Source organism: Apium graveolens, chromosome 11, assembly GCF_009905375.1.
Source record: "Apium graveolens cultivar Ventura chromosome 11, ASM990537v1, whole genome shotgun sequence".
Taxonomy (NCBI): Eukaryota; Viridiplantae; Streptophyta; class Magnoliopsida; order Apiales; family Apiaceae; genus Apium; species Apium graveolens.
In genome coordinates this window covers 48,828,782-48,900,870 of record NC_133657.1, presented here as the reverse complement: position 1 = coordinate 48,900,870, position 72,089 = coordinate 48,828,782, and the positions used below count along the sequence as shown (strand labels likewise).

General features: G+C 37.2%; 1 protein-coding gene across 3 annotated transcripts; it reads right to left on the bottom strand.

Annotated features, from left to right (window-relative positions):
* Positions 1-39,144: 39,144 nt before the first annotated feature.
* LOC141698227 (uncharacterized) lies at positions 39,145-41,308 on the bottom strand. 3 transcript variants are annotated; one of them, XM_074502889.1, is made up of 3 exons: positions 40,386-41,308; positions 39,924-40,306; positions 39,145-39,842 (listed from the first exon to the last, which is right to left on the bottom strand). In XM_074502889.1, exons 1-3 carry the CDS (start codon positions 41,194-41,196, stop codon positions 39,294-39,296), a joined length of 1,743 nt encoding a protein of 580 aa, XP_074358990.1. In that variant the 5' UTR covers positions 41,197-41,308; the 3' UTR covers positions 39,145-39,293. The 3 variants fall into 3 exon arrangements, with proteins under 3 accessions (XP_074358990.1, XP_074358991.1, XP_074358992.1); XM_074502890.1 differs by having other exon boundaries at positions 40,461-41,308; XM_074502891.1 differs by having other exon boundaries at positions 41,142-41,308.
* Positions 41,309-72,089: the final 30,781 nt, after the last annotated feature.

Here is a 72,089-nt window from a genome sequence, read left to right as displayed (position 1 = left end):
AAGAAAAAGAAAAAGAGAAAAACAAAACAAAACAAAATAAAAAAAGGGAAATAAACAAACGTGTACATGTACATGTTTGTTAAGTTTAATCTAAGTACATACTTGTACTTACAGTGTGTCGCCACAGAACCTTGCAGGTTGTTTTGGTTAAGTACAAGATGTACTAGTACCCCCTGTGGTCGCCACAGGGGAGTTAGAAAAATAATCAAAAGCTACTCCTCTCCTCCTATACATTCTTGTCGCCATAGAGCCTTTTTATTTGGTTTAGTGTAGTGTTGTTGTCGCCACACACTACTGTCGCCACGGAAGAATAAAGCTGTCGCCACAGAGCTCCTCAATCCTCAGCCACACAATTTTATTGTGTATAAAGTCTACACTTTACAGCAGAAAATATTCAGCCATTCATTCTGAATTATTTACTGTTCATCTTCTCTCCCAAAAAGAGAAGTGAAATGGCAACATTGATTTACAGAGAAGCTCAAGCTATTTGTTTATCCGTTTAACTTCTCACCGGAGTAACGTTATAATGCCCGATTTAACTCTTGTATATTCATAGGGGCATTATAATCGTTACCCGGTAATTAAATCCTAGTACAAACAAAAGCTAGATTACTGTATAGGATTTGATTTGTAAATCTTTGTAGTAGCTAGAAACTTTATTGTTCTTAGATTGTAGCCGGTTAATTTATTTACCAGAGTTTAGCAACACCCTCGAGAATTTATATACGAATATATATTTCCCCGAATATTTTGTGTTCCTCGTTTTTATCGTTCCAAACACTATTCCTCTCAAGAACACGAAACACTAACCGAGCACTAAATATTTTATCCGCTAAAGATTCGAAAGAATTTTTAATTTAGTGATTATCGTATTCAACCCCCCCTTCTACGATAATTCGGGACCTAACAATTGGTATCAGAGCTTACTGATTGATACACAAATCAGGATCCTTAAATAAATTTATTTTATTAATTTGAAATTATATTAATTTATTTTATAATTTTGATTTAGGAAATTTATTTTATAAATTTATTTTAAATGAGTTTATTATTTAAACTTGAATAAGTTTATGTCTTAAACTTAATTTAAATAAATTTATTTTTTAAATTTGATTTAAATTAATTTATAATTTAAATTATAGTAAATAAGAATTTTTAAATTTAAATTAATTTTATGGTACATTTCTTGTGTTTGTTGACTTCCAATTAGCGTACATTTTTTTTTTCAAGTTGTTGGTTATTAGTTACGGGAACAATAGCTGGTAATCATAACTTTGGTGGAAGAAAAAGAAACAGATGTTGCAATTTGCATACACAGGAGGTCACGCGACTGAGCTAAACGCGCGACAAGTTGACCTGGAGTTCACACGGGCACAAGTCACACGCGCGGATCTAGCTGGCAGCTCACACGCAAAAAGTTTATAAGTTTATAGTTCGTCTGTGTTTTCCACGCGCAGCAACAGGAGACGGTTTATATCTGTGTTGCGACAGAATTGCATCGCCACAGGCTCCTTAGACTGATTTACATGCACTGGGCTTCTACTGCGACCTGTTTAAGATTTTATCGCCACACGTACCTGACACGCTCACAAAGGAACAGAACGAGCCTCCTGTGCACTTGAGTCGCCACATGAGTTCACGAACAAGGAAGTCTGCTACGACGTCTCTGTTACGACCTGAGTTTGTCGCCACAGAAGATTTCCATCTGCCTCTTGTTTTACTTGATGTCACCACAGAGCACTTAACAATTTTCTTGTAACCCCATAATATTTTATTTCTGATTTATTTATTTTTCTGTAAAATTTAAATTTCTTAAAATTTAATTTTTTCTTAAATAATAATTTACATTTTATTTATTTTTAAGAAAATTTGAAATTCTTGAAAATTAGATTTTATGTAAATATTTATTTTTGATTAATTTATTTTCTAAGAAAATTGAATATAAATTTCTCTTAAATATTAAATTAAGGGTACTCAAGTATTGGTAGACTCAGGATTCCTCCGGGCTTTTTAAAGTGGATTTTAATCTTACGAAGAAAACGAAGACCATGTGCTATTCAGACGGGAATTATAGATAATGGTTTTCTTACTCCAATTGAATTGATTTCAAGACCTACAGATGAAAATTGTGGAACCTCCTCAAAGGCTTACTCCATAGGATACCACTGGGTTTTCAGACGCAGGGAATGAATGAAAATTTTTTACAGGTACAATTTTTCTCGGAGATTTTAAGACAACTCTAAGATTCCAGATTATACCGTCACACAGTGGTTTGTACCAGTGCTATATTTATCCGGGAATCAATGAGATCAAACAGGCAGGAATTGTGGAGGTTAGAGAGAATAGGAATTGTGGAGGTCAGAGAGAATAGCGGGGACAAACAAATATCTCAGTCACATACATTAAGGTTGGAACCTCAGGACAGAATGTAAGAGTTACTGATAGCTGAATCAGAGGAAGCTCAGGTAGAAGTCCTTGAGGGACTGGACGTCTGGGTAGTGTTTCACTTGTCAGGGAAGTTTGGTCGTATCAGAATCACAAGGAGTACATAAGCTATATCCAAGGATCAAGCCTATCTATTCAGAAGCAGAGACTCTTACAGATTCAGTTCAAGAGGTGGTTACAGACTGAGGTTGGGACATAAAAAAGATTTGATAGCTACAGGTTTGACAAGCAATATGTGTCAAGTAACTATCAGGGGTTTTGCTACAACAGAACAAGAAGCTTGACAAACAAGGATGAGTAGGGATTCAGTAGAAAAGTTGAGACAAAGGTGGAATGTTTACTTAGGGAAGCAGCCAGTCAAAACTTATAGTGCATGGGAAAGAGTTGGGAAGGATCAGATGACGAGAATCATGAATATCTTTCCTTCATAGCAATCTCTGAAGATGATCCAACTCACATATCTCAGGTTTCAATTTCTTGAACCACTGCAATATTTTGTTCTCAATATTCAATGCATGATAAGATCTTAGTGTTTAAATGTTTAACACTCGCACAAGAATGATAGCATCACACATAGATAATGCTGAACTAGTTCACTAGATTATTTTCTGGTAGCTAGGATTGATGTTTAACTTGTGGATGTTACTTTAGATGATCTTAAATAATTGTTTGAATATTTGTTGAACATGAATAATTGCTTTAGTGAGATATATGTTTTCTAACATATAAGACCTTTGTTTATGCTTATCTCTTACATCCTATTACATTGTGAATTATTCATTTGATCTGAATTGTTTATTAAGATGTATTAGTTATAATTGGATTGAGATAGCTAGATGAGATTCATCAACAGGTTTGGACTAGATAGAATTAGTGATTTACTTGTTAATTCTGTTTGCTCCATATCATGCCTGTCTTGCTTAATTCTTATGTGTAATATTTCTGAATGAATGCCATGTATTCTTAATACAATGCTTGCTTATCTTAATGCCATGAATGCATCTCTTAGTACTTGCATTAATTGTAGAAAAAGCATGTTTAGGATTACAATAGGGCAAAGACTGCTAGTCCTCCTTATATAAGGTTTGAACCATTTATCCCCTAGCCTAAGACAAATCTGTCAAGGGTATCAAAATGGAAAAAATGGTCAGTCAAAGATAAGAATTAGCATGATAAGGTTGCAGCTGTTGGTATCTATGTTTATAATAAAATCTCTAATCAATCTGGACTCAAACTGATAAGTTGGGTACCAAGAACTGTTAATCCATTTGTGAGTGCAGGACATAACAGTTCAATTGATTCATATATATTCTTCGTAATTCATACTCAATGCATATGATCAAAGAAAGAGCCTCACAATCAAATGTGATCAACAAAAGCTATTTTGTCAGTAATTTTTGGAGATGATAGCAAAGGTTTTCATTACGGGACAAGCTATTCAGAAAAAGGATGTCATCATGGATTCAACAATTGCTATCACTGATAACAACTAATAATTGGAGTCATTGATAACAATTAAAGCAACTTCTTACTGAAGTAAAGGCACAAATCCTTTTATTAGACAGTTCTGCATCAAAGGACAAAATGTCAATTCAATGAAGAATTAATGTCTCATCTGAAGTAGGAAGATTGAGAAGCTTGCTCTCTTAGAGTAAGGAAAGGAAATGCTCGTGGCTAGACTGGAAACTCTGAAAAGGTGAAGTCAATGGTTTCTACTGTAAAGCTTCATCTGACAAAAGTTTAGCTATGGTATTAGAAGCTCTCACCCTTGAACATCAACACAAGGAACTCTTTTGTAAAAAGGGTTTAGTGAGAGGACTGCCTCATCTAGAATTCAGAAGATGGTAAATGTGAGGCATGTCAGAAAGAGAAGTCAAAGACAACATCACATCAAGTAAAGATATACCTTAGTGATGGTGGTTGACTACTCTTATGATACAAAGTTATTATTTGTGCATTCTCAAGACAAGATATTACAGATGGTGATTGATCATATCAGGAGATCAAACTGGAAGCAACTGTAGAGACATATTTAGCACTAGGAGCTCCGTGTCAGAATGAAGTGGTACAAAGGAAGAACTAGAACTTTATTAAAGCTACTCATGGTGACCACAACTCAGAGGGAGCAGGAAGAGGATCTACAGTTCACACTCAATATCAAGCTGAACAAAGGGAAACATCAAGATCTTATCTGCCTCGTCAAAGAGTTTGGAACAGAGACCATCCCTTTGAGTTAATCATTGGTGATCCTGACACATGAGTGAGAACTAGAAATGCCACTCAGAATGAATGTCACTTTTTAGGGTTTCTTTCAGAAATGGAACCTAAGAAAGTGGATGAGGCACTTGTAGATCCAGATTGGGTTATTGCTATGCAAGAAGAACTCAATCAGTTTGAGAGGCAGAAGGTATGGAAGCTGGTACCCCGATCAAAGAACAAGTCAGTAATAAGAACTAAATGGGTATTCAGGAACAAGCTAGATGAGGACGGCATTGTAACGAGAAACAAAGCCAGACTGGTAGCTAAAGGTTACTCTCAAGAAGAGGGTATAGATTATGATGAAACCTATGCACCAGTGGCTAGAGTTGAGACAATCAGGATGTTTCTGGCATTCACAGCACATTCAAAATTCAAAGTTTATCAAATGGATGTAAAGAATGCATTCTTGAATGGAGAGGTAGAAGAAGAAGTGTATGTGGAACAACCTCCAGGTTTTGAAGATCCAAATCTGGCTGATTTTGTATACTTTCTATTCAAAGCTCTCTATGGTCTTAAGCAAGCTCCAAGGACATGGTATGACACTCTCTCTGAGTTTTTACTTAAAAATGGTTTTACTAGAGGTGTCATAGATAAAACTCTGTTTCATAAAATGCACAAATCAGATATGATATTAGTTCAGGTATATGTTGACGATATTATATTTGGTTCTACTAATGATGATCTTTGCAAGAGATTCTCAAAGCTAATGTAGAGTAAGTACGAGATGAGTATGATGGGATAGTTGAACTACTTTCTTGATCTACATGTGAGTCAAATGAATGATGGCAAAGACTCCCATGCCAACAGCCTCCAAGCTTGATCAAGACAAAACTGGTAAGAAAGTTGACATCACAAGCTACAGAGGTATGATAGGCTCATTACTTTATCTCATAGCAAGTTGACCAGATATTATGTTTGCAACATGCTTATGTGCTAGATTTTAAGCTGAACCAAAAGAATCTCATCTTATAGCTGTTAAAAGAATATTTAGGTACCTTAAGGGAACTCCAAATTATGGAATTTGGTACCCTAAAGGTACATGTTTTGACCTAGTTGGCTATACAGATTCAGATTTTGCAGGTTGTGAGATTGACCGTAAAAGTACATTAGGAAGCTGTCAGTTTCTTGGAAGAAGATTGGTATCCTGGCATAGCAAGAAGCAGCACTCAGTATCCACATCAACTACAGAAGCTGAATACATAGCTGCTCGAAGCTGTTGTGCTCAAATCTTGTGGATGAGGAACCAACTCCGGGATTATGGTCTGTTGGTATATAATATTCCAATATTATGTAACAATACAAATGCAATAGCAATCTCAAACAATCCAGTTAAACACTCAAGAACAAAGCACATTGATATCAGGTATCACTTTATCAGAGAGCATGACACAAATGGCACTATGGAAATATATTTTGTACCCACAGAGGATCAAATTGCAGACATATTCACTAAACCACTTGATGAAATTACTTTCTCTAAGTTGGTTAGTGAACTTGGGATGTTAAATCTTTCTAATTAACTGATTGGAAATCAATAACCGCAATTTGTCTCAAATAGATCCACTTGTTATTTAACGTCAATATTCTACAGACATGTGGATTTATGTGTCATTATTTACTTCTCGTGTTTCAAATACTTATGTGATTATATCTAATTGATAAATATTTAAACACACCTGTATTGATAAATGGAAGCATAATTTTGGTTTAACTATTTGAGAATTTATCAATTCAATGATACAAGATTCAATAGTAATAAATCAAAATTGTGATTTAATGAAGCATAATTTAACTCATGAAAATACAGTTTTATCAATTAAATGATAATAATTGTAGAATTATGAATAAAATTATGGATATTCAACAAAATGAATTTTAGATAATTTAATATTTAAAGGATTCATTTTATTGATATTTAAAAGAAGCACTTTATTTGTTTTAATTTTATTAAACATTTTTCTGAAAAGAAGAATTTTTAATAAAATCTAAAAATAACTAATTGTGGAACCTGAACTTAATCTAACTGCCAACCTGCGATGTGCATTTTGTTAGTCGCAGGCTGTGAGTCATATTATGTTGAGGCTCTGTTAGGAATATATGTATTAGTTTGATGATAAGTTAAAAAAACACTTAAGTAGAAATCTAGTGTTTGTAGCCTCAACGGATAAGACCACTTTGGCTATCCGTTGATGGAGTAGCTTTACTTAGAAATAAGTTTAGTATTGTAGCACATTTCAGTCTCTGTATTTACGTTATAATTCTTAGAAGTTGTGGGAAATTATAAGTCATGTTGACTACTAGTGGATATGCAAATAGGAGGGCTAATTGTAAATATTTCATGTCTTGTAATTTTGTATAAATGAAGTAGTATCAACTGATAGATTAAAGGCCTTCAACGGATGAGAAACAAAGCTTCAACGGATGTCTCTAAAGCATCAACGGATAACATCCATCAACGGATGAGTGCATCAACGGATAAAGCTTCAACTATTAAAGCATCAACGGATGTCACTAAAGCATCAACAGATGAAAGCTTCAACGGATGCTCAGTTCCATAGCAGTTGATAGTGACAATTCATAAGCTGACAGAGGCACATGGGTTGACAGAGGCAATTGGAATGTGGTAGCCTCTTGGAGGAATCAAGAAAAAGCAGCATTTCCATTCTGGTACAAACAAGGAAGTATTCAAAGATTCACATATTATCTTAGATTGCATTGGATAGAGAAATGAAGAAGAAACATGTGAAGAACTATTTTATGATTGTATTTTATCTTTGTCTTCACTTGTAAACTTGGTGATATATAAACCAAGTTGCATCTAGTAATTAGGTGTGAATTTTCCAGAGCTGTTTAGAAAAACATAGAGAGAAAATCATCTAGTTTGTACTAGGAAGCAGTTGTGAACAATTCTTTGTATCACAGATTTTCTGAAATACACATCTCTGGTGGAACAAAAAATCGACAAGAAAAGTTTTTAAAGCCTTTGTGTTCTTTACATTTGTGTCTTGAATATACATCTGTACGCACCTGCTCAAAGCAATTCACACACATCTGTTCATCATACACTTAGCTTTTGAAACTGCTCAAAACTTGAAAATGTTTTGAGATTTACATTCAAACCCCTTCTGTAAATCTCATTATTAGTTCCTTGGGAATAACAGTTGGTATCAGAGCAAGCTCTTGACATACAAAGAGTTTAAAGATCTATTCTACTAACATCATGAGTAAGAAGGATATTGGAGTGAAGATTCCAATCCTGGAAAGAGATAATTATCATCACTGGAAAGTGAAGATGCATCTACATATTTTCTCTCAAGATGAAAGCTACATAAACTGCATTGAGAATGGTCCTCACATCCCTCACAAAGTGGCCACAGCTGCCACTGCCATAGTTGCTGTTGTGCAGTCTATTCCCAAGCCAAAAGCAGAATGGACTGATGAAGATATTGAAGAGGTTCACAAGGACAAGAAGGCCATGAACATTCTGTTTAATGGCCTTGACAAAGTTATGTTTGATAATGTCATTAACAGCCAAACTGCTAAGGAAATTTGGGATACTGTACAACTTATCTGTGAAGGTACTGAACAAGTTAGAGAAAACAAAATGCAGCTTCTCATTCAACAATATGAATATTTTCATTCTGAAGAAGGAGAATCATTGAATGATACCTTCAATAGATTTCAGAAACTGTTGAATGGATTGAAGCTGTATGGCAGAGTGTACCAAGTCAAGGATTCCAACTTAAAATTTCTGAGGTCTCTACCAAAGGAATGGAAGCCTATGACTGTTTCACTAAGGAATTCTCAAGATTATAAGGACTTCACACTTGAAAGATTATATGGAATTTTGAAGACCTATGAACTTGAGATTGAGCAAGATGAGCTGTTGGAGAAGGGAAAGAGAAAAGGTGGATCAGTTGCACTTGTAGCTAAAAATGAGAGAACTGAAGCCAGGAATGAAGAAAAGACAATGCCAAGTCTCAAAATTGGTACAAGCAAATCAGAATTAAGCAAGGGAAAGGAGCAAGCAGCCGAGGTTGAAGACAATTCCAGTCAAGATGACTCTGATGATGTTGATGAACATCTGGCTTTTCTGTCCAGAAGGTTTGCAAAGATGAAATTCAAGAAAAACACTAGAGCCACTAAGCCAAACAAGAACATGGTGGACAAGTCAAAGTTCAAGTGTTATAACTGTGGCACAAGTGGACACTTTGCAAGTGAGTGCAGAAAGCCAACTTCTGAAAAGAAGAAATTTGAGCAAGTGGATTACAAAAAGAAATATTTTGAATTGCTCAAACAAAAGGAAAGGGCTTTTCTGACTTAGGAAAATGACTGGGCAGCTGATGGAGCCAATGATGGCTAATTCTGATGAAAATGTCAAATTAGCCCTGATGGCTAATTCTGATGAAAATGAAACTAGTTCATCAAGCAACCAGGTAATCACTACTGACCTCTCTCAGCTTTCTAAAAATGAATGCAATGAAGTTATAAATGATATGTCCAATGAATTATATCATTTACGTGTTTCCCTTAAATCACTGGCTAAAGAGAATATGAGAATTAAAGAGAATAATCTGTTTTTAAGTGATAGGAATGATGTGTTAGAGGGTAAGGTAATTGAGCTTGAAAAGATTAAAATTAAATGCTTATCTGTTGAGAGTGAACTAGAAGAGTCTATTAAGAAAGAAGAAATTCTTTCTAAATAACTAGAACGTGAGCAAGAGGTAATCAAGGCCTGGAAAACATCTAGGGATGTTAGTGTTCAAATTATCAAGGTTCAAGGAATTGAATCACTCTGTGAGAATGCCTGGAAGAAAAACAAAAAGGAAATGGAACTAGTTGATGGACTGTCAACGGATGTGGAATCAACGGATGATGAGAGTCATCCGTTGAAGAAAGAAAAGGAGCATCCGTTGAAGGCTTATCAATTGAAATAGGCAAATGATTCTAAAAGGGATAATTTGAAAAATCTCAGTAAGAAGTTTGGTTCAACTTCCAAGAACTTTGTCAAAGAAGAAGCTAGCACATCCAAAGATGCCAGTAAGGTGAATATAGGACACATGACTTTAGATCAGTTAAAAAATAGGCTTAAGTTGGTTGAGGATAAAAAGGAAACTAAAAGAAAATCTAATAGAAATGGGAAGGTAGGGATTAACAAATACAACAACTACACACCTGATAAGTATGCTCCTAGAAAAAGTTGTGTGCATTGTAGTAGTGTTAATCATCTATCTGCTAACTGCAAATCTGTTAAGAATGCTCCCATGCCTTTAACTCCTTCCATGCCTAACATGTCTATGTCATCACTGCATGTTATGCCTGTTATGTCTCAACAGAATCCACATGCACATTTTGCAAATATGCCATATGTTAATAATCCTTATTTTGCTGTATTTAGTATGCCTCAAATGCCATACACCATGCCTATATGGAATAATATGTTTGCACAATCTATGCCTTATCAAATTCAACCAAATGTGCTACATGATTCTGTGACTAACCCTACACTTCAACCAACTACATCTGAGACCAAGGTTGACTCAAAGTTACCTAAGTCAAAAGGTGCAGGAAGTGTGAAGTCTAGGAAAAAGACTAACAAGGCTGGACCCAAGGAAACTTGGGTACCAAAATCAACTTGATTTGATTTTGTTGTGTGTAGGGAAAAAGAAGGAATCTATGGTACTTGGACAGTGGTTGTTCAATGCACATGACAGGAGATTTCACCCTGTTCACAGAGTTCAAGGAGAGAGCTGGCCCTAGCATAACCTTTGGAGATGACAGCAAAGGGTTCATTATGGGATATGGCTTGATTTCAAAGGAAAATGTCATCATTGATGAAGTTGCATTAGTTGATGGTCTCAAACACAAACTATTGAGCATCAGTAACTATGTGACAGAGGGAATACTGTTTCCTTCAATTCTGAAGCCTGTGTTGTTACCAGTAAGAAGGACAACAAAGTGGTTCTAACTGGAGTTAGAAAAGGGAATGTGTACTTGGCTGACTTCAACTCTACAGATGCAGAATCAATCACTTATCTTTTCAGCAAAGCAAGTCAAGATGAAAGTTGGCTATGGCACAAGAAGCTGTCCCATTTGAATTTCAAGACAATGAATGATCTAGTCAAAAAGGACTTAGTTAGAGGAATGCCTCTAGTGGAATTCTCAAGGGATGGACTGTGTGATGCTTATCAAAAAGGAAAGCAAAAGAAAGCATCATTCTGTAAGAAGCTTGAATCAACAATTGATGAACCCTATACATGGATCTTTTTGGACTAGTCAATGTATTGTCAATTTCAAGGAAAAGATATTGCCTAGTTATTGTAGATGATTTCTCAAAGTTTTCATGGACCTATTTTCTTGGATCAAAAGATGAAGCTAGTGAAATCATTATCAATCATATCAAGCAAGTCAACAACCATCCAGATTTCAAAGTAAGGAATATCAGGAGTGACAATGGAACTGAGTTCAGGAATTCTACCATGAGGTTGTTCTGTGAAGAAAATGGGATCATGCATGAGTTCTCAGCTCCAAGGACTCCACAACAAAATGGTGTGGTGGAAAGGAAGAACATATCACTAATTGAAGCTGCAAGAATAATGTTTGAAGAGTCAAAACTCCCAACATATTTTTGGGCTGAGGTTGTTAACTGTGCATGTTACACTCAGAATATTTCTCTAATTAATCAGGCAAAAGGCATAACTCCCTATCAATTGTTCAAGAGAAGAAAACCAACCTTAAACTTCCTTCATGTCTTTGGCCGTAAATGCTACATTCTGAGGAACCAACCTGATCACAAAGGCAAGTTTGATACAAAGGCTGATGAATGGATATTTGTTGGTTATTCTGCTGAACAATCATATAGAGTCTACAATCTAAGAACCAACATTGTTATGGAATCTGTGCATATTGTGTTTGATGATAAAAAGATTGATAGACTAACAGATGAGGGACATCATGAAGGACTCAAATTTGACAACATTAAGATATATTGTGATGATAGTGAAGATGAGAATGATGGAGAAGACACTTCAAAAAGGATTCAAAATTTGCCTTTGGATAATACACAAAATGCTGCATCAGTTGAAAGTCATAACTCAGCATCCGTTAAAAGACAAAGTGCATCATCCGTTGAAGTACATAATGAAGCATCCGTTGATCATAGTTCATCAACGGATAATCAAATTACATCATCAGTTGATAGAACTCCCAGTTCCTTGTAAAGGACCAACAACTCAGGGGGAGTTTCAACTAATCAACACTCTATCTCACATCACGACAACACTGAGGCCACCTCATCTAGAGCTAATCTACCACCTCAAAGGAAATGGACCAAGAATCACCCCTTTGAACTGATTATTGGTGATGCAACATCTAAAGTGCAAACTAGAAGGGCTACTCAAGATGAATGTCTATACAGTAGTTTTCTATCACAGGAGGAACCTAAGAGAGTGGACGAAGCTCTATTGGATCCAGATTGGATTTTAGCAATGCAAGAGGAGCTAAACCAATTTGAGAGGAACAAAGTATGGAAGATGGTATCCAAGCCAAAGAACAAGAGTTCTATTGATACAAAATGGGTATTCAGAAACAAGATGGATGAAAATGGCATTGTCATAAGGAATAAAGCTAGATTGGTTGCCAAGGGCTACTCTCAATAAGAGGGAATAGATTTTGATGAGACATTTGCTCCTGTTGCAAGACTTGAAGCCATCCGAATTTTTCTAGCCTATGCAGCCCATGCCAATTTCAAAGTCTATCAAATGGATGTCAAGAGTGCATTTCTGAATGGAGAATTGGAGGAAGAAGTCTATGTGAGTCGACCTCCAGGGTTTGAAGATCCAAATTTTCCAGACCATGTGTATTATCTGTTGAAAGCACTCTATGGACTAAAGCAAGCACCTAGAGCCTGATATGAGACTTTGTCAAAATTTCTCCTAGATAATTACTTCACAAGAGGTACTGTTGACAAAACTCTTTTCTTTAGAAATGTTAATGGCTCTACAATACTTGTTCAAATTTATGTAGATGATATTATATTTGGTTCTACAGATGATAAAATTTGTAAAAAGTTTGCTAAGTTAATGCAAAGTAAATATGAAATGAGCATAATGGGAGAGCTAACTTATTTTCTTGGTTTACAAGTTAAACAAGTTAGTGGTGGAATTTTCATTAGTCAAACTAAATATATTTATGATCTTTTAAAGAAGTTTGACTTAATGGAATGTTCATTTGCAAAAACTCCCATGACCATTGCCACTAAGCTTGAATTAAACAAGGCTGAAAAGTCTGTGGACATTACAAGCTATAGAGGCATGGTTGATTCACTTCTATATTTAACTGCTAGTAGACCTGATATAATGTTTGCTATATGTCTTTGTGCTAGATTTCAAGCTGATCCTAGAGAATCTCACTTAGTTGCTATTAAAAGAATTTTCAGATATCTCAAAGGACTCCAAATCTAGGAATTTGGTACCCTAGAGAGTCTGGTTTTGATCTAATTGGCTACTCAGATGCAGATTATGCAGGTTGCAAGATAGACAGGAAAAGTGCAACTGACACCTGTCAATTTCTAGGGAATAAGCTTGTTTCATGGTTCAGCAAGAAGCAAAATTTTGTTTCTACATCAACAACTGAGGCTGAGTACATTGCTGCTGGTAGTTGCTGTGCACAGATATTATGGATGAGAAATCAACTATTTGATTATGAGCTGAATGTTGACAAAATTCCAATATTCTGTGACAACACAAGTGCCATTGCCATTACTGAAAATCCAGTGCAGTATTCAAGAACCAAGCACATTGACATCAAGTACTACTTCATAAGGGAACATGTGATGAATGGTATAGTGGAACTTCATTTTGTTCCAAGTGAAAAACAAATTGCAGACATATTTACCAAGCCACTTGATGAATCAACATTCACAAGATTGGTAAGTGAGCTAGGTATGCTTAATTATTCCTAAATTCATGTCCTTATTGTAATTTATTTTATAGCCTGAAATGAATTTGTTGCAAGAACAAACTTGGCTTTAAGTAAAGCTCATTCTATCAATGGATATTCCCTATCCGTTGAAAGTCAAAGTTGTTCTATCAACGGATGTCCATTATCCGTTGAAAGACAAATACATTTCTGGTAATTTTATCCTTCAAAGAATAAAACTGTGTTAGTCTTCAACGGGTGACCGTTTACCTCATCCGTTGAACTGTCACATCAGTCGTTTTGAGTGAGTCACAGCCGTTGATTCTATTTTCTTAACCGTTGATACATATATATATATACAGTTGTATGTATTTGTATTAAAGGCAGTTTCTAGAATACATACAGTTTTTTTTTATTCTCAAACGGCTGTAATTTACGTAAAAATATTGTTTAATCATTCTTTTTATGTTTTAATTTGAGAAAGTATAAAAGCCCCTCTGAATTCTTATTTTCACTTTACGCTTTCTTGCAATTTTCAAAAGCTTTTACTCTCTTTCTCTCCCAAAACTCTCAACTTTTCTCTGCAACTTCTACCCACAATAATGGCACCAGTAGTAAAGATAATGTCCCAATCTGGGTTTGTCTATGAGAAAAACAATTTCGTAGCTTTGGTGGAAAAGAATGAAGCCCACTCAGATTATCAAAGATGATGAATTTCATCAAAAAACTGCAAACTGAGCTATGCAATGCTGGAAGCCCCAATGATTTACTGTGAGGTAGTTGAGGAGATTTGGACAACTGCTGAGTTCAACCCCACTAATATGACCATCTCCTTCTCTCTCAAAGGTAAGGATTACTGTATTAACTGTGATGATATACAGTCATGTTTTAAATTACCTGAAAACAAAGCCATGACACCACACACTGATAATGATGTATCTAGCATGTTAGATTCCATAGGCTATTCCCTTGATTCTACTAGTTTAGGCAGTATTAAGAGAAAAGGCCTTAGGAACGAATGGAGTTTTCTCAGTGATGCCTTTATCAAGGTTTTCTCTGGGAAAATTAGTAATTTTGATGCAATAACTTCAGCTATTGTTAATATGCTCTATATGCTGGTTTCTGATAGGTACTATAATTTTAGTAATTATGTTATGCTAGAATTAGGTACTAGGTTAGGTAACAAGGCTAATAGACCTCATAACATCTACTATGCTAGATTATTTATGTTATTGGCTAACCATGTTGCTGAAGGTTTGGTCATAAATAATGAGAGTAATAAACTCAAATGCTGGGCACAAGAGAAAAAGGGTCCTTGCAGACCTTTTAAGGATTAACCTCAACAGTCAGGTGTCATTGGTATACTTACCAATCATGGATGCACCTCAGGTAAGTGAGGTAAATACTTCTTCAACTCCTACTACTTCCAACCCCATCATTTCTTTGCCTTCAAGTGTGGCCATGTGATCTGTGTCAATGCCCCAACAGATTCTTACCAAGGCCACCAAACGTAAAATTTCAAAATCCAAGTCAAAGAAAACCACCTCTGTTGTCTCTCAAAAGACAACAGTTGTAACAACTACCATAAACTCTGAGGGGAGTGAACAGGGTGTTAGTGGTGAGGGGAGGGGTGAACATAAAGAAAACCCCTAGAATAAGGTAGGAGAGGTGAGTGGTACCCAAGCTAGCCAAGCCACAGTTTCTCAAAAGACTGTGGTGATTGAAAAGGATTCAAACTCATCCCTAGTTGCATCCTCCCAAAAAGGTGCAGCTATTAAAAATAGTCCCCAACCAGGGACACAGAACAAAAAAGGGAGGGACACTGAAGCCACACACTCACCTTAAAAGCCTTCACAAGAAGAAAGAAGGTCAAAACCCTAGTTTCCACACTAGGTGCACACACTGCACCGATACAATCACCTGTATCTATGCCTTCACAAATTCAGCTTGATGTGACTCCAACAAATGTGGAGTCACAGCCCCATTCTCTCAAAATTGACACACACCAACCACAAAATTCTCCATCACCATCTCTGGATGTGGACATGATTTTCACATCAATTCTTGATTCTCCCTCTTTACAACTCAGGGAGGAGCCCCACTCAAGTACTGATGATCATCATCTTTTAGATGATTTGTTGGATCATCAGCCAATTCTTTCAGACTTAGTTAAAGAATCTGTGCCACTTAAATTAAAATCAATCCACACAGATTCAACAATTATATCACTTTCAATTTCTACTTCTTTTCCTTCTTCAACGGATATCCCTCATTCGTTGATAAGTGGTTGTTCTTCAATGGATAAGCTTAACAACAATTATCCGTTGATACCATCAATTTTAACTTCAACGGATATTCCCTATCCATTGATGGTCTCTACACAAACAACTGAATTAACTCCAAGTGTAGAAGACATGGTTACTGTACAATCACTTCTAGGGTTAAGGGAAGGGAGTGAAAACTTGAGTGAGAGGCTGGGTTGCTCCCAGGCAAAAGGAGAGCTTGAGAGTCTAAATATGTATGCTATTTCTTCCAGCATGGCAAAAGAAAATGAGAGGAGTACTACCTTAGTAGGTGAAGGTGAGGGTGTGAGGAGTGTGAGCCAAGGGGAGCCCCTGATGCAAGAAAAGAGAGAAATTGAGAGAAAAGCAGGTACAGGAGGTATAAGGGTGGATCCAGCCATTGCTAGTGAGTCAATGATTGTGGATGATGCTGACAAGGAAAGACAATTTCAGCAACATTACAGAGCTGAAATTAATAACATTTCCTTGAATGCTGACACTTTTACTCATCCTGTGTCAGCCTATCAACTGTTGGCTACTCAGGGCAATGAGGAGGCAGAAAAGACTTTAAACCTAGTATATACTTCAGAATCTCTACAAAGGGATAAAGCTGTTATCAATATGATGCCTTCTACAGCTGGAGAGCCATCTGAAGAATTTGGAGTAAATTCTAATGATGATGACTCTGATTCTTTTGATGGAAGCATGCACTTAGGGGGAGATGAAGGCCCAAGTTTTATTCCAGAGTTACCTGAATGGGCATTGACAAAGGAGTCTACACCAGGGCATTTCAATGTATCCTTAGTCAAACAAGTTATGGCCATCCAAAAGTCAATTCAGGAAACTTCCAATGCTGGTACCAAGGCCATTCTCCAAGCCCACTTAGATTCTCTACATCTCATGAAGCTACAACAATTAAGACAGAATCTAAGTGTGGATGAACTCAAGAAGGATATAGCTGACTTGAAGTCCTACAATACTGAGAAGCTGGATTCAATCATGCCCTTTGGTACCATGCAGGAACTGTTACTGAGACTGAGAAGAGAATCAGATGCTGAAAAGAAGATGGCCAAATTGGAGGAAAGAGTTCAAGTTATTGAAAACTCTATGGTCACCATTCTTCACAATCAACAGTCTCAAACTAGTCTTCTAGTGCAACTGCTAAAGCACAGGGCTTGACCCCTCTCCTTGATGATAACAAAAATGGGGAGAATAAAGGGGAAAGGGAAGGGGAGCCATCTACACACATTCAAATATCCAAAGTGCTAGTTCCTTCAATCACTACTTCTCCAATACTTCAAATCAAAGGAAAGCTTGATGGAATCGATCTAATCCAGCTAGCAGTAGCTGAGATGAAGGTGAAAGAGTAGAGGCGAAGAATTGATAAAAAGATGCAACAAGTGTTTGGCTCTACAACTACAAAATCCATATCTGTGAAACATAGCACAGAAGTTGAGCCAATCATTATGGAGAACAAGCCAGTAAGGAGGAATAAGGTTGAAGAAACTTCTTTAAGGAACCTGAAGCCCATGGTACTCAAGCCAACCACTATATTCAACAAGGACTCTACAAAGAACCCTCTAATATTTGCTCAACTAAAAGAAGTGGATTTTCCTCTTCCAAAGCCTGATGAAGACAAAGTTTTGGGTGGTAACATCATAAAGCACAAAGAGACCAAGAATGTGGAAAGAATAAATATGGCTATCATCTATAGAGAGGGAAAGAGAATCTGTGTGATGCAAGGACATCCAAAATTCTCAATAGCCAAGAGGGAAGAGACCATGAGGCTAAAGGAAGAAGCTAAAAAGCTGAAGGCTGACAAAAGAGCAGAAGCGAAGCTTGAAAAACAACTAAAGTCAAGTCAAATTGAAGAAAAGAAGAAGATTGAAGACAAGAGTGAAAAAGACAAGACCGAAAGCATAAATGTGGATATGGGGAATATGGTTGGTGAGAGTGTGGAGGAAAGAAGTGAGGAAAGAAAGGAATGGCAGAAAGGGAACAGAAAGAAGGCCAAGGCAAAAAGGAAGAGTGGAGATGACACTGAGGAAACCCAATCAAAATGTAAACCACTACATCCTATTCCTGAACCTTTTGTTATTGATCCAAGTATAAATGTCCATGGTGAACCAATCATCCCTAAAGAGGAACCTATTGATTGGGACACCATAAAATTGCCTACCTTCTTAACTACTTCTCCACCACCAAAGAAAATGAAAAGAAAATCCAAATCAACACCTCCCCTAACCTCAAGGAAATTCACTCAGAAACATAAACCTAAGCCTAAGCCACAAGCCTCAAAGGATGATTATGTTCATATTTGTGACATAAAAGAATATACAGATATTGAACTCTTCCTGGATGAGCTGGAGGAAGTAAGGGGAATAAATGCCTATAAACAGCTACCAGAAAGGCTAGTGTTCAAGAATAAAGGAAGTGTGGAAAGGACTTGGCCTCTTCAAAGAATTTTAAGTGAGGGCTATTCTACCTTGATTAGAGTCTACTCTGCTATCAAAAGGGATACTGGCTTTACCAGGACTGCCAAAACTGAGATTCTCAACAAGATTGCCAACATAAGGAAGAATTGGTGGGAGTCAAATTCCTTGCCTAGAACATTACTCATCCCTGAGCATGGAATTACAATTCATAAATCACCTCATTGGTTGATGGAGTTCAGAGACAATAAAGGAGTCAGAAGATTTTTTAGACTTGAAGACCAGCTTAAAATTGCCAGTAATGAAACTCTCAAGGACATGTAATCTAAGTTGGATATCAGTGAAGAAGATGGAGCGGAATTCTACAGACAACTCCAACTCCAAGTAGAGGAAAATGACAGGAGGCTAGGGAAGAAAATAAGGGAACAAAGGAAAAGAAAATGATTTGCTCAGACTAAAGGAGCACCCTTGGAAACACTGCAAATCTTCAATTCTATCTCAGTACATACACTTTTGCAGCACTTTTAAATTTCTACTTGGTTTCAACTCATATATTTGTTAAGTGTTTTGTTATTATCAAGTTAACCCTGAATTTATGCCTACAATTCTAGTAGACATAAATAGGGGGAGATTGTTAGGAATATATGTATTAGTTTGATGATAAGTTAAACAAAACACTTAAGTAGATATCTAGTGTTTGTAGCCTCAACGGATAAGACCACTTTGGCTATCCGTTGATGGAGTAGCTTTACTTAGAAATAAGTTTAGTATCGTAGCACATTTCAGTCTCTGTATTTAATTTTTAATTCTTAGAATTTGTGGGAAATTATAAGTCATGTTGATTACTAGTGGATATGCAAATATGAAGGCTAATTGTAAATATTTCATGCCTTGTAATTTTGTATAAATGAAGTAGTATTAACTGATAGATTAAAGGCCTTCAACGGATGAGAAACAAAGCTTCAACGGATGTCTCTAAAGCATCAACGGATAACATCCATCAACTGATGAGTGCATCAACAGATAAAGCTTCAACTGTTAAAGCATCAACGGATGTCACTAAAGCATCAACGGATGAAAGCTTCAATGGATGCTTAGTTCCATAGCAGTTGATAGTGACAATTCATAAGCTGACAGAGGCACATGGGTTGACAAAGACAATTGGAATGTGGTAGCCTCTTGGAGGAATCAAGAAAAAGCAGCATTTCCATTCTGGTGCAAACAAGGAAGTATTCAAAGATTCATAGATTATCTTAGATTGCATTGGATAAAGAAATGAAGAAGAAACATGTGAAGAACTATTTTATGATTGTATTTTATCTTTGTCTTCACTTGTAAACTTGGTGATATATAAACCAAGTTACAGCTAGTAATTAGGTGTGAATTTTCCAGAGCTGTTTAGAAAAAAATAGAGAGAAAATCATCTAGTTTGTACTAGGAAGCAGCTGTGAACAATTCTTTGTATCACAAATTTTCTAAAATACACATCTCTGGTGGAACAACAAATCCACCAGAAAAGTTATTAAAGCCTTTGTGTTCTTTACATTTGTGTCTTGAATATACATCTGTCGGCACCTGCTCAAAGCAATTCACACACATCTGTTCATCATACACTTAGCTTTTGAAACTGCTCAAAACTTGAAAAAGTTTTGAGATTTACATTCAACCCCCTTCTATAAATCTCATTGTTAGTTCCTTGGGAATAACAGGCTCAAACTGCGACATATAATATGCTTGTCGCAGGTTATCAGCTGGGAGTTCATATATACTCAACCTGCGATGTTCACATTACATAGTCGCAGGTTGTAGTCTGTGTTCATCTCCAAGTAGCAACCTGCGACATATAAGTTTTTAGTCGCAGGTTGGGGTAATTCAAAATGTCAGGTGTTCAACCTGCGACATGTAATATGCTTGTCGTAGGTTAATACTTGATGGTTATTTTTTTTTTGATTTGCAAATCTGTGTGTATATTATATCTTTTGAAGTCGCAACTTGTATATCAGTCTATATACACACACTTCAGGCGATTTGAAAGAGAAGACAAGACAACTATTTTAATTGATTTAAAAACATAACAAACCTCTGCCAAATTTTTGTTTGATTTCAGATTACTGTTACCCATTCTTAGATCTTTCCATTGACTGTATAATCAAGCTTTTTTATCGGTTAAAAAGAGAGTTCTAAGTTCTTGGTAATCTAAGCTTAAGGGGTTGTTTGGTTGTGTGGTCAATTTCTCTTAATTTAGTCTTTTGGCTAATTAGGGTTTCTTAATAATTGATTGTCTTAATTTTTTTATGTGCTTAATATTAATTAGTTGCATTAATTTTAGTGCACAATTAATTTGTCTTTGAAATCAATATTTTACTCTCAATTTTTTTTAACAAAATTATAGGGATAATATTCAGATTTTAAAAACAAATTTTGTCTCGATTATAAAACGATATCCAACTCAGATAGGTGATTTTGAAAAATGGATCCGTTTTCTAAACGATCATTCGATTGTGCATTATGCCTTGATTACTAATGTCCCACTGAATGTTGAGTTACTCAGGCATATTCACAGTACAACTCAAGATATCTCAGATGATAACAGGATAGGATTCTCATTTCTTATAGGTGATGAAACCATACAAATCACAGAGGATGATCTTAATGAACATTTGCAGTTTCCTCAGGATGATTTTAAACAAACACCATGTAAAGAGGAACAAATTACATTCTTCACAGATATCCACAGCAACATGCCAAACAACAAATTTCCCAGACATTTCAACAAGAGCCACCTAACAAAACCTTGGAACTTATTCTTCAATATTCTATCCTTCTGCATATCTCCCAAGACTGGTGGATTTCATGGAATTACTCAATTCATGAAGGTTATTTGTGTACCTATTGCTAGTAATCTGCGGATCAACTTTAGGAGGATGATTATGTGAGAAATACTAGAGAATCAGGCTCAATATCAATCTCACATTCTCTATGTCAGATTTCTCCAAATTGTTCTCAATGGCAAGTTGAAAGATGCTCAGAAAGAAGCAGTTCACAGTGAGGAAATGGAACCTCCAAACTAGTGACCACCTTGATAAGACAAAGGAATTATCCTAACAACAACGACATATACGCAACGGATTTCATGGAAACATTCTTTGACTCCATTGCTGAAGCATCTGAATCTGAGTCAGAGAAAGCTCAAGTACCTGAAGATCAAGCTACCACTTCTGTGATTAAGGATGTTGAAGGAGCAGAATCTGAACAAGAAGCAAATCCTCAGACGACTCCTGATCCTCAACCAATGGACATTGAGCAAGAGCCTGTAGCTACTGAACAGCCAGAAGTGGTTCTCCAATCTGAAGCTGCTACACAGCAAGGAGAAGCTGAGTCACATCAATCAGAGGCTAATGTTTACAGACCAGACTTCACAGGTATGAATGAATCTTCAATGAGCACTACTTTTGATGATTTAGTAGATATAGATTCACTCAATCTTGCTGACTTTTGCACACAAATTGCACAAGACCAATTACAAGCAGGAGGGAGTGAATTTGTTATCCCGTAAATTCATAACCACCCTCTAGGGCCATTACCTACTTCTCAATCTCTTTTAGCCCAAACCCTGGAGTATAAGGATCCGATGAATATAGAGGGAGAAATTGCACACGATGCATCAAATACGGAAGGTAATGTGAGTGAACCCACAGCTCTGTCTCCAATAAAGCAAAGCAATATTCCTACTGAGATAACTATAACCTCCTAAGTATCTTCCCAAAAGGATACATTGGCTGAAAAGGCAACAAAACAGTTACTAGATTCATCTTATAAAAAAGATGGGTCTATTGAAATTCGCCCGTCGGCCACGACATCCTCACTGAGTCAGACACCCTCTCAAATATTCAAGCTCTTGGAGCATTAAATGAGTCAATCAGAAGAGCTCTTGTTAGGGAGGATATATTGACGGAAACAGGGCATTCAACCATTTTACGTTTAGAATACCCTGCTCAAAGTCCTTCAATGGATCAATTACCTTCATCGGTGTTAGGAGAGAGTGCTGTAATCGCTACCACATCTAGCACAACACTTACCTCCCCAAGATTAATAAACCTGGATACATCTGCAGATAGGGGATCCCACATAGGTGCGGATCGACAACCCATTGGTCATGAACCAGATTCAACTGGTGAGCCTAAGGGGAAAGTGTCTTCACCGACACTAGAGGAAACTGAGGAACAAATGCCAAGTATGAAGGCCTCAGTGATCCTCCCAGAGATTCCAACTCTGGAACAGTTATCAAGTGATGACATGCAACTCGTCTTTCACAAGGATCGGGACTCGCGAATTCCCATTGCACCACTGCTGACCTCCTCAAGGATGGTTCCAGTGTTTTCTGCAGGTACATCTCAATCTCGGAGCTTTGAGCGGAGTGTATCCGTGAGGGTGAGTGACACACCAATCCCTAAACTGAGTGACAGAGTGTTGGGTGATACACTGCGAGAAACCCGTGAGACACCTACCTCCCAAACTGCACCTATAGATCTGTCACAGTATGTTACCAAGTCCTACCTTCAAGAGCAGTTAGCATTCAAAGATGGTTATCTCAAACAACAACTTGCTCTCAAGGATCAACAGATGCAACATGAACTGACTATCATAGATCAACAAATTGCACGACTTTCTGAACAACTTGAACTACAACAAGCATCATTTGCTAGTTTACGGGATTTCGTAGAGCAAACTCTCACATCCTCTAGGAAAGGAAAGGCAATTGCCAATACTGAGCCAAATATCTCCGTTAGAAAGCAAGCACTAATATCTGTCCCCACTAAAATAACTCTTGCAAGTACTGGGCCAAAGACCTCAGTCAGTAAGCAACTGTCTGTTTCAGGATCTCCTGCCAAAGAAACCCCTATCTTGATCTTGCATCCTCAATCAACCCCAACTCTGAAGGATAACACAACTGAGGGGGAGAAAAGGGTGGAGCAAGAAAAAGTAGTTGCAACTGTGGACTTAATTCAGGATGATTTTCAAATAGCTGACTATGGTTTTGATGCAACTCAGGAAGAAGAGGAGGAGAGGATTGATGAAAGAGTGTTGTTGAAAGCTAGGAATGCTGCTGAGAAAAGTTCTTTAATTCAGGGGGAGCAATCATCGTCAAAGAAAGATCTCCTAAGCAAGGTCATCTCAAGTCAAAAGGATCTTTTGTCAGAATTATATGCTCCAAAGCTCCTGTTCTCAGAGTATGAGTTGAAGGAAGGAGAAATAGATGAAAGCGATGTTCCCGAGGGCTTTGAACCCAGAGTTGAAGCTATAATTACTGAAGAGAGAAATGTCATATCTGAGGATGAAGAATTTGAAGATGAAGATGCCTTCTCAAATGATTTCTTGTACTATGGATTATCTGAAAAGCTCAGTCAATCTTATCAAGAAATTCAAGAAGACATTGAGAGATCAAGAGCCAGAGTACAGAGAGCAAAACAAAGAAGGGAAAAGATAAAGGCAAGGGAATCTTATCTTCGAGTCAACAGGAAAGGAGAAAGTTGGTTTGAAATCAAGAGGAAAATAGACAAACCAGAAAGCTACCCTAAAATAGACCCTGGAAACAGGAATCTTCTGAACACTGTAGAGAAGTACAGAAAGGACTATCCAAATATTCATGAGTTCTACTGTCAATTTGATAAGGTAATCACTGGCACCACTGTGAATATTCTGGTGAATGGATGGAAGATTACTGTCAATCACAAAGATGGACTTCAAATGAAGATCTCTACCAGTGTGCTGAAAAAGCTGAATATAGTGGAACTGTTTGTCTTAGCTTCAAAAATCCCTTGGTTAAGATCGAATGAGAATGAATACTTCAGAGACAAACTTTGGAAAATGATGATGGATTTATCTTCTCAAGCATTTCTTAATCCTTTTGTGATCAAGGTAGTTGCTGATGGGAGACTACAAAACATATCCATGTCTGATCAACAGTTAAGATCCATTTGATATCTACAACTCTCTTTCTTGGAAAGCCAACTCAGAAGCAAAAGAGCAAAACTGGAAGTACCAGGAGTTAAAAGATCAGAAGCAGACTTTAAGGCTGCTGAAGTTCTATATGCTTATAGACTAAATGACAAGATGATCAGGGATACAGAAAAGGACATGAATGAAGTTGAAAGATTATATCATGAGATGGTGTTCATCAATGGAGAACCAGAAGTTAATCTAATAAAGGATAGTGAACCTATCATCAGCACTGACAGTGAGGGTGAACTAGTCTTAGGATTAACAAAGCACTGATTAGGATCAAGGATTTCAGAACAAGCAATTCAGATTCAATACATCAAGCCTTAATGGACGTCAAGAACTCTACATGCAAGAAGGACAAGATTGCCTTGATTCCAATCTTAAAGATACTTGATGAAGTGATGGAAGAAGAATCAATCAACAATACCAAGAGAGTATGAGGAAATCCTAAAATAATAACAGTCTTTGTAATGTCAAAGAGATCCACAATGTTGTTTGATCTTGTTCACAAGTGCTCTAAAGTCAGATATCTTCAAATGATGCTCAATGAACTGAATAATCCTACTCCAATCAATGCACTGGAAATAGAAGCTCGTGACTTGGTTCAAGCCAGACTAGATGTCCTTCGGAATAAAAGCACATGATCACCTCTCCCAGAATCTGCTAAGTCAACTGGTCCTAAAAAGAAAGCTCCCAAGTGAAAGTCTGTTGAGACTAAATCTACTCAAGAAGGAGAAGGCAGTCAAGGCAAGAAGCTCAAGAAGACAAAGATAAAGAAGACATAGATAATCTGTTCAGGCTAGAGGAACACTTCTTTGTAATTTATAAGTTAAGAAATCTGGAAATGAATATGTAATCCAGAATGTATTTAATATCTTTATCTATTTAGAGGTTGTACTTTTTCTTATTATCAGTTGAGTTATACTTAGGGATTTGCTTGTCGAACTCTAACAACCAAATAGGAGGAGATTGTAAAGCATAATGTAATGTAACATGTAATCTAGGAATTATAACTCAACATAAAAATTGAAATAGATAAACAATATTAAATTATGAAGCACAGGAACCCTAGAGATGAAGACATGATACCTACAAAAAATCAGAAGATGCAAATGATCCTCTAAGTCCACACTCAGTTTATGGAAAGAAGTTCATTTACATGATCAAGCCTCCATAAAGAATATGACATCGAAGGACTTTCAGTATCAGTTACATGGTTTGATTTGAAGTATTGAAGATAAGGGGTTCAGTGTCTGAAGCTAGAAATAACTTTCAAAGATGTATCAGCTCTACAGCTCAAAAAGAATTGAATTATATCAACTCATGTTAGTTGTTTGTGAACCAGACTAGTGCACCAAACATCAACAGTATAGAAAAGACTTAATTCAGAAATACAGAGAAAATTAGAGTTGATACAACTAATGGAGACAAGGAAAATATTCTAAGGCAAATGTATGTCGCAGGTTACTCTAAGTCGCAGGTTACTCTAAGTCACAGGTTGACATAATGTCGCAGGTTGTGACTCAGTCGCAGGTTGAGATGATGTCGCAGGTTGGAACATAGTCGCATGTTGGGACATAGTCACAGGTTGGGACATAGTAATAGGTTGGGACTGTCGCAGGTTGAGAGAATATCGCAGCTTAGAGATACTAGTCGCAGGTTACATGTTCTTTGTCGCCAGTTAGCAGTTGGTTATTTTTCAGAATTAAATGCAGCAAATTTAATGAAATGTGTGGACAAAAATATGCCACCTGTCCATTGAATTTGAAAGACTACAAGAAGCAAATTGAATGTATTCATTCAGTTAGTTATCTTCTTTAGCAAACATAGAAAGTTTACGAGAGCTCCATTAAAGCTTCACATTTATTATCTTTGTAAGCATACTGTTATGCTGCTGAATTTATTGTAGCTAATCAATACATTGATTAGATTGTAGCAACCTCAAGGTTTATATTAATAAAATAACATATTCCTTGAATTGTTTCGTGTTGTTTTTAAATCCGTACTTTTAACGAAGAACTTGAAACGAATCGAAAAGATTGTAGGTATTGTATTCAACACCCCCCTTCTACGATACTTTGGGACTAACAAATTTACTATTAGAAATGGTCTAAACATGTCTCTGAACAAGGATGAAAGTATCAAAATCCCCATTCTGAAGAAGGCTGAATATCCTACTTGGATAATGAAGATGCTAATGCACTTGGAATCTACAGATCCAGACTACCTCGATATAATCAATGATGGACCTTACAAGCTAACAAAATTGGTACCTGTAACTCCTACTGTTGATGAACATCTACAGCTGAAGGAGAAGAGTGAATGGACACCAGAAGAGAAAGTCGTTGTGCTGAAAGATGCAAAGCTAAGAAATATTTTGCATAACAGTTATAGCCTACAAGACTGCCAAAGAGATATGGGATGCTCTTGAGACTCAATGCCAAGGAACCACAAATATCAAGAAGAACATAAGGGCTATTTTAGTTCAAGAATATGAACATTTCGAGGCAAAGACTAATGAGAGTCCCACAGACATCTATGATAGGTTTCTCACTCTGCTCAATGACCTATCTTTGGTGGAAAAGGTGTATGATCTTGAAGATTCAAACACCAAGGTTCCTGAGAGCTTTGAATGAGGAATGGGAGACACGGACCTCAATCATACGACACCAGTATGATTTGGAAAAAGTCACTCTGGATGAAATATATGGCATGCTGAAGACTCATGACTTGGAGTTTCAGCAAAGTAAATAGAGGAAAAGCAACAAGGCAAAATCAGTTGCCTTAAAAGTGAATGATAAAGCTTCAAAAGACAAGACAATGGAAGCTATACGGAAAAAGAACTATTGTAACACCCCCAAATCTGGGGTCGGGGATCCGGGTTGTCACGGGTTCCATTTCCCTTAATAACACCCAATCTTAATAAATAATCAACTACTCTGTACTGTGACCCCACAATAAACACACAAACCATACGTTATAGTCTCAGAGATGAACACTCAAAAATAACACAAGTCCTTATATTCCACAATTATAAACCGTTACACCTTAAAAAGGTTCTGAATAAATTTACATATTCCTTGCCATTATTACAATTCATATTATACATAAGTCTGGTTCATCAATAGTTGAAAACCTAGCCTATTGGTAGCTCCTACCTCAGCTACGGCGGCATCAACGCTTTCAGAAGACTGCATAACGTTTTCTAACCGCTTGCGAATCGGGAGCTTGGTCCTGTTCATCTTTTCTATCTGTTGTTGTGTGATGAAAGAAGAAAGCAAGGGTGAGCAGCAAGCCCACCAAAATAATACGTATAATGATTAACAATATATGAGCCTTCTCATAGTACTCATGAAAGTCTTGGTCAAAAGAAATGAACCAAGTTTGATATCTTAATGCTATGAAGTAGCAAAATATTCAGTATATATACATATATACTTTTCAAAATCTTGGAAGTCCTCTTCCATGCATAATATACACAGAGTTCCAGTTTATAACTGTATAAAAATATCGTTGCAAGGTGATCTCATTTATCTACCCTTGTCTCAACGTTTTTCTGAAAATCTTTGATATGCATAAGATAATCATTAACTAGATATAAGTTGAAAATATGAAGTTACAAGATGCCCCAATATACTTATATCTTTTCCAATTATTACTTGAACTACCACCGTTCAAGTTATAATCAGTTCAAAAGTTCATCAGATAGATGAGACTACAAGACAAAATTTGAATAGATTCAATCTTTGAATATCATTATAAATAATGAAGTTACGAGATACTTCATTAAATCCCGATATATATATACACCTATATATATACATTTCATACACTCCTTGAAAACCTCTGTTATGAAAATTATAAACAGAGTTACAATATCCAATAAATTTGGAAAGGAGAAAACCTTGGCATAAACCTGATATCTTGCTGATCAGGCAAAGATAACAATAAGTAACCTTTTCTACTAGTAGATGGACAAATTCCCCACTGGTCATCACCCTGGCCGTAATAGGACCTTATGCTGGACTGCCACTCAGCCACTTACGCATTTGATGGACTCCCACTGAGCCACTTACACTTTCATGGACGCCCACTGAGCCCATGTTGCTTATGCCGACTCAAATAGATGAACTTACTTCCCGAACGATGGACAAGTAATCAAGATGTTTTCTCAAAACAGCAACCTCGTTGCGAATGTAAAATACACCACTGAGCCGGATCTCTCAAGTTTTGAACGAGTATTTAAATCCCCTTTAAAAGGAAGATCTTAAATATAAAAATGAGTTTTGGGATCCGCTCTAACTTTTAAAAATCATTTTGAAGACTCGAAAACACTTTAAAGAGTGTTTGGAGTAATGCTGATTTAATGAAATAAATCAGTCCCAATATATTAGAAAATATCTGAATATTATTATTTAAATAATATTCCCATAAAGAATAATCTTTATAAAAATAATTGAAGTAGAAGTTTTAAAACTTATACTTGAAATGAGTATTAAATAAACAAAGATATACTTATACGAAAGTACTATCTTTATTTGAATAATCAAAGATAAGTTTGATTATCAACACCTTATTCTTTAATAAAATAAAGAATATATCTCAGCAAATAATCGGAGTCATAGATCGTCAAATGAATATTCAAATAATATTCATTAAATAATATAAACTGAGTCATAAACCCTCGAATGAATATTCAAATAATATTCAATAAATAATATAAAGGAGTCATAAGCACTCGAATGAATATTCAAATAATATTCAAATAATAAAATAAAAGGAGTCATAAGTCCTCGAATGAATATTCAAAATAATATTCATTTAATAAAATAAAGAAGTCATAAGCCCTCGAATGAATATTCAAAATAATATTCATTTAATAAAATAAAAAAGTCATAAGCCCTCGAATGAATATTCGTAATAATATTCATTAAATAAAATAAAGGAGTCATAAGCCCTCGAATGAATATTCGTAATAATATTCATTAAATAAAATAAAGGAGTCATAAGCCCTCGAATGAATATTCGTAATAATATTCATTAAATAAAATAAAGTTATCGAATAACCCTTAATCGATTAATAGTTTTAAAAACTATATCAATATACATATATATATAAATATATATTATACTCGGGAGTCTTGCCTCCCGGTTTTAGAAAAAGTTCACATTTTGATCCCCTATACTAAGGGTATACGCAAATACCGCTTATCTCTAGCATAGGTATTATGCAACGAATAAGCATTTGAACCAACAAATATATAAATCAAGAATACGAAACAGGCATGCATATATACCATATCACATGCTACAATATATCACAAGAATTTGCTAATAACAAATATGCATTTATCACAAGATCATGCATATACACATATACATCACAACAACAGTATAACGGGTAGAAAACTTGCCTGAGCGACTGGGGGTGATAAAAGGCTCGGAACGAGTCTGGTAACCTATAAACAACAAGTAAGTTGGAATTAAACCAAAGTCACTTGTAAATCTATACTCTAACTACCTTAGACTCTAACGCTCGCTTTACGCTTACTGATTCTCTTAAGTCACTCGAGTACCCTCGGCTCCACCATTTTTTATAATTTAACCATTACAAGTTTTAAGGCGATTCCTTCGCGAGTGTCTTACCAACTGCCTAACACTCTTAACATAATTGTTTCATACACTAATTAACCCTTTTTGGTCTTTAACCTATGTTTCAAAGTAAGGTGAGGGGAAAAGTTTCGTTCGCGAAATGCCGTTACTTAAAACGGTTGTTTCTCCTATACCGTATATCGGAATCAAACGAACTACATATCAAAACGAAGCTCGTAACATGAACTATCTAAACATGGCAATGGTCATAATCTAGCAGGGAGTTCTCGGGTCCAAATGTTATGAACAAAAGCAGTCTAAAGTAAATCGAACATTACGACGGCTATGTTTACGCGATTACCAATATTTAAACTACTCCAATTAACCACCAACCAACTCATAACCATCAATACAACAAAACTTCACCTAGACCATACCACATCATTCCATAATCTCCAAGGTTTTCAACTCAAACAACCACAATCAAGACCTATGAACTATAATCAAGCTTCAATTACCAAAACACTTCCAAATCAAACCAAACTACTAATAATCACAATCCATGCTTCTCATTTCACAAAACCAACCATTAAACTTACTAACAAATAAAGTAAAGGCTAGGGTTTGAAGTTTATACCTTCCTTGGGAGGTGTTAAGTTGCTAGGAAGCCTTAGGGAGCCTCCTACAAGCTTGATCTTTCGAAAGAAATCAAGAACACAAAGTTAGGCTTTGAAGTTTCTAAAAGTCCGATTTAAAGAACTGTAAAAATGAGAGTCTTACCATGATTATTTGGACGAGACTTGTGAACAAGAGTTGTAGGCCATCTCAATACCTTTCCAACGAGCTATAGAACACAATATTTGAGTGAGAAATGAAGGAGATACAACAGTTTTAGTGTGCTGGTTCTGTTTTGGCCGAGAGCAATGGAAATGGGGGAGGAAATGCTTTTGCTTTCTTGTGTTGGTGGAATAATGTGGTGGATAATGATGGGTTGTCTTGATATTTTTCTAGGTTAATAATAAACAAAGGAGTTAGTGGAAGATGATCTCACCATTTGCCATGTGTTGGTGATTTGTGGTGAGATGAGATCATCCCTAGTTAACTATATAATTAACTAGCCATTCCTTCCTAACTATCACTTGGTTTCTTGTTTGATCAACCATCCACTTGCCTTGCCACTTGCAAAGGTATTTACAAGAGTCGTTATTCATTACTTTGTCCGGTTATCACTCAATCTCGTTGATCGTTTGGTTAAATACCTTAATGGTTTTATTGATAAAATCTTCTTGGTATTTTTAATACCTAAATTAATTCTCATTTATAATCCTTGAATTTAAAATCCTTCATCTTAATATTAATTCCTTAAATCCCTTAATGTCTGGTGGAAATCTCGGGGAAAAATAAAAGTGCTCGTTTTCAAAATCCGACAGCTTTTACATACACTTATTTTCTTTATGGAATACTAATACGATCTTAGAATTTCCATAACAGTACTCCTATATATCGTGGTCTGATAATTTTTCTTAATCAGCATTGTCAGCAAAAGTTACTATTCATCCGGGTTTTAAAAATCTCCAAAAATTGGGGTTATTACAGTCTCCCCTCCTTAAAAGGATTCCGTCCCGGAATCAGATAGAAAACAGTTGGGGATGCTTTTCTAGCATTGTGCCTTCTAACTCTCTAGTCAATTCTTTCCACATTATGGTTCTACCACCAAACTCTGACTAGTTTGATAACTCTTCTCCTAAGCACTTGTCCCTTTTCGATCTATAACCCTTCCTGGTTGCTCCATATAGGTTACATCTGGTTGCATGTCTATGCGCTCATATGCCCCTATTTATCTGGCATCCGAATTACATTTTCTTAACATTGATACGTGGAACACGTTATGAACTTGCTACATATTCGGGGGTAGGGCTAGCTCATATGCTATCTTCCCAATATGTCTTAATATATCCAAGGGTCTAACAATTCGTGGACTTAGCTTCCCTTTCTTTCCGAACCTCATCCTTCCTTTCCAAGGGAATACCTATAACAACACTAGGTCCCCCACTTCCTATTCCTTGTCCTTTCGTGTCAAATCAACATACTTCGTGTTCCCATCTTGGGCTACTACCAGCCGTCCTCTGATTAAAATCTATTATATCCTTGATCCTTTGGACTACTGCGGGTCCGAGCATCTTGCGCTCTACAACTTCATCCTAACATAAGGGAGATCGACATTGTCTTCCCTCAAGGATCTCATAAGGTGATATCTCAATACTGACATATGATCTATTATCGTAAGAAAACTCAATCCGTGTTAAGTGATCATTCCAAATTCTTTCAAGTCTATTGCACAGACTCTCATTATAGCTTTTAACATTAGAGCTTTTACTTCTCAATACCCATTCTTTTCCAGTTCGTAATCGCTACTACCTTCCGTTCCTAATATTATACTGGTTATACTTTTGCTCGTTAGCGTTCTATAACCTTTTAATAACCATGCCAACCTTAGTATCATGAATGTGTTTCCATTCCGAATACTATCACAACTTTATTACTCCTTTTTCAACTGTTTCTATTTTCGAAAGCTTAATCCTTCATATAGAAGTAAAAGAATTTATTGAGAGATCACTATGATCATGAACACTTGTTATATCGCATAGTTAGTACAGAAGGTGGCCAGCCTTTAGTACTTGACAAGCAATTAAACAATAGATGGTATCCTACTAGGCTTCTATCACACAGATAGATAGTCATTCAGCAATACCTCCCTGATAGGGATAAATAAGTCCTGATTTTATAATTAATGGGCTGCTAGGCCCAATAATAATAAGATGTATAATATTCAGACCAGAAAGGTTAAGTCTGACGGACCAGATTAGGCCTGGTGGAATAAAAGAGGCCCAAAAAGCCCTGATTATTAATTAATTTCGTAATTAATTAATAAGGGAGAAATCAGATGTTGAAAAGAGTCCCGATGAGGATATAAATCCTTAGAGATTAGCCTCAAGGGGACCTGAAAGGATAAGGAATCAACTTCCTACTTCCTAGGACTCCTAAGTCTATCCTAATTCAGAGGCTTATCCACCAAGCCTCCTATACCAAGTCCAATTCAAGGACTCCCGCATCTATATAAGGGGCCTCACCCCACAAATTAGAACTACGTTTTTTGACTTGATCCTTGGCAATCAGCAAGGTACGTAGGCATCTTGTTAAGGCAGATTGAGTCACGAAACACAAGAGCAGTCAAATCGAGCCTCGAAGCTCACGTTCCTTAGTATTAAATACAGCAATTATATATAGTAGTTTTAATCCATAACATTTGGCGCCGTCTGTGGGAAATTACGCAACAACAACCATGGCGAGAACACGGAGAACAACCAGCACTCTGGAGGAGGGAACACCATCAGGGACAACCCAGGTGATTTCATCAACCGTGGAGGTTCCTCCCCATTCAACTTATGCATCTACTCAGGGGGAAGCCCAGACAGGGGCAACTCATCCTCAGCCACAAGGGACAACTCCCCCGACTGTTCAAGGTACGAATCCTCAAGTTCAACAAATACATATACCTGTGAATTCTCGACCCGTCGGGTATGAATACTCAACTATTGTTACTACTAACCCCCCTTATGGGATGCCCCTTCACCCTGAGGTTGGAGGAAGTGGATATGCTGGGCGAAGCGAAGCACGAGGGCGGTCGCCCCCCTATATACGAGGTTTGGATCCTATCCCTGAGGATCGGGAATTTTCTGGTCCATACACTGAGAGAGACTCCGAATCTTCGGATGATGAAGTGGCCCCAAGAAGGAGGCGTCCTGGAAAAGAGCCAATGGCCGATGGAAGGCAACGCCCCCAAAGCACCCCAGGGGCGAATCCCCAAGAAGTGCAGGAAAAGATCAGGGCTCATGAGGCTGAAATCCAAAGGCTGAGGCGTGATTTGGAGGCTTACCAAGCCACCAGACCCCACATACCTCCTAGGGGGAGAAATCCTCCTCCTATCATAGACCTGGATGGTCCGGTAAGAAGAAGGGCTGCTGTCCCAAGAACTGATCCAAGCAATCTCCTTCCCCTTGGGGATCCTGATGATCCAACTCCACCCTTCACAGAAGAGATAATGAATGCCCATATCTCAAGAAAATTTAAGATGCCCACTATCAAAGCCTATGATGGCACGGGAGACCCCGCTAATCATGTTAGGACATTCTCTAATGCACTGCTGCTGCAACCCGTGAATGATGCTATAAAGTGTCGGGCCTTCCCTCAAACCCTGTCGGGTATGGCTCAAAGATGGTACAGTCGCCTGCCCCCAAACTCTATTGGATCGTTCAGAGAATTAAGTCAGGCTTTTATTAAGCAATTCATCAGTGGAAGAGTCCATGAGAAAAGTTCAGCATCTCTTATGAGTCTTGTGCAGGGAGCTAAAGAATCCTTAAGAGATTACCTAAATCGTTTTACAAAGGAGGCTTTAAAAGTCCCAGACCTTGATGATAAGGTAGCCATGATAGCGCTGCAACAAGGAACTAGGGATGAGTTTTTCAAGATGTCTTTGGCCAAACGACCCCCTGAGAGCATGTTGCAGCTCCAAGAGAGGGCAGGGAAGTATATCAAGGTTGAAGAGAGTATGAGGAAGACCGTAGTAAGTAATGAGCCCACTGGAGGCAAGAAACGAAAAACTGATTTGGAGTACATCGCTAAGGATAAGTATCCTAGAACTGAACAAAACCCTGATTCAACCCCCAAGAAGGGAGGACCTGGGCAAAAGTTCACTGAATACGCTAAGCTGAATGCCCCCAGAAGTCAGATTTTGATGGAGATTGAGAAAGACAGAGATATTCGCTGGCCTAAGCCCTTGAAGGCTGATCCCGCCAAGCTAGATAAGGGCAAGTATTGCAGGTTTCACAAAGATGTTGGTCATGACACCGATGAGTGTAGGCAGTTGAAAGATGAAATTGAGTTTTTGATTCGAAAAGGAAGGCTGAACAAGTATACTGGAGATGGAGGAGACAGAAACAATAATGGAAGGAAGAACTTTGAAGATCGTAGGAGGGACCAAGATGATCAGGGGCGGAATCCCCAACCTAGAGGACCAGTTATAAACACCATTTATGGAGGGCCGAGACCTCGAGGGCCTGTGATAAACACGATCTTTGGAGGTCCAACTGCTGCTGGATTGTCCAAAAATTCCAGAAAGGCATATACTAGAGAGGTTATGCATATTGTTGGAGAAGCCCCGAAGAGGGCCAGGACAGAAGTAACATTGGCTTTTGATGATTCCGACCTAGAGGGTGTGAAGTTTCCCCATGACGACCCGCTGGTCATAACGCCGATAATAGGAAATAGCCCGGTTAAGAGGGTCCTTGTGGATAATGGTGCTTCTGTGGATATCTTGCTCCACGACACCTTTCTAAGGATGGGGTATAACGACTCCCAGTTGACACCAACCGACATGCCGATATATGGATTTGCTGGAGTAGAATGTCCTGTGGAAGGGATAATTAAATTACCAACCACCATAGGTACGGAGCCAAGGCAAGCAACGCAGATGCTGGATTTTGTGGTGGTAAAGGCTAGTTCAACTTATAATGCTATCATGGGGAGAACAGGGATACATGCCTTCAAGGCAGTCCCCTCTTCCTACCATTCAGTCATGAAGTTTCCCACCCGAAACGGGATTGGAGAAGAGAGGGGAGATCAAAAAATGGCTAGAAGCTGTTATGTGGCCTCTTTGAGGGCAGATGGAGTCGGGGGGCAGGTTCTTCCTATTGAAGATATGGATGTTCGAGAAAATGATGAGAATAGAGGAAGGCCAGCAGAAGAATTGGATTCGGTTCCTTTAGATCCCAAGAATCCTGAGAGGATGACTTTCATTGGAGCTACATTAGAGGAGCCCCTTAGAGGGAAGTTAGTGAAATTTTTGCAAGAAAATAGTGATGTGTTTGCATGGTCAGCAGCTGATATGCCAGGCATAGACCCGGGGTTAATTACCCACAAGTTAAACGTGGATCCAAGCCGGAAGACAGTAAAACAAAAGAAAAGAAATTTTGCCCCGGAAAGACAAGAGGCTATAAAGCAGGAAGTGGAAAAGCTCTTAGAGGCTGGTTTCATTGAGGAGATTCAATTTCCGGAGTGGTTAGCAAACCCTGTAATGGTGAAGAAGGCTAATGGAAAGTGGAGGATGTGTATAGACTTCACCGATCTGAATGATGCATGTCCCAAAGATTATTTTCCGCTGCCTAGAATTGATACTTTGATTGATGCCACCGCTGGACATGAGATGTTGAGTTTCATGGATGGATTTAGCGGATACAACCAGATCAAAATGCATAAGGATGACATTCCAAAGGTATCATTTATCACTGACTTTGGTGTTTATTGTTATCTTGTTATGGCGTTTGGTCTCAAGAATGCAGGAGCCACCTATCAAAGGTTGGTGAATAAAATTTTTAAAGATCTTATTGGGAAGACTATGGAAGTCTATGTTGATGACATGCTAGTCAAGAGTCTAGTAAAGACTGATCATATAACCCATTTGAGGGAAGCTTTTGAGGTCCTGAGGTACCACAAGATGATGTTGAATCCCACGAAGTGTGCTTTCGGAGTAGGATCTGGAAAATTCTTGGGATTGATGGTCTCAAAGAGGGGAATTGAGGCTAACCCCGATAAAATAAAGGCAATCCTGGACATGGAACCCCCAAAAACTGTCAAGGATGTTCAGAAACTCACAGGAAGGGTTGCTGCGCTAGGGCGATTCATCTCCAAGTCAGGAGACAAGTGCTTGTCATTCTTCAAGTCATTAAAGAACATTAAAGACTTTGTATGGAGTGAGGAAAATCAGAAGGCATTTGAAGAGTTAAAGAAGTATATGGGCCAGGCCCCGTTGTTGGCCAAGCCAGTTCTGGGTGAAGTTTTATTCTTGTACTTGGCTGTTTCAGAAAGCGCCTTGAGCGCGGTGTTGGTTAAGGAGGAACTGAAAGTCCAGAAACCCGTATACTATGTCAGCAAAATTTTGCGTGGTGCTGAGTTGAATTATTCAGCCATTGAGAAATTTGCTTTAGCCTTGGTGATGGCTTCAAGAAAGCTGCGTCCTTATTTTCAAGCTCACCAAATTGAAGTGCTAACAAATCAGCCACTGAGAAATATCATTCACAGTCCCAAGGCAAGTGGGAGACTAATTAAGTGGGCAATAGAGTTGGGAGAGTTCGATCTCAAGTATAAGCCACGTATAGCCATAAAAGCCCAGGCACTAGCTGACTTCGTGGTGGAATGTACCATACCCAACCAAGAAGTCGGGGGGCAGGAAGATACCACACCTCAAGACAAGGGAGTCGACAATGGGGACAAGGAGAAAGAATATTGGGTTCTCTATTTTGATGGAGCATCAAAAACAAATTCCAGTGGAGCAGGGTTGGTTTTGCAAAGCCCTGATGGATTCTTAATTGAGTATGCCATGAAGCTAGACTTCCCAACCACAAACAATGAGGCAGAGTATGAAGCCCTGATAGCAGGCCTTGGTCTAGCTGGGACACTTAGAGTCAAAAACTTAAAGGTCCGTGGAGACTCAAAGCTGATCATATCCCAAGTAAAGGGAGAATTTGAGGCAAGGGATGATACAATGGCTAAATATGTCCGCCTAGTAAGGGCTGTGATGACCCAATTTAATGAATGTCATGTTGAGCACATTCCAAGGGAAGAAAATGTTAAGGCAGACGCGCTATCAAAGTTTGCTTCATCTGAGATAGAAGAAAGTTCAGGGAGTGTATACTTTCGTGTTTTAAAGACGCGAAGCATAGATGTTAAGCTTGTGGCTCCCATAGGCCTGGGGACGTCATGGATCGATCCCATTAAGGCTCACATTCAAACCGGATGGTTGCCAAGCGATGCAACTGAAGCACGAAAGTTAACTGTTCGAGCACTAAGGTACTCCTTGATAGATGGGATTCTGTATAAGAGATCTTTCGTGGTTCCTTACTTGAGGTGTCTCAGGCCGGATGAGGCACGCTTGGCTCTTGAGGAAGTGCATGAAGGCATTTGTGGGCAACACTTGGGGGGCAGGGCCTTGGCTCATAAGATAACTCGTTTAGGCTTCTATTGGCCAGAAATGATGGCTGATGCCAAAGAATATGTAAAGAAGTGTGATCGTTGTCAGAAGCATGCACCAGTCGCCAGACAACCCCCCGAGATGCTGACCTCTATCAACTCACCTATTCCCTTTGCTATGTGGGGGATGGATATTCTAGGGCCTTTTCCTATGGCCACAGCACAAAGGAAGTTTCTGATTGTAGCCATTGATTATTTCACCAAGTGGATCGAAGCCAAACCTTTGGCCAAAATCACAACTAAGCAGGTTGCACAATTCCTGTGGGAAAACATCATGTGCCGATATGGAATTCCCCGTATCCTCGTCACTGACAATGGAACGCAATTCAACAATGAGGAATTCAAGAAGTATTGTGAAGAAAATGAAATTGAGTTACGATTCACCTCTGTGGCTCACCCGCAAGCCAATGGGCAAGCGGAAGTAGCAAATCGGATAATCCTGGATGGACTAAAGAAGAGGATCGAAAAGTCGAGAAATAATTGGGTAGATGAGATACTTCCCATATTATGGGCTTATAGGACTACCTGTAGAGTCACGACAGATGCAACTCCTTTCATGTTGGCATATGGGGCGGAAGCAGTAGTTCCCGTGGAGATATCACATTCTTCTCCAAGGATTCAGGCTTTTGATGAAAAAGAAAATGAGGAAGGGCAGAAGTTAGCCCTGGATTTAATCGATGAAGTACGAGATAAAGCACACGCAAAGATAGTAGAATATCAGAAAAAGGCTTCATTCTACTACAACCTAAGGGTTAAAGAGAGGTTTTTCAAACAAGGTGACCTAGTCTTGAGAAAAATAGAGGCTTCTGGTGTCGGACAGAAAGGAAAGCTTGCCCCAAATTGGGAAGGGCCGTATAGAGTCAAGAGCGTTCAGGGTAGAGGAACCTACAAGCTGGAGACTATGGATGGTTTTGAAGTCCCGAGAACCTGGCACGCACAAAACCTGAAGGTTTACTACGTGTAAGATGGTCGAAGTACGATTCTCACTCGTCAGGATGGCGAGTAGGTTGAAAAGCACCTTGAAGCTTTGCTTGCTTAGGATTTATATGTTTTAGTTTTATTACGAAATTTATTAAGACTTGTGTAAGGGACGAATCCCAGACAATTTTATGAAATTCATAAGTTCTTCAAAGTATGATTGTGGCCTAACAAATAAAAATCAAATGCATGGATGCAAAGCATAAAAGGTGATAAATGAGATAGATCTGATAGATGTTACAAAAGTTTGATAAATAAAGTCTCGAAAATAAAAAAGCCACGCAGGGCTGAAAAAGCTCTAAGGAGCTGAGGTGCCCTCGGCGTCCATATCATCGTCTTCTCCGCTCTCGCTAGATGTCTCCGTTGTCTCGGAGGAGGAAGAGCTGTCATCCTCAGCAGGTCTGGAAAAAGACTCGGGAGGAGGAAGAAGTGGATCCTGAGGAACATGATCCGAGACAACTACTCGGGTACGAAACCTCTGTAGCAAAGCCTCATCGTCAGGGCAGATGTAGTCCGCCGGGTTAATATCAGGACAAGCCTCGTTCACGGTCCCAAGGGCCGTGTCCCAACCAGTCCTAAAAAACTCGGGAAAGACTGAATCATCCCTAATCCTCATGGATTGGGCAAACTCCTCCGAGTCCAGATAATTGTCTATAGCTTTATCCTTCTCCGCCCGAAGTACCACCAGCTCGGCGTTAGACTCTCCGAGTTCTTCCTCCTTGCGCTTGAGCTTCTTCTCCAGGGTAGCATACTTCTTCTGCTGCCTCCTGAGGGCATTATCGGCCTTATCAGAAGCCCGCTTCCATGATTCGGCTTGCCTCACAGCGCCTTGAAAGTAGGCGTTAGACTGAAACAAAACAATTAACAAAGTATAAGGCAAGAAAGTGCTACAAGAACGAGAAATAAGTTTAAAAAAGAGAAGGCATACCGAAGCCAGAGATTGGGCTCCCATGAGCTTAATCCTCTCAAGGTCAGGGGTGGCCACCACATCAGTAAAGTCCTTTGGGGTCACGCTATGGTAGGACCAATCCCAAGCATGCTTCGTGGAACCAACCACGGTATCCCCTCGGCGGAATCCCCAGAGAGGCTGAAAGGCGCCTGTAGCAGCAGCAGCAGGGGCAGCAGCAGTGATAGGAGCATTATGGCCCTCAGCTCCTTCAGTTGAAGCCTCCCCCATAGGCTCCTTGTGCTTTCTCAAGAAGATAGGCTCTGTCGCCTTTCCCCGGGTGTCTAGGCCTGCGAGCCGAGCTTTCTTCATCCTAGCTGTCTCCTCAACCAAAGGAACGTTGTCCTCGTTAATCTCCTTAGCAGCTGAAACAAAACAAAGGACAAAATAAGTGAAGTTAATAACGCATGAAATGAAGTAAAATTGAGAAGGGAAGAAAAATACCCTGTTGAGAAACAGAGGATAGTCCCACATGAATTAGGGAAAACTCCTCTAAGAGAGTCCAGCTGGTGGTCGTACCATCATCCTGAGTAAGGCCATTATAAATAATAGTTTCTTCAGGAGTTAAGTGAATGGATTTGAGGCTACCATCACTGACCTTCCCAAAGGAAGATCGAAAGAGCGTGCCCCAGTCGCCATTCTCCCAACGTAACCCAACGAAACTATTCCTCCAATTTGGATTATTATCAGGAATAGAGGCGCTATTAAAGATATGTTTGCTTTTGGGCCTTTGTTTGACATAAACCCAGCCACAAATATTAGAAGAACTATTGTAACATTGGAAGACTTTCCTAAAAACGGCTACCGAAAGAGGAAAGCCCTCCCTAAGACAACAAACCATAAAACATAGAATATTCCTCCAGGCGTTTGGAGGAAGCTGACACGGGTTGATTTGTAAGTCAGCCAAAAGATGAGGGATAAAAGGATGGAAAGGGAACCTAAGCCCAGCGTTAAGGGCGTCGGTGTAGATGAAAAGAGTATCGGGCCTCCAGTGGCAAGTACGGTCACCACCAGAGACTGGAACTAGTCTAAAGGGGGGAGGGACGTTATAACGAGCATTTAGTTTATTGAAATCTATGTTATGCCAAGTATTACAGTGATTAAAAGAGTCGAGATGTGCAGTGGAGGGATATTCATCCCCCCTAGTATTAATCATATCAATTAAAGACATATATGAAGAGCGGATCTCGATATCCTTACCTCGTTTTGAAGCCGAGGCAATTTTGGCCGCCCTCTCAGAATTCTTGTCAGCCATTAGAAAGATTAGAAAGCTAGAAAAAGCCTGAAGGAGAGGTTGGAAAACTAAAGGAGGGATTTGAGAAAGGAAAGGCTAGAAAGTTGGAGGAGGGATGAGGAGAAGTTGTAAAATGAAATGAGAGGTGAAATGAGAGGTGTGAAGAAATAAAACTCTCACCCCACCTTTATATAGCCAAGGAAGAAGGAAAATGGGCCTTAAAAAAGCCCATTTGGGCCCAAAACTTAGAAGGTTCTGGAATAATCCAGGAAGTTCTAGCAAAAATCAGAGGAAAATTAAAGTTTTTGAAGAATCTGGAAGAATCCAGAAAAACCCTAGAAGGATTTGGAATTTGGGCTTAGAAAATGAAAGCCCATCTCAGAAAAGGGCCTAATTTTAGAAAAATCAAGCCATGTTGAGGCCCAAATGATGTTTAAGAAAAAAGAGTGGGAAGGGAGCCCAGTTAAAGCAATGGGCCAATTGCAAAAAACTAGTTGGACCAAGGAAAATGGGCCAAGGTTTTTTCTATTGTAGCCCAGGAAAAAGGGTAGGCCAAATTAGAGAATAGGCCCAGTTAAAATGAGCCCAAGTCTTAGCCCAGAATTGAGAATCCAAGGATATACAAAAAATATATATGTATTCTTGAACCTTTCGAAGAGAAAACACAGAAAAATCCTGGTCAAAATGTTCCTGCTCGAAAATCCTTCGACCAGGGCTTAGAAGGAAGGTTAATTCGGTCAGAAAGTAAGAATCTTGACCGAAAGGGAAGAAATCCTATTCGAAAAAAAAAAAAAAAAATTTTTACTGGTTCGACCAGAATATTTCCTGACACTGTCGACCAGGAATCAAGGTAAAATCCTGGTCGAATAGTACCTGCCCGAAATAGCTTCGACCAAGGCAAGAGATGGTGGTTAATTCGGTCAAAAAATGGGGATCTTGACCGAAAATCTTAACCGAAAATTCCTGGTCGAAAAATCCTATTCGAAATAAAAAAAAAAAAAAAAATATATATATAGGAAAAAATCCTGGCCGAAATTCGACCAGGAATCTTGCTCGAACCCAACCTGCTCGAAATTCAATCGACCAAGGCATACTGAAGGTTAATTCGACCAGGATCCTGGTCGAATGGATTCCTGGTCGAAAATTGTATTAAAAAAAAAAAAAAAAAAAAAAAAAAAAGGGAGAGAAAAAAAAAAAAGAAGAAAAAATCCTGGAAAATTAAGGAAATCCCTTAAATAATTTCTGAAAAATGGTAATATTTTCAGAAAATTAAGGAAAAATCCAGAAAATTAAGGAAATTCCTTAAATAATTTCTGAAAAATGGTAATATTTTCAGAAAATTAAGGAAAAATCCAGAAAATTAAGGATAAATCCCAGAAATTAGGGAAAAATCCAGAAATTAAGGAAATTCCTTAAATAATTTCTGAAAAATGGTAATATTTTCAGAAAATTAAGGAAAAATCCAGAAAATTAAGGATAAATCCCAGAAATTAAAGGAAAAATCCGGAAATTAAGGATAAATCCCAGAAATTAAGGGAAAAATCCAGAAAATTAGGGAAAATCCCAGAAAATTAGGGAAAAATTCCTGGAAATTAAGATAATTTCTGAATAAAAGGAAGATTCGTTGTAAATGTGTAGGTCGCTCCACACTTTACGCAAAAACGAAACCCTGTAAGGGAACGAATAGATTTAACTTCTGCGAAACCTAATCAATGTTTCCCAAAAGTTGGGGGGCAAATGATAGGGATAAATAAGTCCTGATTTTATAATTAATGGGCTGCTAGGCCCAATAATAATAAGATGTATAATATTCAGACCAGAAAGGTTAAGTCTGACGGACCAGATTAGGCCTGGTGGAATAAAAGAGGCCCAAAAAGCCCTGATTATTAATTAATTTCGTAATTAATTAATAAGGGAGAAATCAGATGTTGAAAAGAGTCCCGATGAGGATATAAATCCTTAGAGATTAGCCTCAAGGGGACCTGAAAGGATAAGGAATCAACTTCCTACTTCCTAGGACTCCTAAGTCTATCCTAATTCAGAGGCTTATCCACCAAGCCTCCTATACCAAGTCCAATTCAAGGACTCCCGCATCTATATAAGGGGCCTCACCCCACAAATTAGAACTACGTTTTTTGACTTGATCCTTGGCAATCAGCAAGGTACGTAGGCATCTTGTTAAGGCAGATTGAGTCACGAAACACAAGAGCAGTCAAATCGAGCCTCGAAGCTCACGTTCCTTAGTATTAAATACAGCAATTATATATAGTAGTTTTTATCCATAACACTCCCCTTTCTGGAAGGGTTGTTCTTCTCAGCTTACATGAAATGAAAAGAAGAGAAAAGAACGAATTGAAGAGAATTGTATATATGAAAAAATATACTGCCACAAAATATCTGGCTTGGAACCTACCTCTGAACTATAGAGGTTTGTCATAGGAGAACAAAACATATATGTATTTATATCAACATCAAGTATTATAGCATCGCATTTCACATGCCTAAATATTTTCGCCATTCCGTCCATCATTCTATGGACCCATGCTCTTCCTCGAGCTTATACACAATCACCTTTGAAACTCCCTCGATATCGAAAATCGAATCTGGGATCTCATTCTAGACATCATCGTTACTAGAATTCTATGCTTGCACCGCAACCTTCCTCATATAGTAATACGACTCTCTTTTCATAAGAAGGAATAAATATTCAATAGGTAGATACTCTACTTAATTAGTCTATCAATGATAACTTATACATTACCATGACCCGATTAGTGGTACTCAATCTCAACATCCATTTCAATACAACTCTCATGGTTGTAATCAGCTCATTACTCGCAGAATCATTGCTGCATTACTATGGTCCACCACTGACCTACTGTCGTCATTCACTTTCCATGAAATCTTAATATCTAACCATACGGAGTCCATACATGTCGTATCAAATCCTTCTAAGGAGGTAACATAATCACCATTCATGATTCATGAAGAACACTCCTTATCCTGCCATACATACATGACATGAAGCAGATAAAATTGCAGAAGAGTTTCAATCAAAGCAACGATAGCAGGTTAATACAATTCTTAATCATATGCCTTCGATAGAAGACTTAACTCAAAGGTTCGTCTAGTCCTTTTTGAAATATTATCCTGGATTATTCTCAAGATAGTACCTTCTGAGATAGATAGCCCGCTCATGGCGATTACACGAATTAAACCTTTACCAACTACTATTACGGTTGGGTATTGCACAGTCATCAAAAGGAATGTCAATCTTCCAAACCATAATACAACCTGCATAGCTTTAACCATCATCACTGTATTCCTTTGGCACAAGCGCCTATAATTATCCTCTTACCTTTAAAGTGTCGGCCACCTCTTTGGCCTTTCCTGATAGTAAAATTTCCTTACAGTCAATGTCATTTTAACCACCTCCAAATAAATTTTCTACCTTATTTCAATCACAGCTTATGTGAAGATGTTTTCCTTAAAATCTGATGAGTAAAAAAAAATATTACCATTTTTCCATAAGTTATTGCCTCAGTCTTTAGAGGTTAATCACTGTCACGACTGACTCTCAATCATAATTAGAACATCTTTTTATCTTAAGTCCTAATTGCCCTGAACAACTTCGACCATTACTAGTTCGATCCATACCTTCTCGTGGTTTAACACGTGCCCCACTTGGCATCATTATAATTACGTCATATTTCCTTTATCAACATTTCTATTTTTGAGAATTTTGAATATTACCTTTCTCCTTGTAAAACCTCTAAGGTTATCCTTGAATCGTTCCTCCTGTATTCCCTAGATACAGGGCATATCAAGATACCATTTATTAATACCGGAATCATTGTCTATATACTTCTGAAAAATTTCTCCACTGATTCTTAAAGGTTGTTATTACCTTAATCCTTTCCAATTCATACTGTCAAAACTCACTATCCCTATTAAGGGTGAAATTCCAACCTTTATGCATTCCCCGAGGATTCATTTTAAGTTACCGATGTTCTATCCTTAATTCCACCTTTAAAAGGTACATGCATCCTTACATGGATAAATCAAGTCATATATCCCTGATAAGGGTATCTTATTCAATCATTCCCACCTCGATAGTATATGCCTAATTTCACAATAACATCTGTATTCAAAATGAGGTCAATCAATATGGCCTCCAAAAGATAAGAACGGTTATTCGCTTTTCTTGCCTGATTCAGTAATGATAACAGGGATGTTCTAGAAGATGTTTGTCGTGTTCAACGTGAACCTTTTAGTTCTAACTACTCATTTACCTCTTTTATTTATCTCAACAGTCATCTCAATGTTGGGATATCTTTCATACCTGGCGTCTCCCTTTCTGGGTATCATGCCCCCGGTCTTACACTTCACATTTTTGAAGGTCACTTCCTTCATCCAATTTTCCTAATTTCTTACTTTCTTGTCTCCTCAGTCCATCCGTGTTTCCTTATTAATCAATCGATTTATCTCAAATTTTCATCGAATACTGTCAACTTCAAGGGAATTAACTTTACATATCGCTTACGCCTTCAAACCTTGAATTTATCTCATGATCAGTCACCATCGCGCTGATGATGACACACTTCTCTATATTTATTGCAAGGGTTTCTTAGGGTTTCCCATACCTAACTCCCTTATCACTTCTCAACTCTATTTCCTTTATATCCCTTTATACTCCTTCCCTTTTCAGTCTTTTATTTTCGTTTCCATTACAACCATTACATGAACCAACACAACATAAGCATTGATTTCAAACATCCCGTCATTCTGGATTCGTGTCCTCAGAACGAATCTTGACAACTTTTACAACTTAGATTCATAATTCATCATACTCGTCCGCTTTTGTTCTGGCTCTAAAGCTTTTACACTACCTCCATAACCTTGGGAAGTACTTTCCCGAAAACAATTGTCTGAACTTTAATCAGTTTATTATAACCTCCGGCTCCGTGCCTTTCTTGGCCTTTCACCAATGGATGGCCTCTCTCTTATGGGGGTAAGTGACAAAAACAGTCTTTTGTGCTTCGTCAATCATTTAGAATCTCAAATAATTCCTATATTTCCTTTAGCCAGGCTCTTGCCTCGACTGGGTCAAACTGTTCCTTGGAACTCTGAGAGCTTAGCGACTTAAAGGTCATGAAAGGATTTCCTACCGCATTGTTTCCTTAAGGTGGTAGTTGGGAATAAAAGTATAAGTTCTGTTTAGACAGGTCCATGAATTTCCATATAGGAGTACCGTCTCGGGTCTCCTTATCTTGCTCGACTTCTATTTTCTCAGTATGAAATGTTTCATCCTTCTCCCATACTTGGGGTTATCTTATACGTTAAAATCCTCATTTTCCACTTCATTATGTTATGGGTTCCTTCTATCTTGATGGCGTCCTCCCTGACTATCACATTCAGGGTTTGCCCTAAATCTTATTCCTTGAACTATGACTTTCATCTAGGATCTCATCTTTAAGCTCTTAAACATTTGGAACCCAAATTCTATAGGAATACCTCATTATTCCCTTATCATCTTTCTCGGTATTAATCTCATATCTATTTGTTGGCTCTCTGCCTTCATTCATCACTTTTTCTGGCACAATATGTTCTTTTCCAATAATTCGGTCTGTCTTGCAATCTCAAACAGCTTTTCGGTACCGGCTCCGGTTACCTTCACTTCTATTTCCATTTTCTCAAAATCTCTTATAAACTCTCTCAAAGACATTATCATCTTGAGTCTCTCCTTTTTACTAAGGGCATCGGCCACCACATTGGCTTTCCCCGAATGATAAAGAATCTCATAATCGTAATCCTTGATTATCTCTAACCACCTCATTTGGCGCATGTTGAGCTCTTTCTGCGTGAAAATGCACTAGAGCACTTATGGCTTGTGTAAATCTCGTACTTCTCTCCATACAAGTAGTGCCTCCAATATTTAGGGCAAAACTATTGCCACGAGCCCAAGCTCATGGGTGGGGATATCGAATTTTATATTCCCTTAATTGTCTTGATGCGTACGCGATTACCTTGTTGTGCTGTATAAGAAGCACCCTAATTCCTTATGCGAAGCGTCACTACACATCACAAAATCTCCTTTTCCATCCGGCAACGCCATCATAGGGGTCGTCACCAATCTTTGCTTCAGTTCTTGAAAGTTGTTCTCGTATTTCTCTGTCCATTCAAACTTCTCAGTCTTATGAGTAAGCCGCGTTAAAGGGGGCTACTATCTTTACAAACTTGAACGAACCTCCGATAGTGACCGACCAATTCTACCTCTGGTAGTCGACCTAATGATGGTCATCAATTCATCAGTGGTCTTTTATTCATTCTTGTCAGGATCCTCCATGGGATCGTCCTCAACAACTATCCCTTCTAGGACAACATCCTCAACATGAACATCATCCGATCCCGCGTTAGGACGCTCTATCGGATCCATAATCTGATCTCCAATAAGAAATACAACATCATCGCGTTGTTGCTCCTCAACCTCAGGGTTCGGAGTCCCGCTACCATATACGATAATGAACTACGCTTCTATCACGATATTTATAAGGGTTCCCATAAGGGTTTTAACTGTCAGTACTATGTTAGGTAGCCCGACTAGGAACTTGGCAAGAGTTCTTATTATCTTAGTGAACTTATTATCTTAACGTCACATCATCTCTGAGGTTTATAATGCTTAGCTCTGATACCACTTCTGTAACACCCCCAAATCCGGGGTCGGGGATCCGGGTTGTCACGAGTTCCATTTCCCTTAATAACACCCAATCTTAAAAAATAATCAACTACTCTGTACTGTGACCCCACAATAAATACACATACCACACGTTATAGTCTCAGAGATGAACACTCAAAAATAACACAAGTCCTTATATTCCACAATTATAAACCGTTACACCTTAAAAAGGTTTTGAATAAATTTACATATTCCTTGCCATTATTACAATTCATATTATACATAAGTCTGGTTCATCAATAGTTGAAAACCTAGCCTATTGGTAGCTCCTACCTCAGCTACGGCGGCATCAACGCTTTCAGAAGACTGCATAACATTTTCTAACCGCTTGCGAATCGGGAGCTTGGTCCTGTTCATCTTTTCTATCTATTGTTGTGTGATGAAAGAAGAAAGCAAGGGTGAGCAGCAAGCCCACCAAAATAATATGTATAATGATTAACAATATATGAGCCTTCTCATAGTACTCATGAAAGTCTTGGTCAAAAGAAATGAACCAAGTTTGATATCTTAATGCGATGAAGTCGCAAAATATTCAGTATATATACATATATACTTTTCAAAATCTTGGAAGTCCTCTTCCATGCATAATATATACAGAGTTCCAGTTTATAACTGTATAAAAATATCATTGCAAGGTGATCTCATATATCTACCCTTGTCTCAACGTTTTTCTGAAAATCTTTGATATGCATAAGATAATCATTAACTAGATATAAGTTGAAAATATGAAGTTACAAGATGCCCCAATATACTTATATCTTTTCCAATTATTACTTGAACTACCACCGTTCAAGTTATAATCAGTTCAAAAGTTCATCACATAGATGAGACTACAAGACAAGATTTGAATAGATTCAATCTTTGAATATCATTATAAATAATGAAGTTACGAGATACTTCATTCAATCCCGATATATATACACCTATATATATACATTTCATACACTCCTTGAAAACCTCTGTTATGAAAATTATAAACAGAGTTGCAATATCCAATGAATTTGGAAAGGAGAAAACCTTGGCATAAACCTGATATCTTGCTGATCAGGCAAAGATACCAATAAGTAACCTTTTCTACTAGTAGATGGACGAATTCCCCACTGGTCATCACCCTGGCCGCAATAGGACCTTATGCTGGACTGCCACTCAGCCACTTACGCATTTGATGGACTCCCACTGAGCCACTTACACTTTCATGGACGCCCACTGAGCCCATGTTGCTTATGCTGACTCAAATAGATGAACTTACTTCCCGAATGATGGGCAAGTAATCAAGATGTTTTCTCAAAACAGCAACCTCGTTGCGAATGTAAAATACACCACTGAGCCGGATCCCTCAAGTTTTGACCGTGTATTTAAATCCCCTTTAAAAGGAAGATCTTAAATATAAAAATGAGTTTTGGGATCCGCTCTAACTTTTAAAAATCATTTTGAAGACTCGAAAACACTTTAAAGAGTGTTTGGAGTAATGCTGATTTAATGAAATAAATCAGTCCCAATATATTAGAAAATATCTGAATATTATTATTTAAATAATATTCCCATAAAGAATAATCTTTATAAAAATAATTGAAGTAGAAGTTTTAAAACTTATACTTGAAATGATTATTAAATAACCAAAGATATACTTATACGAAAGTACTATCTTTATTTGAATAATCAAAGATAAGTTTGATTATCGACATCTTATTCTTTAATAAAATAAAGAATATATCTCAGCAAATAATCGGAGTCATAGATGCTCAAATGAATATTCAAATAATATTCATTAAATAATATAAACTGAGTCATAAGCCCTCGAATGAATATTCAAATAATATTCAATAAATAATATAAAGGAGTCATAAGCACTCGAATGAATATTCAAATAATATTCAAATAATAAAATAAAAGGAGTCATAAGTCCTCGAATGAATATTCAAAATAATATTCATTTAATAAAATAAAGAAGTCATAAACCCTCGAATGAATATTCAAAATAATATTCATTTAATAAAATAAAGAAGTCATAAGCCCTCGAATGAATATTCGTAATAATATTCATTAAATAAAATAAAGGAGTCATAAGCCCTCGAATGAATATTCGTAATAATATTCATTAAATAAAATAAAGTTATCGAATAACCCTTAATCGATTAATAGTTTTAAAAACTATATCAATATACATATATATATATATAAATATATATTATACTCGGGAGTCTTGCCTCCCGGTTTTAGAAAAAGTTCACATTTTGATCCCCTATACTAAGGGTATACGCAAATACCGCTTATCTCTAGCATAGGTATTATGCAACGAATAAGCATTTGAACCAACAAATATATAAATCAAGAATACGAAACAGGCATGCATATATACCATATCACATGCTACAATATATCGCAAGAATTTGCTAATAACAAATATGCATTTATCACAAGATCATGCATATACACATATACATCACAACAACAGTATAACGGGTAGAAAACTTGCCTGAGCGACTGGGGGTGATAAAAGGCTCGGGACGAGTCTGGTAACCTATAAACAACAAGTAAGTTGGAATTAAACCAAAGTCACTTGTAAATCTATACTCTAACTACCTTAGACTCTAACGCTCGCTTTGCGCTTACTGATTCTCTTAAGTCACTCGAGTACCCTCGGCTCCACCATTTTTTATAATTTAACCATTACAAGTTTTAAGGCGATTCCTTCGCGAGTGTCTTACCAACTTCCTAACACTCTTAAAATAATTTTTTCATATACTAATTAACCCTTTTTGGTCTTTAACCTATGTTTCAAAGTAAGGTGAGGGGAAAAGTTTCGTTCGCGAAATGCCGTTACTTAAAACGGTCGTTTCTCCTAAACCGTATATCGGAATCAAAAGAACTACATATCAAAACGAAGCTCGTAACATGAACTATCTAAACATGGCAATGGTCATAATCTAGCAGGGAGTTCTCGGGTCCAAATGTTATGAACAAAAGCAGTCTAAAGTAAATCGGACATTACGACGGCTATGTTTACGCGATTACCAATGTTTAAACTACTCCAATTAACCACCAACCAACTCATAACCATCAATACAACAAAACTTCACCTAAACCATACCACATCAGTCCATAATCTCCAAGGTTTTCAACTCAAACAACCACAATCAAGACCTATGAACTATAATCAAGCTTCAATTACCAAAATACTTCCAAATCAAACCAAACTACTAATAATCACAATCCATGCTTCTCATTTCACAAAACCAACGATTAAACTTACTAACAAATAAAGTAAAGGCTAGGGTTTGAAGTTTATACCTTCCTTGGGAGGTGTTAAGTTGCTAGGAAGCCTTAGGGAGCCTCCTACAAGCTTGATCTTTCCAAAGAAATCAAGAACACAAAGTTAGGCTTTGAAGTTTCTAAAAGTCCGATTTAAAGAACTGTAAAAATGAGGGTCTTACCTTAATTATTTGGACGATACTTGTGAACAAGAGTTGTAGGCCATCTCAATACCTTTCCAACGAGCTATAGAACACAATATTTGAGTGAGAAATGAAGGAGATACAACTGTTTTAGTGTGCTGGTTCTGTTTTGGCCGAGAGCAATGGAAATGGGGGAGGAAATGCTTTTGCTTTCTTGTGTTGGTGGAATAATGTGGTGGATAATGATGGGTTGTCTTGATATTTTGCTAGGTTAATAATAAACAAAGGAGTTAGTGGAAGATGATCTCACCATTTGCCATGTGTTGGTGATTTGTGGTGAGATGAGATCATCCCTAGTTAACTATATAATTAACTAGCCATTCATTCCTAACTATCACTTGGTTTCTTGTTTGATCAACCATCCACTTGCCTTGCCACTTGCAAAGGTATTTACAAGAGTCGTTATTCATTACTTTGTCCGGTTATCACTCAATCTCGTTGATCGTTTGGTTAAATACCTTAATGGTTTTATTGATAAAATCTTCTTGGTATTTTTAATACCTAAATTAATTCTCATTTATAATCCTTGAATTTAAAATCCTTCATCTTAATATTAATTCCTTAAATCCCTTAATGTCTGGTGGAAATCTCGGGGAAAAATAAAAGTGCTCGTTTTCAAAATCCGACAGCTTTTACATACACTTATTTTCTTTATGGAATACTAATACGATTTTAGAATTTCCATAACAGTACTCTTATATATCGTGGTCTGATAATTTTTCTTAATCAGCATTGTCAGCAAAAGTTACTATTCATCCGGGTTTCAAAAATCTCCAAAAATTGGGGTTATTACAGTCTCCCCTCCTTAAAAGGATTCCGTCCCGGAATCAGATAGAAAACAGTTGGGGATGCTTTTCTAGCATTGTGCCTTCTAACTCTCTAGTCAATTTTCCACATTATGGTTCTACCACCAAACTCTGACTAGTTTGATAACCCTTCTCCTAAGCACTTGTCCCTTTTCGATCTATAACCCTTCCTGGTTGCTCCATATAGGTTACGTCTGGTTGCATGTCTATGCGCTCATATGCCCCTATTTATCTGGCATCCGAATTACATTTTCTTAACATTGATACGTGGAACACGTTATGAACTTGCTACATATTCGGGGGTAGGGCTAGCTCATATGCTATCTTCCCAATATGTCTTAATATATCCAAGGGTCTAACAATTCGTGGACTTAGCTTCCCTTTCTTTCCGAACCTCATCCTTCCTTTCCAAGGGAATACCTATAACAACACTAGGTCCCCCACTTCCTATTCCTTGTCCTTTCGTGTCAAATCAACATACTTCGTGTTCCCATCTTGGGCTACTACCAGCCGTCCTCTGATTAAAATCTATTATATCCTTGATCCTTTGGACTACTGCGGGTCCGAGCATCTTGCGCTCTACAACTTCATCCTAACATAAGGGAGATCGACATTGTCTTCCCTCAAGGATCTCATAAGGCGATATCTCAATACTGACATATGATCTATTATCGTAAGAAAACTCAATCCGTGTTAAGTGATCATTCCAAATTCTTTCAAGTCTATTGCACAGACTCTCATTATAGCTTTTAACATTAGAGCTTTTGCTTCTCAATACCCATTCTTTTCCAGTTCGTAATCGCTACTACCTTCCGTTCCTAATATTATACTGGTTATACTTTTGCTCGTTAGCGTTTTATAACCTTTTAATAACCATGCCAACCTTAGTATCACGAATGTGTTTCCATTCCGAATACTACCACAACTTTATTACTCCTTTTTCAGCTGTTTCTATTTTCGAAAGCTTAATCCTTCATATAGAAGTAAAAGAATTTATTGAGAGATCACTATGATCATGAACACTTGTTATATCGCATAGTTAGTACAGAAGGTGGCCAGCATTTAGTACTTGACAAGCAATTAAACAATAGATGGTATCCTACTAGGCTTCTATCACACAGATAGATAGTCATTCGGCAATACCTCCCCTTTCTGGAAGGGTTGTTCTTCTCAGCTTACATAAAATGAAAAGAAGAGAAAAGAACGAATTGAAGAGAATTGTATATATGAAAAAATATACTGCCACAAAATATCTGGCTTGGAACCTACCTCTGAACTATAGAGGTTTATCATAGGAGAACAAAACATATATGTATTCATATCAACATCAAGTATTATAGCATCGCATTTCACATGCCTAAATATTTTCGCCATTCCGCCCATCATTCTATGGACCCATGCTCTTCCTCGAGCTTATACACAATCACCTTTGAAACTCCCTCGACATCGAAAATCGAATCTGGGATCTCATTCTAGACATCATCGTTATTAGAATTCTATGCTTGCACCGCAACCTTCCTCATATAGTAATACGACTCTCTTTTCATAAGAAGGAATAAATATTCAATAGGTAGATACTCTACTTAATTAGTCTATCAATGATAACTTATACATTACCACGACCCGATTAGTGGTACTCAATCTCAACATCCATTCCAATACAACTCTCATGGTTGTAATCAGCTCATTACTCGCAGAATCATTGCTGCATTACTATGGTCCACCACTGACCTACTGTCGTCATTCACTTTCCATGAAATCTTAATATCTAACCATACAGAGTCCATACATGTCATATCAAATCCTTCTAAGGAGGTAACATAATCACCATTCATAATTCATGAAGAACACTCCTTATCCTGCCATACATACATGACATGAAGCAGATAAAATTGCAGAAGAGTTTCAATCAAAGCAACGATAGCAGGTTAATACCATTCTTAATCATATGCCTTCGATAGAAGACTTAACTCAAAGGTTCGTCTAGTTCTTTTTGAAATATTGTCCTGGATTATTCTCAAGATAGTACCTTCTGAGATAGATAGCCCGCTCATGGCGATTACACGAATTAAACCTTTACCAACTACTATTACGGTTGGGTATTGCATAGTCATCAGAAGGAATGTCAATCTTCCAAACCATAATACAACCTGCATAGCTTTAACCATCATCACTGTATTCCTTTGGCACAAGCACCTATAATTATCCTCTTACCTTTAAAGTGTCGGCCACCTCTTTGGCCTTTCCTGATAGTAAAATTTCCTTACAGTCAATGTCATTTTAACCACCTCCAAATAAATTTTCTACCTTATTTCAATCACAGCTTATGTGAAGATGTTTTCCTTAAAATCTGATGAGTAAAAAAAAATATTACCATTTTTCCATAAGTTATTGCCTCAGTCTTTAGAGGTTAATCACTGTCACGACTGACTCTCAATTATAATTAGAACATCTTTTTATCTTAAGTCCTAATTGCCCTGAACAACGTCGACCATTACTGGTTCGATCCATACCTTCTCGTGGTTTAACACGTGCCCCACTTGGCATCATTATAATTACGTCATATTTCCTTTATCAACATTTCTATTTTTGAGAATTTTGAATATTACCTTTCTCCTTGTAAAACCTCTAAGGTTATCCTTGAATCGTTCCTCCTGTATTCCCTAGATACAGGGCATATCAAGATACCATTTATTAATACCAGAATCATTGTCTATATACTTCTGAAAAATTTCTCCACTGATTCTTAAAGGTTGTTATTACCTTAATCCTTTCCAATTCATACTGTCAAAACTCACACTATCCCTATTAAGGGTAAAATTCCAACCTTTATGCATTCCCCGAGGATTCATTTTAAGTTACCGATGTTCTATCCTTAATTCCACCTTTAAAAGGTACATGCATCCTTCCATGGATAAATCAAGTCATATATCCCTGATAAGGGTATCTTATTCAATCATTCCCACCTCGATAGTATATGCCTAATTTCACAATAACATCTGTATTCAAAATGAGGTCAATCAATATGGCCTCCAAAAGATAAGAATGGTTATCCGCTTTTCTTGCCTGATTCAGTAATGATAACAGTGATGTTCTAGAAGATGTTTGTCGTGTTCAACGTGAACCTTTTAGTTCTAACTACTCATTTACCTCTTTTATTTATCTCAACAGTCATCTCAATGTTGGGATATCTTTCATACCTGGCGTCTCCCTTTCTGGGTATCATGCCCCCGGTCTTACACTTCACATTCTTGAAGGTCACTTCCTTCATCCAATTTTCCTAATTTCTTACTTTCTTGTCTCCTCAGTCCATCCGTGTTTCCTTATTAATCAATCGATCTATCTCAAATTTTCATCGAATACTGTCAACTTCAAGGGAATTAACTTTACATATCGCTTACGCCTTCAAACCTTGAATTTATCTCATGACCAGTCACCATCGCGCTGATGATGACACACTTCTCTATATTTATTGCAAGGGTTTCTTAGGGTTTCCCATACCTAACTCCCTTATCACTTCTCAACTCTATTTCCTTTATATCCCTTTATACTCCTTCCCTTTTCAGTCTTTTATTTTCGTTTCCATTATAACCATTACATGAACCAACACAACATAAGCATTGATTTCAAACATCCCGTCATTCTGAATTCGTGTCCTCAGAACGAATCTTGACAACTTTTATAACTTAGATTCATAATTCATCATACTCGTCCGCTTTTGTTCTGGCTCTAAAGCTTTTACACTACCTCCATAACCTTGGGAAGTACTTTCCCGAAAATAATTGTCTGAACTTTAATCAGTTTATTATAACCTCCGGCTCCGTGCCTTTCTTGGCCTTTCACCAACGGATGGCCTCTCTCTTACGGGGGTAAGTGACAAAAATAGTCTTTTGTGCTTCGTCAATCATTTAGAATCTCAAATAATTCCTATATTTCCTTTAGCCAGACTCTTGCCTCGACTGGGTCAAACTGTTCCTTGGAACTCTGAGAGCTTAGCGACTTAAAGGTCATGAAAGGATTTCCTACCGCATTGTTTCCTTAAGGTGGTGGTTGGGAATAAAAGTATAAGTTCTGTTTAGACAGGTCCATGAATTTCCATATAGGAGTACCGTCTCGGGTCTCCTTATCTTGCTCGACTTCTATTTTCTCAGTATGAAATGTTTCATCCTTCTCCCATACTTGGGGTTATCTTATACGTTAAAATCCTCATTTTCCACTTCATTATGTTATGGGTTCCTTCTATCTTGATGGCGTCCTCCCTGACTATCACATTCAGGGTTTGCCCTAAATCTTATTCCTTGAACTATGACTTTCATCTAGGATCTCATCTTTAAGCTCTTAAACATTGGGAACCCAAATTCTATAGGAATACCTCATTATTCCCTTATCATCTTTCTCGGTATTAATCTCATATCTATTTGTTGGCTCTCTGCCTTCATTCATCACTTTTTCTGGTACAATATGTTCTTTTCCAATAATTCGGTCTGTCTTGCAATCTCAAACAGCTTTTCGGTACCGGCTCCGGTTACCTTCACTTCTATTTCCATTTTCTCAAAATCTCTTATAAACTCTCTCAAAGACATTATCATCTTGAGTCTCTCCTTTTTACTAAGGGCATCAGCCACTACATTGGCTTTCCCCGAATGATAAAGAATCTCATAATCGTAATCCTTGATTATCTCTAACCACCTCATTTGGCGCATGTTGAGCTCTTTCTGCGTGAAAATGCACTAGAGCACTTATGGCTTGTGTAAATCTCGTACTTCTCTCCATACAAGTAGTGCCTCCAATATTTAGGGCAAAACTATTGCCACGAGCCCAAGCTCATGGGTGGGGATATCGAATTTTATATTCCCTTAATTGTCTTGATGCGTACGCGATTACCTTGTTGTGCTGTATAAGAAGCACCCTAATTCCTTATGCGAAGCGTCACTACACATCACAAAATCTCCTTTTCCATCCGACAACGCCATCATAGGGGTCGTCACCAATCTTTGCTTCAGTTCTTGAAAGTTGTTCTCGTATTTCTCTGTCCATTCAAACTTCTCAGTCTTACGAGTAAGACGCGTTAAAGGGGGCTACTATCTTTACAAACTTGAACGAACCTCCGATAGTGACCGACCAATTCTACCTCTGGTAGTCGACCTAACCATGGTCATCAATTCATCAGTGGTCCTTTATTCATTCTTGTCAGGATCCTCCATGGGATCCTCCTCAGCAAGTATCCCTTCTAGGACAATATCCTCAACATGAACATCATCCGATCCCGCGTTAGGATGCTCTATCGGATCCATAATCTGATCTCCAATAAGAAATAAAACATCATCGCGTTGTTGCTCCTCAACCTCAGGGTTCAGAGTCCCGCTACCATATACGATAACGAACTACGCTTCTATCACGATATTTATAAGGGTTCCCATAAGGGTTTTTACTGTCAGTACTACGTTAGGTAGCCCGACTAGGAACTTGGCAAGAGTTCTTATTATCTTAGTGAACTTATTATCTTAACGTCACATCATCTTTGAGGTTTATAACGCTTAGCTCTGATACCACTTCTGTAACACCCCCAAATCCGGGGTCGGGGATCCGGGTTGTCATGAGTTCCATTTCCCTTAATAACACCCAATCTTAATAAATAATCAACTACTCTGTACTGTGACCCCACAATAAACACACACACCACACGTTATAGTCTCAGAGATGAACACTCAAAAATAACACAAGTCCTTATATTCCACAATTATAAACCGTTACACCTTAAAAAGGTTCTGAATAAATTTACATATTCCTTGCCATTATTACAATTCATATTATACATAAGTCTGGTTCATCAATAGTTGAAAACCTAGCCTATTGGTAGCTCCTACCTCAGCTACGGCGGCATCAACGCTTTCAGAAGACTGCATAACGTTTTCTAACCGCTTGCAAATCGGGAGCTTGGTCCTGTTTATCTTTTCTATCTGTTGTTGTGTGATGAAAGAAGAAAGCAAGGGTGAGCAGCAAGCCCACCAAAATAATATGTATAATGATTAACAATATATGAGCCTTCTCATAGTACTCATGAAAGTCTTGGTCAAAAGAAATGAACCAAGTTTGATATCTTAATGCGATGAAGTCACAAAATATTCAGTATATATACATATATACTTTTCAAAATCTTGGAAGTCCTCTTCCATGCATAATATACACAGAGTTCCAGTTTATAACTATATAAAAATATCGTTGCAAGGTGATCTCATATATCTACCCTTGTCTCAACGTTTTTCTGAAAATCTTTGATATGCATAAGATAATCATTAACTAGATATAAGTTGAAAATATGAAGTTACAAGATGCCCCAATATACTTATATCGTTTCCAATTATTACTTGAACTACCACCGTTCAAGTTATAATCAGTTCAAAAGTTCATCACATAGATGAGACTACAAGACAAGATTTGAATAGATTCAATCTTTGAATATTATTATAAATAATGAAGTTACGAGATACTTCATTAAATCCCGATATATATATACACCTATATATATACATTTCATACACTCCTTGAAAACCTCTGTTATGAAAATTATAAACAGAGTTGCAATATCCAATGAATTTGGAAAGGAGAAAACCTTGGCATAAACCTGATATCTTGCTGATCAGGCAAAGATACCAATAAGTAACCTTTTCTACTAGTAGATGGACGAATTCCCCACTGGTCATCACCCTGGCCGCAATAGGACCTTATGCTGGACTACCACTCAGCCACTTACGCATTTGATGGACTCCCACTGAGCCACTTACACTTTCATGGACGCCCACTGAGCCCATGTTGCTTATGCCGACTCAAATAGATGAACTTACTTCCTGAACGATGGGCAAGTAATCAAGATGTTTTCTCAAAACAGCAACCTCGTTGCGAATGTAAAATACACCACTGAGCCGGATCCCTCAAGTTTTGAACGAGTATTTAAATCTCCTTTAAAAGGAAGATCTTAAATATAAAAATGAGTTTTGGGATCCGCTCTAACTTTTAAAAATCATTTTGAAGACTCGAAAATACTTTAAAGAGTGTTTGGAGTAATGCTGATTTAATGAAACAAATCAGTCCCAATATATTAGAAAATATCTGAATATTATTATTTAAATAATATTCCCATAAAGAATAATCTTTATAAAAATAATTGAAGTAGAAGTTGTAAAACTTATACTTTAAATGAGTATTAAATAACCAAAGATATACTTATACGAAAGTACTATCTTTATTTGAATAATCAAAGATAAGTTTGATTATCGACACCTTATTCTTTAATAAAATAAAGAATATATCTCAGCAAATAATCGGAGTCATAGATCCTCAAATGAATATTCAAATAATATTCATTAAATAATATAAACTGAGTCATAAACCCTCGAATGAATATTCAAATAATATTCAATAAATAATATAAAGGAGTCATAAGCACTCGAATTAATATTCAAATAATAAAAGAAAAGGAGTCATAAGTCCTCGAATGAATATTCAAAATAATATTCATTTAATAAAATAAAGAAGTCATAAGCCCTCGAATGAATATTCAAAATAATATTCATTTAATAAAATAAAGAAGTCATAAGCCCTCGAATGAATATTCGTAATAATATTCATTGAATAAAATAAAGGAGTCATAAGCCCTCGAATGAATATTCGTAATAATATTCATTAAATAAAATAAAGGAGTCATAAGCCCTCGAATGAATATTCGTAATAATATTCATTAAATAAAATAAAGTTATCGAATAAACCTTAATCGATTAATAGTTTTAAAAACTATATCAATATATATAAATATATATTATACTCGGGAGTCTCGCCTCCCGGTTTTAGAAAAAGTTCACATTTTGATCCCCTATACTAAGGGTATACGCAAATACCGCTTATCTCTAGCATAGGTATTATGCAACGAATAAGCATTTGAACCAACAGATATATAAATCAAGAATACGAAATAGGCATGCATATATACCATATCACATGCTACAATATATCACAAGAATTTGCTAATAACAAATATGCATTTATCACAAGTCACTTGTAAATCTATACTCTAACTACCTTAGACTCTAACGCTCGCTTTGCGCTTACTGATTCTCTTAAGTCACTCGAGTACCCTCGGCTCCACCATTTTTTATAATTTAACCATTACAAGTTTTAAGGCGATTCCTTCGCTAGTGTCTTACCAACTGCCTAAAACTCTTACTATAATTGTTTCATACACTAATTAACCCTTTTTGGTCTTTAACCTATGTTTCAAAGTAAGGCGAGGGGAAAAGTTTCGTTCGCGAAACGCCGTTACTTAAAACGGTCGTTTCTCCTAAACCGTACATCGGAATCAAACGAACTACATATCAAAACGAAGCTCGTAACATGAACTATCTAAAAATGGCAATGGTCATAATCTAGCAGGGAGTTCTCGGGTCCAAATATTATGAACAAAAGCAGTCTAAAGTAAATCGGACATTACGACGGCTATGTTTACGCGATTACCAATGTTTAAACTACTCCAATTAACCACCAACCAACTCATAACCATCAATACAATAAAACTTCACCTAAACCATACCACATCAGTCCATAATCTCCAAGGTTTTCAACTCAAACAACCACAATCAAGACCTATGAACTATAATCAAGCTTCAATTACCAAAATACTTCCAAATCAAACCAAACTACTAATAATCACAATCCATGCTTCTCATTTCACAAAACCAACCATTAAACTTACTAACAAATAAAGTAAAGGCTAGGGTTTGAAGTTTATACCTTCCTTGGGAGGTGTTAAGTTGCTAGGAAGCCTTAGGGAGCCTCCTACAAGCTTGATCTTTCCAAAGAAATCAAGAACACAAAGTTAGGCTTTGAAGTTTCTAAAAGTCCGATTTAAAGAACTGTAAAAATGAGGGTCTTACCATGATTATTTGGACGAGACTTGTGAACAAGAGTTGTAGGCCATCTCAATACCTTTCCAACGAGCTATAGAACACAATATTTGAGTGAGAAATGAAGGAGATACAGCAGTTTTAGTGTGCTGGTTCTGTTTTGGCCGAGAGCAATGGAAATGGGGGAGGAAATGGTTTTGCTTTCTTGTGTTGGTGGAATAATGTGGTGGATAATGATGGGTTGTCTTGATATTTTGCTAGGTTAATAATAAAAAAAGGAGTTAGTGGAAGATGATCTCATCATTTGCCATGTGTTGGTGATTTGTGGTGAGATGAGATCATCCCTAGTTAACTATATAATTAACTAGCCATTCCCTTCCTAACTATAACTTGGTTTCTTGTTTGATCAACCATCCACTTACCTTGCCACTTGCAAAGGTATTTACAAGAGTCGTTATTCATTACTTTGTCCGGTTATCACTCAATCTCGTTGATCGTTTGGTTAAATACCTTAATGGTTTTATTGATAAAATCTTCTTGGTATTTTTAATACCTAAATTAATTCTCATTTATAATCCTTGAATTTAAAATCCTTCATCTTAATATTAATTCCTTAAATCCCTTAATGTCTGGTGGAAATCTCGGGGAAAAATAAAAGTGCTCGTTTTCAAAATCCGACAGCTTTTACATACACTTATTTTCTTTATGGAATACTAATACGATCTTAGAATTTCCATAACAGTACTCCTATATATCGTGGTCTGATAATTTTTCTTAATCAGCATTGTCAGCAAAAGTTACTATTCATCCGGGTTTCAAAAATCTCCAAAAATTGGGGTTATTACAACTATCTTCCAGAATCAGATACTGATGATTCATCATCAAATCCGGATGATGATACTGATTCTGAAGCTGATGAGAACATGACAGATTATGATGTCATGTAGATGGCTGTTATGATGGTTAAGGGTGTCAAGAGAATTCAATTCAGGAAGTCTCAAAAGAATAGAAGATTCAGGAAGAAGTTTACTGGAGGAGAAAGGAAGCCTTCTAGAAGAAGAGAAGGAAAGGATTGGAAAGTTGGAAAAGTTGACAGGTCAAAGATCAAGTGCTACAACTATAATGAACCTGGCCACTTTACTACTGAATGCAGAAAGTTAAGAAATGACAAAGGGAAGAACAAAGCCTTGATCACATCAAGCAAGGATTGGATGGGCTCTACAGACTCTGAAAATGAAGGAACAAACTATGCACTGATGGCTAGTTTTGATAATCCTGCTTCTCCTGATTCCAAGGTATCAACATCTTTCTTTTCTTTTGATACTGAGGATATATCTGAATTGAAATCTATTCTTAAGTCTCTGCATGGAAATTTTAAGAATAAGACTCTAGAGAATAATAGGTTGTTTACTGAAATTGAGATCTTAAAATCTAGGAATGATCAGTTAGAGTCTGACTTAACAAATCAGATTGAATTGCAAAAAGAATGTGAAAAGGCTAAACATACTGTAAAGATACTTGAGCCTAGGTACAATATGTTGGAAAAAGATTTAGAAAATGAGAGAAAAACCCTTAAAGCCTGGACTGATTCAGGCAAAAAAGTTCATGAGATGATCTCTAAGAAAAAATGGAAAGAATGTCTTGGCTATTAAAATGGAATTAAAGATGTTGACAATGAAAATGAAATTACCCTTAAGACTCATGTTAAGTTTATTTCTTCAGAAGATAATGAACCCAAATCAACTTTTGAGAAGGGTTCAACCTCTATATATCAGGAAAATAAAGTAAATGATAAAACTCAAAGTGAGGAAAACAAAGAAATCATTAAGACTGTCAAGAAAGAAAAGAACATAGGACTTTTGTCTAAAGGACAATTGAAAAAGAAATTATCTGAAGTTACTGATAAACCTCAGATAAAGAGTCCAAATAGAAACAGGAATGGTAAACAAGGGGTTTCTAAAGATTCCAACTATAAGGTTGCTCCCAATGCTCCTAGAAAAACTTGTTTTAACTGTGGTAATACTAATCATCTTGCTATTGATTGCAGGAGGAGTAAGAAAAAGAAAACTGCTATTCCTGAATCTGATGTTAATGGGTAGATTAGCATTTTAAAAACCACAAAATCCTTGTTTTCATTGAGGTAGTAGTTGGCATTCAATTTACACTTGTAGTTCTTATCATAAGCTGTATCACAATTTCTATGAACCTTTGCCAAAATTCAATAAAACTGCTAATGTGTTTAATATTGCCAGTTCTACTAAATCTACTTCTGATAAGACAAATTCTATCAAAGGGAAAACTGTCAGAATTGATTCTAAATCTTACAAACTTAAGTTGTTCAAAATAAGGGCCCAACAAGTGTGGGTCCTTAAAAATACTTCTAATTAATCATCTCTCTGATTGCAGGGTAACAGGAAAAATGTTCTTGTCTTGGACATTGGATGTTCTGGACATATGACTGAAAATAAAACCCAGTTGTCATAATTTGAGAGGAAGGCTGGCCCGGATGTATCTTTTGGGGATGGAAACATTGGACACACTCTGGGATATGGAAACTTGATAATTGGAAAGGTGGTAATAGAAAATGTGGCCTTGGTTGAAGGATTAAAGCACAACCTACTAAGCATCAGTCAATCTCTGACAAAGGTTATCATGTGGTGTTCTATGACTCACACTGTGAAGTTGTTCACATCAAGACAAAGAAAGTTGTCTTGAAATGATACAGACATGGTAACATATATGAAGCAAGGCTGCATGAAGGTCTTGAGAAGGAAGCTACTTGCCTTATCTCTAAGGCATCAATAGATGAAAGCTAGAATTGGTACAAGAAACTCTCACATCTCAACTTCAATTCTATCAATGAACTTCCCAAGAAGGAGCTAGTAAGAGGATTACCAAATATGCTATACTCATCTGATGGTCTTTGTGATGCTTGCCAAAAGTTCAAACAAAGAAGAGTATCCTTCAAAAGCAAAACAGAATTCTCCATTACTGAACCATATCATATGCTACACTTGGATCTCTTTGGACCAGTGAATATAATGTCTATCAACAAGAAAAGGTACAACTTGTAATTGTTGATGATTTACTAGATATGCCTGGGTTTGTTTTCTACACAGGAAGGATGAAACTCCAAAAATTCTTCTGGAACATGTAAAGCAAATTGAAAATGAAAAAAAATTCAAAGTGAAATTCTGAGAAGTGATAATGGCACTGAGTTCAAGAACTCAAAGATAGAGGAAGTCTGCAAGTACAAAGGTATACAACAACAATTCTCATCTCCTGGTACAACTCATAAAAATGGTGTTGTTGAGAGGAAAAACAGAACCTTGATTGAAGCTGGCAGGACTCTGCTAGAAGAAGCCAAATTACCCACTTACTTCTGGGCTAAAGCAGTGAACACAGCTTATCATGCTCATAACATCACCCTGATAAACAGATATGGTGTAACTCCCTATCAGATGCTGAAAGAAAAGAAGCCAAGTCTGAAACATCTCCATATATTTGGATGTAAGTGCTTTATTCTGAGAACTCACACTGATCAGCTAGGAAAATTTGAATCAAAAGATGATGAAGGAATCTTTGTTGGTTACGTACCATCAAGAGCATACAAAGTTTTCAATCTGAGAATAAATAATGTGGTTATCTCTATCAATGTTTCTTTTGATGATAGAAAGATTCCTGGTTTTGAAGAAGACTCTCATGAAATTTTGATCTTTGCAAATAAAAATGCACTGTTGGACACTGCATTAGTCTCTAATAAATCATCAATCACTGATGATCTAAATCCTGATACTCCTTCAGATCCTGAAGATGATCAATGTACTAATGAACCTGCACATGTTGAGGGAGAGCAACTGCAAGGTTCAACTGACAGAAAAACACAGAAGAATCAACTCAAGGTTCTTCTCAATCTGGTCAGACATAATCCAATGCTGATTCAATATCAGGTGAGCATGAGTCAAGTGTTAATACTTCATCAGGAGATAACAGCACTGACTCATGGGGAGCCTCAAATGCATTTGATGAGGCATATGATTCAGGGGGAGCATCTAGCTCCAGAAGGACATTTCCTTATGCCAGAAAATGGACCAAAGATCACACTCCTGATCTGATCATTGGAAATCTTGATCAAGGTATAAAGACAAGAAGTGCAACTCAAAATGAATATCTCTATCACAATCTACTTTCAAAAGAAGAGCCAAAGAAAGTAGAAGATGCACTTAAGGATACAGGCTGGGTCATAGCTATGCAAGAAGAGTTGAATGAGTTTGAAAGAAATGAAATCTGGAAGCTGGTGCCTAGACCTAAAAACAGGTCAATTGTAGGCACAAAGTGGGTCTTTAGAAATAAAACTGATTCTGATGGAACCATTGTCAGAAACAAGGCTCGGTTAGTGGCTAAAGGATATTCTCAACCGGAAGGCATTGACTATGATGAAACATTTGCTCCTGTTGCTAGGCTGGAAGCAATCAGAATTTTCTTGGTATATGATGCACACAAGAAATTTAAAGTCTTTCAGATGGATGTCAAGAGTGCATTTCTCAATGGAGAACATGAAGAAGAAGTCTATGTTGAACAGCCATCAGGTTTTGTGGATCCTAAACATCCTGACTATGTTTATAGACTTGACAAAGCACTCTAAGAACTAAAGCAAGCACCTAGAGCATGGTATGAGACCCTTGCTCAGTTTCTACTTGAAAGTGGATTCAAAAGAGGTACAATAGATAAAACTTTATTTTATTTGAATAAAGGTAAAGATTTGCTTTTAGTTCAAATTTATGTGGATGATATCAGTTTTGGATCAACTAATCAAACACTGTGTGATAAGTTCTCAAAGTTGATGCAATCAATATATCAAATGAGTATGATGGGAGAGATGAGATACTTCTTGGGATTGCAAATTAAATAGACTAATAATGACATCTACATTAATCATTACAAGTATATAAATAATTTGTTGAAAAGGTTTAATATGCAAGAAAGTGCAACTGCAACTACTCATATGGCAACTACTACAAAGCTTGATCCTCATGAAGGTACAACAGTTGATGTCACAAACTAAAGAGGTGTGATTGGTTCTCTTTTATACCTAACTGCTAGTTGGCCAAAAATTATGTTTTCTACCTGTTTGTGTGCAAGATTTCAGGAAAATCCTAGGGAGCCATATCTTGTTGCAGTTAAGAGAATCTTTCGATATCTCAAGGGCACTACATCACTTGGTCTATGGTATGCAAGGGAAGCTGATTTTGAATTATGTGGATATTCTGATGCTGACTTTGCTGGATGTAAAATAGACAGGAAGAGCACCTCTGACAGTTGTCAGTTTTAGGAAGAAGATTAGTCTCATGGTTTAGTAAGAAACAGAAATCCATTTCTACTTCAACTGCTGAAGCTGAATATATTGCAGTTAGAAGCTGCTGTGCTCAGCTACTATAGATGAGAAACCAACTCATAGACTATGGATTATCATTTTCTAAAATTCATATTAATTGTGATAATCAAAGTGCTATTGCTATGACAGGGACCGGTGCAACACTCTCTTACTAAACATATCAGTATAAGATATCACTTTATAAGAGATCATGTCATGGAAGGAACAATTGAGCTCTATTTTGTTCCCAATGATCAGCAGCTGGATGATATCTTCACAAAGCCATTACCTGAAGCAACATTTACAAAGCTTGTCAATGAACTTGGTATGGTTAGTTGAGATAGATAATTTCCTTTTAATTTATATTTGATCAAATTCTGATGAATATTGATCAAATACTGATATGTCCTAAATAATGTTGAATATATTATGTTGGAATTTTTGATGTATTTTATTTTATGCATGATAAATTAAGTGGATTTATTTGCTAAATGTGAATGTATGAATATATATCATTGTCATCATTACAAATCAGTCTAGGGAGACATGCATAAATAAGATATTTTTTTGTTTGGTTAAATCATTAAGTTAACCCTTCAGTTAATAATTAATCAAACCCCTAGTCCCTTGTTATTCCCTCTCTCTCTTGTTTATTTAACCATCATTCATCGTCTAGTCCAATCACCTCTTCCTCACACAAAACGCTCTCTTCACTTTCTATTTCTTCTCTCAAACGATGGTGCATTTCAGCTGGTTCTACAACCATTACACTAGTATCGTGACAATTTTTTAAGATGGAATGCAAACTCCATATCACATCACCACCATTCCAAATGACATCTGGATTCAACTTCCAGAAGTCATCAAAAATGTCCTTCTAGGATTCCAAAAAGAATTTCACCTCTACACCCTTCGACAGCAAGAGAAGATTATTCGTCTTGCTATCCTCTTTGTTGAAAGCAGGAAGAAGCCCTGATCATCACCGCCTTAGTCTTCCCGGCAAACACCCTCTGGTTGTTTCTCTTCACCATCAGCTTTATCAGGCTTCTTAGACTAAGGCTGTTGAAGATCTTCTTATACTAGGATTCTCTTGTATTTTTTTTGCATGTAATCAAAAATTTCATGAAATGTACTCCTTTAATCTTTCAATGAAATTTCTTATTACAAGACTTAGTCTCTGTTCTTTAGCTATGTATGCATGTGAGTGTTCTTATCTGTAGCCTGTTAATCTTTACGTCATCCACTTAACATGTATACTTTGATGATTTTTGAGATTAAAATAGTGGTTTTCTAATAATTTGTGATGTTTTGACAAATACTGATGAATTTGAATCGACATATCCTGATATTGTCAAATCCTGACAGAAAAAAGGTCTCAAATACTGACGACAGGTCAGCATGTTCTAATTCAGAATATTAGTGTTAATTAATTTTTGAGTGGTTTATTATTGTAATTAAGGATCTTACTTAATTATTGATTAATAGTGGATTATCTGTTAAGCAAATTCACACAGTAGTTTCTTGACAAATCTGTGCGTATTTTGTAGTTACTTCCGTACTTTACTCCACTGTTAAATTCTATTACTCAGTAATTGATACCTGTCCAAAGTCTAATTCACTAAATTTCCTTCTTCATGTGAATGTGTTATATACAATCCAGAGTTGCAAAATTATATAACCACAAGAACTTTAGTGATATAATTCATCATACACATAGCTTCACTATTCACATCTCACTCATATTCTCTCTCAACACCTACATACATCATGACAACGTCTGAAGTTTCACCACTCTTCAGCCAAACTACAATCATTCATGAAAACACATTTGGCACCAATAATTATTTGGCTCTGCTTACACATCAGCAGTTTCCATAATCTTTTCATGATATTTGGGATTTCTTACTCCAATGTCCAATTCGGTATGCTCTTACAAATCCTACCAAGGTGTCATACAGGGTTGTAATGCATGTATGAAATACAGCTTTGTTTAATAAAACAAACACTACCTTTTCTTTTGAATATAAGGGACGTAGGTATGAGGTTGATGATGATGTACTGATTCAAGTCTTGAGATTGCCTGCTTGTGATGGTGCTCCTGATAACTATGCAACTGAGCAGCTGTTTGCTATGCTAATGACCCTAGGCTATAAAGGTGAAATCACAACCATTGGTAAACTGGCAAGGACAAAACTGAAGAGAGACTGGAATTTCTTCTTTGATTGCATCAGTAGGTGTTTCTTGAACAAAACAACAAATTTTGATGCTCTTCCATCTACTTCTCTGAAAATTGGGTACTCTCTCCTTTACACTAGTAATTTTGACTATGGTAATACTATACTTCAATTCATAATTGATAAGAGAGCAGATGCATCAGGAGTTATAGGGTATACTAGATTTCTTCAACTAATTTTCAATTTTCTATGCCCTAATGCTACTTTTGATGATGATGAATTACCCCCTGTGTTTCAAATATCTGAGAAAGCTATCATTGATCACATTAAAAGGGATGAAAAGAATGAATTTTCAGGACCTCCTTTCCTGCCTAGGGAAGTTAGGCACTTTCTGTTAAGAAATAGACCTACTCCTACACAAGTGCCTGCAAATCATGATGCTGGCACCTCTGTACCAGTTCCTGATGCTGTGAGACAAGAAACTACCAATCTTGTTTCTAACCCAAGCATTTCTTCTTCCAAACAGCAGTCATATCCAACTTCTAAATTAGCTTCCTCTGATGTCTCCGAAAAGACATCAGTTGTAACAAAGAAAAGGCTGGTTAAGAAATCTGTCAAATCTGGACAGAGAGCTATACATGCCTCACTGAGTGAGAGTGAGAAGAAAGAAGAATATCTTCCAGTCAGGAAAAGAAGACTGATCATGCATGATGATTCTACCTCTGATGATCAGCTGCCCATTGGGTCTATGTTGAAAATCGAGAAATCAACTGTTGAAAATCCTGATGACTCTATTGACACTACTGGAACCAAAGAGCCAACTACTGATGCTAGTGCTCTGCTCAAAAAGCTTCCAGTAATTAAAGCAACTGATGTGCCCAAGACAGCTGACAAGAGCAGGTTGAATAGAAAAAGTGGAGAAGTGGTTGGGTAATCAGAAAGAAGAAAAAGGCTCAGTCCCTTGATATGGATGTCAGTCCACAAGAATCTAAGTCTCAAAGGGATTTAGCAACTGCAACACATCCAGTCACACAAGAACCATCTTCTCAAAGGGAAGATGCAGATAAAGAGGCTGCACAAATCATTGTTGATTTTGCTCAAAGTGATCTTCTTGTCGACTCTGACCAACTATTGAAGGAAAAGAAGGATCATCCAGACATATTGTTAAAGGTGGATGCAGTTATTAATGATCCTATTTTTGAGAAGAGCACACAAGAACCTTCACCAACACTTACTGAAATAGCTTAAATTTCTCAGACCCCATAAGAACCATCAGTTCAAAGTACTGATGTTGGTCTCTCTCCTCCTCCTGACAAGTCAAATCCTGATATGCTGTTTGTACCTCCACTATCATCACTTCCACTTGAGGACTCACCTTCAGGTATTGCTAATTCTCTTACATAGTTCTCATATTTGTATGATTATAAATAGTCTCTTCTTTGAGGTTACCTCTATTTATATGACAAACATACTACTCTTCTCATCCATCTCTTATTTCTTTGACAAAATGTGTGACTGAGCTTTTCTCTGAGACTGTGTGAAAATACCATGTGAGAAAATTAAATTTTTGAATGGCAGACTCCTGTACTAGCTAAAGGAGAGGTAGCTTTGAGACAAGAATTTTATATGTTTTTTTCTCTTATAAAGTTTCTTCTGTGAGAACCATATTACTCTTAAAAGTAATATATTATGTGAGAAGTGATGAGATCACTTGAAAAGAAAAGAGAGATTTACGTGTTACCTTGTTTATGTTTCAGGATCTCATCAGACACAGGCACCTATTGCAAAGGATTCTTCTAAAGGCAAAGCAATTCTGCCTAGTTCTACAAATTTTTCTGAGGGTTTATCTGACTCTGATAATGACGGTGATAATGATGATTCTGACATAGTTCAGCTTAAGACTGCAATTGATGTAGCTAAGAAGTCCAATGTTGGTTCTTCTTCATATTTCAATGAAAATCTTTCTTATTATAATGCTGATGCTGGGCACTTTCGACAAACTGAATGGGATTTTAGATGGAGACATGCAAATACTTCTATCTCACCTGTTGTTGGTTTGTAACATGTTCACAGGGCCTATGATGAAATTCAAACTCCTGATCTGAAATTGCATCTTAAGGCCTCCACTATTTCTGTCAAAGGAATTCATTCTGACCTTGCTGATATGAAGAAGTCTCATGCTACTGTCAAGGATAAAATTGATGTATTTATGATCAACACACCTACTTCGACTAAAATCACAAGTGTGAAAACTGTCATTAAAGGTGTTGTTTAATCTCAACAAAGCATGGACTCTAGACTTTCTTCTTTGGAAGATAAAGTATCTTCTATGGCTAACAAACTAGATGCTCTGTTTTCTCTTCTTTCAAATACTGATGCCAAAAAGGGGGAGAGGATAGTTGGTATAAAATGTACACCAGATTCTATTCAGATAAAGGATAAAGATATTGATGATGATGGTGATAAAAATCCAGTTACAGATATTCAAATTGCTTCTACTGCTCAACAACTTCAGCATTACACAAAGACTGGTTCTCCAGGACAAGGGAAGTCTACTGGTGCTCATAAAGCTAAGCACAAGACTACTGATGATGCACCTGAGACTGGTGATGTTACAATCTCTAACTTAGAGGATGCTAAAGGGTTATTCTTTCCTTACAGACATAAGGAAATAGGTGAAGAGATTATCTTGTACTACAAAGATAAGAAGTTTGAGCAAAAGAATGATAGGAGTGCTCTTGGATTGATAACTGAAGAATTTCCTGATCTAACAACTGAAGAAGCAGTTATGCAACAGAAGGAGTTAATGGCTCAAATTGAAGATGAAGCCAACACTTCTACAGGAAGAGGAAAAAGAGGTGGAAGATCTACAAGAGCTAGAGGAAGAGGAGGAAGAGGAAGGACTTCTAAACCAAGTCAAGTGATTGCATTTGATTCTGCATTTCTAAATGTCCTATCCAGAGAAGGTTATGTTCATGTACAAGGACATGAAGGAGCAGAAGAAGTTCAGAAGCCGAAAGAGTTGATTGTTCAAAGGAAGAAAAGATCAGCCACTGAAATTGATGAAGCTCATTCAACAAGTCAGAATGTAACTCTTGAAGCAGAAAGAAATCCTAAAGTAAAAGCGGATCCTGATGCTGCAAACCTAATAGCTAATTTTGACACTGATGAAAAGGTGATCAAAGCATTGAATGAGTCAACTCTTACTATAGTAGTTACTTCTCATAATTCAGAGGTTGATGAAAAAGAAAGAGTTGATAGAAGAAAAGCTGATCAAGCATGCAAAGACTATGTGCAGAGAATTCTAAAATCAAAGAGAGAACTATGGCCAAAAGGAAAGATTCATGATTTATCTACATGTTATGCTCCTCTCAGCAAGAAGGATAAAAGATGTAAATATATTTATACATTTGATTATCCTAAAGGGTTCAAGCATATTGAATTTGTGTCAGCAGGACTAAGGGATCCTATT

Coding starts and splice junctions, on each gene's coding strand:
- LOC141698227 (XM_074502889.1), bottom strand. CDS start 41,196: ATGGCTGACAAGAATTCTGAGAGGGCGGCCAAAATTGCCTCGGCTTCA. Junction 40,307..40,385: donor ATCCTCTGTTTCTCAACAGG/GTATTTTTCTTC, acceptor GTTTTGTTTCAG/CTGCTAAGGAGATTAACGAG. Junction 39,843..39,923: donor GAGCCCAATCTCTGGCTTCG/GTATGCCTTCTC, acceptor GTTTTGTTTCAG/TCTAACGCCTACTTTCAAGG.